The sequence below is a fragment of the Teleopsis dalmanni genome, chromosome 2, assembly GCF_002237135.1.
Source record: "Teleopsis dalmanni isolate 2A chromosome 2, ASM223713v2, whole genome shotgun sequence".
In the NCBI taxonomy this organism is placed as follows: Eukaryota; Metazoa; Arthropoda; class Insecta; order Diptera; family Diopsidae; genus Teleopsis; species Teleopsis dalmanni.
Genome location: NC_051847.1, coordinates 179,029,655 through 179,101,743, shown reverse-complemented (window position 1 = coordinate 179,101,743; position 72,089 = coordinate 179,029,655). Strand labels below are relative to the sequence as shown.

The following is a 72,089-nucleotide window of genomic DNA, read 5'->3' as shown; positions in this document are numbered from 1 at the left end:
GGCAAATGCCAATATGAGTTAATCAATCAAACAATAGAGCTGGTTACCTTAAAATGGCTCATTTATTTCTATAAGTCGCCCCGAGTCGATATCAATCACTCCGTAAATGAGAACAACTTTTTCTGTCAAAGCCAATGTTTTCACATGAATTAAACAGTAAAAGGCACTTTTATTGTCATGTCAATATGTATAATAGACCGCACTTAATAAATGCATAGAATGTATGTGGTCTACTCATCATGTATATATAAATATGTGTATTGCAATGCTATATTATAATGGTTCGAGTAGAGAAAGATAAGTGTCAATATATTTCTACAACAACACAATTTTTTATAAAAAAAAGAGCAGAGGTGGTAAGAGACATTATTTCGTTATATATACAAATTAATTTTAAATAGTTAATTTTTTTTTAAATTAAATTAAATTAATTTATTTTATTTAATAAATGGAAAACATACCGTTCCAGTCACAGTTTGACTCATTAAGTGTTTCTTTGCACAAATCTTTTCAGTGATTTTCAGACTTTAAATAGGGCTATAAGAAACGAATGAAATATGGATCCACTGCTTAAATGCTCAGTCAAAGCAACAGTCAGCTATCAGCCATCTAAAATGACTAAAAGCGCAACAGTAGGCTGTTTAAATTGTCAGATCCGTATTTTGAAATGCTCATAGTTATTATTAATCGACTAACTTAAAAAAAGAGAAGCTATCGAATGTTATATACATTTATAGATGTGCTTGAAGAACGAGATCGCCACTACTCAAAGAAAATATGAATAAAGTGATGTGTAATTAAGACATTATAAAGTCCAATTGTCTATCAACATTTCACGATACACACGAATGACACTTTCAATTCCTTTCATATCCAAAGTTTTTATCAAATTTTGAATTCAACGATTACTACCTATTTGAGGACCTCTAAAAAAATGCTCTATGGAAATATATATTTGTCCCATGAAGAAGTTATCTCCTATTTTGAGCTATTTTGAGACGAAATACAAATCAAGCTACAAGAGAGATATCGGAATGTATAAGAAGCACCGGAATAAATACATTGCTATTGAAGGAAACTGTATTAATAAATTTTGCTAGCAACCGATGTGTTTTTATAACTTCTTCAGCCGATGTATTACATTATCATATAATACTGGTAATGGTTTATGGGTTAAGTTAAGGCCTTCATGCACTGCAATCAGCTTAATGAATTGTGGATCTCTCTGTATTTAAAAATTTTGTACCTCAAGGAAACGAACCAGCTCCTTCGAACAAAGCTTTGAAGTTCTTATTCTATTGGCCTAATGCATCAAAGTTAATGATCAGATGTTCCATAGACTGTTCCTCATCACAGCAGATTCTGCAAATATTTTTGCCGGATATATTTATTCTATGTAGGTGTTAATTGCAGGCGGTGTGGACAGTTACTCCACTGGACAGTGACTTTAGATTCTGCTTGTTTAGATTGAGAACAATGTTTGAACCAGCTCATTCGGTGGAAACTTTGAAGTTCTTATTCTACTGGCCTAATGCATTACAATTAATGATCAGATGTTCCATAGGCGCTTCCACATCACAGCAAAATCTACAAATATTTTTGCCTATATTGTGTAGGTGTTAATTGCAGGCGGTGTGACCAGTTAGTCCACTGGACAGTGGCTTTAAATTCTTCTTATTTAGATTGAGAACAATGTTTTTTCTTTTGACATCAAAATTCAAGAATGGTTTTCTTTTGTCATTAGCATATATTATTATGTATATTAATAAAAATTCGTTATTATTATTATATCACATTTTGATTAAATAATTATTAAAATTTATAATGTATTTAAAATTTAAAATCTACACAACTGAAATTTACTTTCTTTCAATAAAAAGTATTAACATTTTTTGTAAATATTTACTTTCTGCATGTTGGTTTAAAAAATTTGAAATATTTAATTAAAATTATTGTGTGTACAATTTTTTACCGAATTTTGGAGAAATTTTTTTGAATTTCATTCACACTTCAAAACAAACAACATTTAACATAAAAAGCATACGTGCGGTTACCGCCAATTTAACGCCGCTCCCAATAAATACCGGCAAAACAAAGAATTAAGTAAACATTTGGATAAAACCATGGTATGCGCAACAGGCAGCTACCAGGCGGTCGCAACATTTAATGGAATTAATTTTTAGTAAAACAATATAGCAATAACAGCCATATATACCGAAATCGAAAGAAGTGGTATTAACAGATTCGAAATACTTTATTGTGTTGTAATTGCAGGCAACAAGACTACGCCACCTGCCACAATTTGTAGGCACTTAAAAAAAAGCCATAAAATATTTTTATCTATATTTGTTTATCGCGCACATACATCGCCCCATATATCCGCAGATACAATTTGATTCTAGCCTCTGCAGTAGGCGTATCCAAACAGGGCGCTGTCAGCGGAATTACTTGGGTATTTATCAAAGCACAAAAAATGTCACTCAACCGAAATTTTTATTTACCATTTCATTTGTGTAAACATTTCTTTTTTTTTTACTGACGTACGACCCTCACTCCTATGCGAACCGTAAACCAAAACAATTCAAACCAAAACATTTTCCTGTTTTCAATATTTAATTTATTTTTCCCGTTATTTGAAGGTTTAAGTCCTGTTCCGGATGCGATACCAGTCCAAAGTAATTCAACACAAATCAATGAAAATACGTATCAAAATTAGCGAAATGTGATAAAATCCGCTCATTATCCTTAATGACATTTCCTGTTTTCAGAAAATGTCATGTGGCATATAATCCCACTTACAGGATTATAACACTGAAGGGTCATTTTGTTTTCAATGTCAGTTCCATTTATTACAAATCGAAATTTATGCATAATAAGCCAAGTACACATAACAAAAAGTTTTAATTTTAAGAGGAATTCCAAATAAAAAAGATACATACTATATTAGTAAAATACTGGATAGTACGTCTTAATGGGAATGATGGATAAATAATTTAAATACGTAAGTGGGCATCTTATAAACGATGAAGAAATAACGACGAATAAATCACAGCGGTAACCTCTCTTCGTTGGAGATTACCAACTGAGCTACCCAGATAGCTCCAACACAATGGAAGGAATCAGCGCGAAAGACTATGGGGTTAACCCAAAAGAAGAAATACTTGCAAGTATGAGTCAAGAAAACTTGGTTTTTCAGGCCGAAGTACACGCAAATGAACTATGTCTAAGAAAATACAAATATAATAAATATAAAAAATATATTATCTCTGAAAGGAAATCAGTACTCCTAGCTCGAGTGACTTCTAAGCTAGTGTGCGAATGCGTTAAACTTCTCAAAGATCTTGCTGAAAGAAACAGGGTCTACTTAATATGAATCCCAGGACAAAACGGATTTGATGGAAGTAAGAAAGCCGATGAACTAGCCAGAAAAGGGGTGGCTTCATATAATATTGGACTAAAACCATTTTGCGGTCCTTCATGAAGTTTTTTTTAAATTTAAAATTAATAAATGGCAGAAAAAAGCAGCTTAGACTAATTGGAATGTAATTGCCTGCAGTCTAGCTAAAGAATTCTCACCGAAGCGATCAAAAACTAGAACTAGGAAACTACTAATCCTAAACAGAAAAGGCATTCGACTTGTCACAGGCTTTATCCCTGGACATTACATAGTCAAAAAACATCTATCGAAATAGGTGTTACAAGAGACGATAGCTGCAGACTTTGTCCAGATGAAGAGAAATCAACAGCATACATTCTGTGTTACTGTTATAGTCCATCCGGACTCAAACTTCGTTACTTAACAACTGCCTATCCACTAATAACGGAAATAAGCAACATCTCTCTAAGGGACATAATGCTATTTTTAATTGCTACGTGCCTATGGAACTGAAACGGATTTGTCATAATAATCCTCCAAAGATGCAATGATGTGGTGACATTGTTCCCAACCCTTCCAAAATGTATCTGTCTAAATGAGAACAGTACCTAAGTTGCCATCTTATACTGGATGAAGAAATAGGACTCGGTAAAGTAGGTTTATTAAACAATAAGTAGTTCCATACCATAAAAAACTAAGTCAGTCAGAAGAGAAAAATTGTCTTCAGTATTACAATAAATTAAGGAAATCAGACTCGATAAAGTAGGGCTAACACTACAATATTTCGAGAAATACTCTTAATCCAGAAAGAACATAACAGAACTGTAGGTCGCAGTAGTAAATTCCCAAACTTAATAATAATGTACCGTTTTAGTAGGAGTACACTTCTCCCATGATATTCTTTCACTTTGAACAGCTGATGAGTGCGTGATATATCAGGTGTGTTGTTAGAAATGCCTTTTGCGATAGTTTTTTTTTCGTTGTCACTCCTCTAAGAGGGTGTTACGCATTATACCTGCTTCATGTCAACTATACGCAAATAGCAGATCATTGCTCTCTACTTTCCGGATGAAAGTAGAATATAATAGATTGTGCAGGAATTACCCAACTGTGACTTATGCAAGACTATGTTCCAATTTTTATTTATTTAAATTGTTAACAGTATAATAGTTAATACATATATGAGTCCTTACCCTTTATATGATATGATTGCACTTTTAATGAAAAAATTGTAAATTTTTATTTCACCTTCAACGACGTACAATTATTTTGTCAATTATTTTTACTTTATTAAATGAATTTTCGCTGTAGAACATTATGGCGAAAAAACATTTTAACTTGATTAAATAATATATTAATTTGTATAATAATTCAAAATAAATATAACAAACCAATAAATAATTATATTAATCCATAAACACATTCCTAGTATGCAATAAATAATTTTTAATATTAAATTAATTATTCTAAAATATTTATATTAACTATTTTTAATTGACTAAGTATTTTTGTTAAATATCCGCCCACATGTATAATCCATATTTTATGTAGAGTTTACTTGGAGAGGATCTACATTTTCACCATATATTTGAACAGCAACACGATAGAACTTGACATAATAGTGACGAATCGTTTCATATAATCGACGCCATGCAGAATCTCTTAGCTATTGAAGTTTCTTGCTTATCGTATCCAAGTAATTATAGCCGCTATAAGCCTTCCTGTTACTCCAATCTTTTGAGTAACTACCGAACCCAACCTCATGAGGACTAGAGCCAGAAGAGCTGTAATAGGAACCAGGAAAGCTACTGCCAGCGAATGAGGAATACTCTTTATTTTGTTGCCATCAAAAGTTTTTCATGAAATAAATATATTTTTATTATGGAATATAATGAATTAATGGGATAATAATTCATAAATTGACCTATATTAAACTTACCAGAAGGATCAGAATCATAGACATGAGAATGTGACTGCACTAAATGTGGATGAATTTTACATAAAGTTTTAAATTTAAGATAGTGAATTAGCCAGCCAACAGCACCCAGTATCAGTACATTCAATCCGAGTACACCTAATAATAGTGTCACTGCTGTCATCTTTAAATGAGCGATTTTCATGAGAATAATGAGTGGTAATATGATTAGCCATTTTTGACGTTTCCTTTTTTTGAAACGCCCCTCTACGAATTTAGAAAATTTTAGTAATTTTAATAAAATTTAATATTCCAAGTACTAACCACCAACTTCAGCATCATTAACATGAGCACCGAATTCAGATGGTAGCGCCAATTGTATGCCATGATTCCGTCCAAATACTTCTGCAGCACGTTTGAAGAATTTTATGAAACTTGTCAATTTACTATCGCCTAATAAAACACATAAAATAATTTATAATAATATAATATACATTATATTAAAATGTGACAAAAGAATTATAAACATACATATACGTATATAATAATATAATAATAATGAAGAGTACACCACAAGTCGATTAGATTGGATTGGACAGAAATTTTGTATCAGACTCAAACTCTTCTTTTTGAGGTACTGATCTTTATCAGACTAAGACTTTTCTTCAATGTGAATTTACTTTACTGTACTCAAAGTAAAAAAATAATACTTAATTCATCAAGAAAGTCATCGAATCTTCAGTTAAAACCCAACCATTACAGAGTTCACTTGGTCAGTTACAACAAGAATTAGAAGATAATTCTATAGTCAATACTCTAGATAAATTTTTTTGTTCACCTCATTCATCCATTATTTTATTAGTTTCTGAAATCTAATTCTAATAAGTTGCCATTTGGGGATGCATAAAACAACTATGGAAAACTCTATATGGAAACTATGGAAAAGAATATACCTATAACTCACATTACTACTTTCTGCTAAGTACATATACTCGTAATAATAAGATTACAAAAAAGGAATCGCAAGTCATTTACCATCACTAAAGAGATCTAGAAAATCAATGTATCACTACTTCTTCACAACCAATTTGATTTCAATGATCAAGTGATCATTTATTTGTAAAAATAACTATGGAGCAAAATATTTAAAGTAACCATTAAGATGGAAGCAGAAAATCCTTTTGAATTTACTCGATTTCGGAAATGTGATATAGTGAACTTGAGTAGATTTAAGGGCGAATCTAAAGGCAAAGACAAACTCTGGAATTAAAATTATAAAAATCTAATATATCGGAAGTAAACTAACAGAAGACATCGTACTTTGAAAGATTAACATCCATGAGTGTGGAGAAAGATCTGAAGAAAGCAGTATGTGAACTAACTCATTATTTGTTCCACATTAAGTGCGAAATTATGTTTGTATTTTTATAGGGTGTATTAAGTTGTACCTACGTTATTAATTTGTTGTATAAAAATAGTTTAAGATTTAATCATTTTTAATCAATTTTCACTTAAGATTTTTATTGCATTTAATAAACCCAAATTTTTCAACATATTTTACTACAATTAACCTCGAATAACAGTTACTCGTGGGTTACGTCTTCTTACTGAATTCGGTCTATTACGCCTAATCCGACGAACTGCTCTAAAACGTAAATTAGACACTCTCACTAGTTTTCTATTTCCACCGGCAGTGGGTGCTTGAGTAGGACTTGTTGGTGAAACTGTTGGTGCCTCAGTCGGTGCGTCCGTTGGAGCTTCTGTTGGTGCATCCGTTGGGGCATCCGTTGGGGCATCAGTAGGTGGAGGATCGGTGACTTGAGCGCAAACATAACCAATTAAAGCCAATGTCATTAAAATTGTTAAAAATTTCATTTTCGTTAATTTTTTGAACTATAGTTGGACGTTGTTAAAAAATATTAACTACCATTTTTATGCTTTTTGCTTCTTATATATAAAGCAATTGGAATTTAATGTCTATTCATTTCTTTACTTTTTTAAAAACTTGTGCAAATATTTACGCATTTTCTTCTATATTCAAAAATTTATAATAGAAATATTTAGAAGAAAAAAAAATTAAAACAAATGTTTAAGCAGGCGAGCTGCACAATTAAGAGCTTTTGTGTGGAATTAAAAATATTTGTGGAAATTTTTAAAATATATATGCTCGGTATATTAAGGTTTTAAGAAAACATTATATGCCATTACGAATTTTCAACAATTAGACAATTAACAGAAATTTTGATTGGTTTGAACAGATTTTAGCAAGTTATTGACAGACAACTGAAATTTTATCTCTGCACTATCATTCCAAACTCAGCTATACAAATTTGCTGAGGAAGTCATCAATTGCCATGAGGATGTACGAAAAAAGACATTTAGGCAAAAAATCCGAAAAACGCTGCTACTTTGTAAGTCAACACCGTTAGTTCAGCAGAGACTCTTATGTACTTAAACATATGTACTACTTTATGACAAGATAATCTTATATATTCGTACCAGTCCTTATAGCTTTTGTTTAAAACCTTCAATCCTAAATGGCCTATTGTAATCCATTTAAAATCTATCTATCTTATTTTAATGTCCTTTGTATTCGCTTCAAACTAAAATAGAATTAAACCCCTCCCCATTATTCCTAGAGACCTTGTCCTACCCCGGGACTACGTTAGTATTACGTCGTGGTAGAGTCCCTATTAATTATTTAAAACTTCTATCGATGTGAACTGCGTTCAGACCCCACCGCTGTTTCAAGTAACATGCCTTGCACTTCTTCTTGGTGTAATATATCTGCTTGCTGTAGCTGCCTTCTGTCAAGATCTACTTTTTCAACCTCAGTATCTTTTCAGCAAACATTACTATAATATCCTTGGGGAGAAAACACCAACTTCTCATTTGGGTAGCCACTTATTGCACTCAAATAATGTATGTTCTGAAGTATCATCCTCAGCTCCGCTATATATACAAATTAGTGACTTTACTTTGCATATGCAGTAGAGTTAGCTTTTGAAATATCAATGACTGGATAAGAACCCAGTAAGATAGTAGTTGACCTCGCCAATGTTTTTTGATAGTTAGAATTTTAGTCTAACTATTTGACATAGTCTGGGTTTTTCCATTTTTACAGTAATTAACTTGAGTTATGCGATATTCTATACTCCAGAAGAAACAAATGATTTAACTGCTAATATTTGTCTATTATATAGTGATAGATTCACCTCTTTATTTCCAATAAAAAATCTTTAAGTAAAGCTTGAATATTAAAATTTTTATATTATTAGATTTTATATTCAATTATCAGTAGGTCTAGTAATGAACTCATGGGTAGCTTTTTATGCCTCAACTATCATGTGCAGTTTACTTGAGGTGGTATTAAGTCTTTGGTCACAATAAACTCGTAAACTTTCGATTTTTCGAATTCTTTCAGATATGATGACTTTTATTAAGGATCCAAATCATATATATCTGAATATTACTATATTACTCATATTTATATGAAATTAATGGAATTAAGTTGATAGCTAATAGCTTAACAGGATTGTCTGTGGGTTAGATGAGTGTTTTTTTAAAACATTAGCATTTTAAAAGATAAAAGTTATTAAATTCAATAAAAAACAAAATTTTCTGTACAATTTTGAGAAATGAATTAAAAAAATGATAATAGTGTAATAGCACTACTAAATATGTTGCTAATAGAACAGTATTTAAAATCGGTATGGAGCTGCGACTTTATCCTTAAAGTTCATTGTATGTAAGTGTAGGTAATAAGACATACTAACCAAAAACTAATGTCGTCATTAATAAGGTAATAATAACATATTTATAGAAATGCAATTTAAATAATATTAAAATCACTTAAAAAAAAATTTCATTCAGAGAATGAAATTCAGAGATATTCTCAATTATTGTGAACCCCCACTATTTTTAAACTTCACATATAAGTTCAAGTTCAAAGCCTATGGTTTACTCCACTTTAGTCACAAGTAAATATGCCATACATATTTTTACCTTAAACTTAAACCATAAAATTTTGAAAAACCAGGACTGTGGAACAATAGATTTTTTTTCTATTTAAACTTGATGACGTATTTTATTGATAGATAAGAACATTTGCAAAAATTTATAAAAATTCTGCAAACTTTAAACAGTTGTTTAAATAAGTAATGAATTATAAGGCAATCATATATTTACTTAAAATAAAACTTAACAAATATTGCAAAAATAAATTTATTATAAACAATTATATTATTAAACAATTTGTAAATATTTTTATATTTATAATAATAAAAATATTTATATATTTTAAAACAAAATTAAAATTAAACCCTAAACGCATATTTACTTTTTTGTTAATTTGGATATCTGCGACAAAATTTTCGAAACTATTATGATTATATATAAACACTGGATATTTTCTTATATACAAATTTTCTATAATGACATAAATGCTGAAGATGATTAGTCAGACGCATACGTTTACTAGGATATATGAGGGAATATAATTTGTGCGCTTTTGTCGAAACAACTTCTAGATAACTGTAGTGTTTTTCAGGCAGAAGTGACTGCCATGAAAGAAGCTTTAGCTTATCTGGAAGTAGATAATATACTTGAAACGAATATATACATACTATCGGATAGTCAAGCTGCTTTAAAGTCTTTGAGTTCAGTCCAATTTACGTCTAGTACAGTCTTTAACTGATACACATCTCCAAATGAAATGTCGAAGCAAACAAGCTAGCCGGACGAGGTGGTTCAAGATACCACGCGGAACACCTAAATAATCTGGGAATATTGTTGACATCATGCAAATTGGTATTGAGTTCTTCGTGTGCTGAACTTTTTAATAAAAGATGGGAAGACTTTACAATATGCAGGCATCTGCCACACACCAATAAAAGAAAATCGAACTCTCTCATAGAGATGCCCCGTAGAGAAACAGTAGGTAGTGCTTGAAAATACGTTTTTATAGGTTAGCTTTTCAGTAACAGTCTTTACATTTACATAAAAAATATATTACTTATTGTTTCCGCTTTACATTTCTACTGTGTTTGGAATAAAATAAACGGGGTATCAGCTCCCAACGGAGCGGAGCATTGCAACCATGGTTGATATTTTGTGCTGCAACAGACCCTAACCAAACAGAACACATTCCGCATTCCGAATGAAAGCCAGACTGTCGGCCGTTGAGTTATAAGGTTCTACTATATTATTTAATTAACGAAATTAGTTACTAAAAATAGTGAATACTAAATATTTACTGTGGAGTTACAGGACAGAAAATACTTTTTCTTTTATGTAACTGATGTAACAATATCGCTTTCAAAACAATTTTAAGTAGAACATAAAGTGTACCCATCTCAGGACCCTAAATAACAAGCTCGGCAAAAAATATTTACAACGATACTTTTTGTAGTATTAATGTTAATGTATTGGTATTAATGTACTAGGCTAAATGAGAAAAGATTTAATAATTATGTTTGGTGAGTTTAATTTTTAATATAAGTTCTACAAATGTGTTAACATATATAATTTGTTAGTTAATATTATTTACTCAAAACAATAAATTTAATAATTAAAAAATAAAAACATAATTAATTCAATTCTTCTATAGCTGATTTCTAATTTCATTCTAATATAAACACAGCTAGTGAATGTGTTAATGAACAAAACTTCAAGTTCGAACATACAAATCAAGTACGCTTTGGTTCAATTGGCTAATGAACACTGACTCTGAGCTTCAAATTTGGAAGTGTAAGAGTTGAATCCTTGGCACTAGCAGTCTAAAAAATTAATTTTTAAATAATTAAATATTCTTTGAAGACCACTGACACTATTCAACACTATTTAAAAGAACTATATGACCAGCCAAAAATACAATTAATTAAAATAATAAAAATCTTGTTGTTGTGATTCACTACTGTTTGAAATGCCTCTCTATTAATTTTACATAAATAGAAAGCAACAAAACTGATTGAAGTGGTTGTTAAAATTGAAAACATAAAAATTGTAATTTTGTCATTCATAAATTTATAATGTCACAAATAATATAATATTATCTATAAAAAATTTATCTAGAATCTATGATCTAAAGTGGATCGTTGTGCATATTAATATAAATTTGATATCTTTTTAAAATTATAAGCCATATGTAGTAACTGACAGGTTTTGTGTTGTGCTACACCCACAATTTTGTCAAGGGGACTTGTACTAGAACATACTATACATTTTATTTAACTATTTTTGTTTCCTAAATTATTTAAAATAACAATTAAAGAACAGTACCAAAGGGGAGATATAATAAAAAACAGTCCTCCTAAAAACCTACTATATTATTGGTACAATATCATTACTATAACAAGCACTAGTTCTTATTATCGTGAAATTTGAAATTTCAGTTATTTATAATTCTCATTATGTTGAAGTTTTAATGGCTATACAAGTATAGGCAGCATTGTACCTTCAACTATTCGAGACGGTGCGGTTAGCACTGATATATAACTTCTAAAACGAAGTGGTGTTCATTAAAATTGAACCAGACGATGCTGCTAGCACTGATATATAACTTCTAAAACGAAGTGGTATTCATTAAAATAGAACTAGACGATGCTGCTAGCACTGATATATAACTTCTAAAACGAAGTAGTGTTCATTAAAATTAAACCCAAGTTTCAAATTCAACAGAGTTTGGAATATAAAAATTAATAAAATTTACTGAATTAGTAAGTAATTTTAAATGCTAATTCTATTTAAAAAATTGATCAAATTATGATTATTACGAATGAAATTATTAAACTTCGACATTAAAATTTTTAAGTATAATATGAAGTTAAGAAACAAATAGTCTTTAAATAAATTTCTGATCGTCAGGGGTGTTAGGCATTATTATACTGAAATTATCACCAAATTTCTTTTCTGGTTTTAGTGAATTTATCTTAATAATTCCAGTATGAACTTCTCTATTAAAATATATGACTTAATATGAGTACTGTATTGGTGAAATTAATATGAAATGAATATACTTCGATTTTAGACTAAATGATAAATATTTATATAGATTCATTACTTTCTAAAAATATATAAATATGGTGCTTAGTAAATCTATATTATGGTGAGAATAATACCTAGAAATGGAAAGAATAAGTTTACAAACTTTATTTTAATGTAAAATTATGGTCAAAGATTGTTTTAACAATAATAGAAATTATCAGATAGCTTTATTTCTAATATATTGTTTTAAGAAATATATGAAAAGTATTTTATATGAACTACAAGATAATAGCTGGCGTATTTAAAATTAGTGTTTTTCCTTCTGTTTAGATTAAATTGACAGTATTAAAGTTAGATTAGCTAGGTGATAAGTACTTAGCAATACGCGAAACAGCATTGTATGGTCAGCCAAATTTCAATAAATGTTGTTGCCTTTTCATTCCTATACGAACCCTTCTAAAAATAATTGTACCTATTTCCTAACAAAATACAAACAGCTGAAAAACTTAAAATAAATTTATTTATTTCTTAACTGTTGAAAAGAAAATATTATATATTTTTAATATTAATAAAAAATATTAAATATTTTTAATATTAATAAAAATATTAAATATTTTTAATATTTGTTTATTTTATATTTTTATTTTAATAAAGAGGTTTTTTCGAACAGTAGTGAAATACAACAATAAAAATTTTATTTTTTATATTATTTTAATTAATTAAATTTTTGGCTGACCATACAGCTGTTTGAGTATTACCAAATATCTATCATCATTGGTCTTGGAAATAATTCTTGTATTTAATTATTTGTAAATAAGTATTTTGGAGACTGCAAGTACCAGGAATCGAACTCAGGTCCTGCCAAATTTGAAGCTCAGAATCAGCGCACCTTAACCAACTGATCCAAAGCCGTACTTGTCTTTTTTTTTATTTTAATAAAAATATTATAAATCCCCTTTTATTTGCACGTACATATATAGAGTCCTATAGGGGTGTTAGAAAAAGCTTATTAAAACCCAGTTTGGCTTTCTAATTTAGGAGTTGTCAATCCATAATCAAATAATGTAAATATCAATAGTAACTAACTAAGGTTGGAAAAAGTGATTGCAAATTACTTCAGAGAGTAAAACTACATTCAAGACTCATGACGCACAATATGTGTACATAATTAACATACATAATATGTATACATAATTAATTGTTCACACTGTCACTGTCAGTTGTTTTGCCTTTCTGGCCAAAAAAAAATATTTCTTAAGACCATTTAATTGACTGCATCCATAACTAGAAGCAACTCCATTCAGTGCAGTTAAAGAAAAAATGCATTCAATGGATATTTCTCAACTAGTTGCCGGTCAAAACAAGATATATGACCATATTGACTTAAAAAATTGAGTTCATTCACATAACTTACTATAAATAAAAAAAAACGCACAACATACGTTTTTACAAATTAATTATTTATCTTATGAAACTTATTAGTTCAGTCTTCAGTTCAATTTACACACTATGAGTGCCCTCTCTTCGAACTGCACTCTTAATTTCACTTTTCCCAGCATGCATTTTCATTCAATTTTCCTTACTTATTTCCTTACTTAGTATGTATATTTTTTTGAGATTGAACGCACCTTGCAAACTGCGTACATTGCTGAAAAGTTGTATACTTGAAGGTTCACCCAATTGTATGACGCGTATGAAACGTTTATCCTCTCGTAACTCCCGACTATACTCCTTCGGGAAAGTGCCCAAAACATTGGTGGCCAACTTCCAAATGACCTTTGACGTTTTGTATCTTAAACATGACACCAGACTTCGAGTTTTCATGCAATCTCTCTGATTATTCACAATGTATTCATCGCTTTGCGACATTGAATCATGCGCACGTGCTTCAACCTGTTCAACTTGCGCACTCGCGTTTTCAGTCACATTTTCAATTTTTGGAACTACCGAATTTTCCGCAAAAGTATACGAATCATGAACCAAAACTGTTATCAAAAAGAATAATCCAAGATTTTTATATACGCACATTTTTTGACAATAAACGAACAAAAAAAAACACAGAACGCCGCGTTGCAAGCAATAAGGAAAATGCTCTGCAAGTCTCAGCCGCCTTGGACGAGGTGCTCCAAACTGAAACCGAATGTGAAATGCCAAAAGAACTGCAATTTGTTTCCTTTTATCACAAATTTGCACTACAATCAAAGCGGATTTTCTGCTCGCATATTAGCGCCAGCGCCGCCTCTATTACTCTACTGCTCCTCGACTGTTCCTCTCCTCGACTGTTGATTGTAAATTAGCGACTAGAGTCCGAAGCTGCTTTCTATCGTCCAAACAGCATTTCAATCAGCTAGGTTAGTCGCACAATGCCACAGCATATTAACATTTTTCTATTTTTCCATTTTTCCACTTTTCATAAATTTATCAATTTTCCTTTTTTTTTATGGGTCACCAATGCCAGCTGGTTTTATATGCGAAGCGCACTTTAAACCAGATTGCGCGGCCTAACAAGCTTGAAATTGCTTCGAGCTCCTGGCGTTCTGCACGTCTCACACAAGGCTAGATGATTCGATTTATTGGCTTTACGTTGAAACAGAAAGCAAAAGTCTTTCTGGCTCTGCTGATGGTCTGGTGGCGTTCGTGCGTAATGCTTGGAGCCAATGCGGTAATTGGCGTTATTATCGCCAAGTGATGATAATCACTGAACGACATTCATGGTTTCGCTTCTGTGTGCCAGTGCCAATGAATCCGTGCGGCAAAAATCGCATGTAGATAAGAATGTGCGGAATGAATTGATCCACTATGAGTTCTGCATAATTTTTATTTTTTGTTTATTGCATTTTTCTTGTCTTAATAATGCAGTCAATGTATGGCTTAGATTTCGTGCTGCAATCTCCAAGTAAAAGTCAGGTTGAAGACGTTACGTCGAAATTGATCTTTTTTGTTTTTTAACAAAACTTGCAAGTTGCATAAATGACCAATTTGTATTATTTTAAATATTTATAATAATAATTAAAAGAAGATAAATACAAACCAATCTTTGGTGCACTAAAATAATAAGTGGATTGCATTTAAAATGGTAATCACTTTAAGTCACTCGTTTTGCAAAAATGCAATAATATTAATAACTTATACTAATAATAGTACAAGTAACATACATTAAGACCGAAAAGTTTTCGGAAATTCTCATTTAAAATTCGCGCGCTGTATATTTTTCGATATTTTAAGTTTATGTAGTTTGGCAGCAATTAAGGAAAATTACTATGCAAAAAATGAGCGCGATCTGTCAGACAGTTCGTTTACGGCAGCTGTTGAAACCAGTTCACCTCAGTAGTGCGTTGCGAAAAAAACAATGGAAAAAAATATTGAACAAAGAGTTTGCATCAAATTTTGTGTTTCGAACGAAATTTCGTGTGCAGAATCGTTGCGAATGCTACAAAAGGCTTATGGGGAATCAGTTTTATCGAAAACTCAAGTTTATGAGTGGTACAAAGCCTTTCAGGACGGTCGTACGACCGTCGAAGACATTTCGCAACGCACTACTGAGGTGAACTGGTTTCAACAGCTGCCGTAAACGAACTGTCTGACAGATCGCGCTCATTTTTGGCATAGTAATTAAGAACAGTGCTGCCAAACTACATAAACTTAAAATATCGAAAAATATACAGCGCGCGAATTTTAAATGAGAATTTCCGAAAACTTTTCAGTCTTAATGTATACTATAAATTATATATTGACTAAAATAGGTTAATGGCACCTCACCATGAAAAAGTTAAATCAAAAAAAAAACAAAATGAAAATATAACATTTCATTTTCCGTTGGCCTGAAAACTATAAAGCTGATTCTTTATCATATATCATATCACATATGCGGCTTTATCGAATCACAACAATTGAGAATTAATCTGTTTTATTAAATTATCTATCAAAAAATTAAAAATTGTTGGATAGTGTGACCTACAAATTTCCCAAACACAATTTAGCTTAAAATGATATGAAAACGTTTCAAACATTTCTGTTCAACTCCTTATAGATGACAGTATCTCTCAGTCGTTTACACATATATCTTTAATTAAAACACTTTTAGACAATATGTACACTTCAACCTTGAGTGATTGATAAGTTGAAGTGGTTGATATCAAAATATCATATAGGTATATATATCGTATCTTCAGTTTTCGCAGCAATACAATAAGAGACATTTCTGTTAGAGTTTTGATCCTGTTGAGAACTTCTTTATAGCTCGCAATATCTCTTTATTGACTATTACTCTATTTTTATTATTATTTATTATATGATATTTATTATTTATTATATTATATTTATTATTTATTATATTATTCATTACTATGGACTTAAGCTATATATACACTATATTTTAAGTAGATAGATGGACTAAACCTGTGAAGATCAATGTGTCTCGCATAGGCCTTCGTTGTTTTAACAGTTTCAGTCACACAGATTTTTGTAAGTTTTGATCCTGTTAGGAACTTCTTTATAGCTCATTATATCTCTCAATCCACTACTGCTCTATTTCTATTATTATTTATAATGTATTTATTATTAATTATATTATTCATTAATATGGATTTAAACACTTGTTTTTAAGTAGATAGATGGGCTAAACCTGTAGAGATCAATGTGTCACGCATATGCCTTCGTTGTTTTAACAGTTTCAGTCACAGACATTGTTGTAAAGTTCTAGTTTTAGTCTTTCTTTTCCATAACTCCACTTTTTTTTATTAAGATCAACTATTTCTATGGCTATTTAACACTATGCCATAGGTTGGTACAATGGTTGAAGTGACTGGTATAATGCTATAATTAATTGTACCAGTAAAATATATAGTTGTGAGAGTTATCACACTATTAAATACTGCGTGTCTACCGTAGATAGAGTTCTTTTTTATACTCATTCTGAAATGGCAGTTTCTCATTATCTACCACGAATTTTAAACATTTTTCTTGAGGTGATATTCTTAAACGTTTGTAATTCCTTAAGAGTGTATTAAACTGCCTTACTGAAAGCAAAATATAGTGACAAAAAATTGTGACAAAAAACTTGAAACGCATCTTTGATAATGCCGAACATACATATAACATATGATTTACAGTTATTTTCTTGCAAATAAGTTGTATATGTCTGTATTATCATATTCCGCATAGTCCACCCTTCAAGCGTCTAAAATTGATATAGTGCGCTAATCAATACGCAGCAATCCATTTCCTTTGCAGATAGTCTTGGTAATCAATATACAGCAGTTCATTTTCTTTGAAGATAATCTTGGTTATCTGAAAGATGTTAAGCGTTTACCATTTGTTCTAAAAAAATATTTTGAGCCATTGTCTATTTAATCTTCACGAAGTTCTGAACTACAGAAAAATCCAATTAAAATCGGGGTGATTTTTAACAGTTCAAAATTTAAAACCCAGATTCTACACACTTGGTTTTAATTCTGTTTCTAACCTTAATAATTTTATCACAAATACCCCAATAGAAAAACTTGAAACTATAGGTGATTGGTTTTTGAGTTTCCCAGACTTTTAATATAATTAGGTACTATTTCGATATTATGTTTATTAATGAGATGGACATAAAATGGGTTGGGAAGAAAATGGTAGGCTCTTTTTATTTCGTTTAAGGTGTCATGATATCAATTAGTTTCAGCTAACAATTCATTTTATTCTTTATTAGATATAAAAGATGAATATATATTATATATTAGACATAAAAGGGGAAACTGAAGAGCGAAATATATTAAAGCATCTAAGAAGATTTATGCTGTTTATGATACGGATTTTGTAACGGTTGCTGAAGAGCTCAAAAGTCACCATGTGACCGAATCTTACATTTCATGATTATATAGAATGATATTTTTTTTCATACTTTAAGAAAATATATTTTATAAATTTACAACAATAATTATATACAAAAAATATATAATTTATTGACGTAATACAACAAAATGCAGATAATGAAATTAAGTAAAATATATGGTGAGAGTGGCACGTGACATATATGGTACATAGAAAATTATAAAAATCAAGTAAGTACAGACTTTCATATCAGGCTGTACTCATATGAGCACTAAACCATAAAATAAATAAAACTTTCAATATCAGTATTAATATATCCTCTAACTAAATAAATTTATATAACCACAACGTTTTGCCACACCTTCGTTACACATCCGTAAAGGCTGCTGTAGAGTTAATTTGTTTTCTTATTTCACATTTGAATATATTAAAAAAAAATAAAAAGTGATTATTTATAGTCAATTTATATGATATGGTTCCATGCTGATGCATACTAGTATCGAGTGAATTTTCAGTCTTAGGTTTACCGAAACCCACGAACAAACTGGACTCCTTGTCAATTTCATTGGAATTTTAGACCAAATAAATAACTTGACTACGAAGTGAAAGGCTTGTGGTGTCCTATTTGCAGGCATTTAATAGAAACCGAAAAAACAACTACGGACTGGCAATGCTACAGATTATTTAGTGCAGAAATGATTGCATGTTTACACTTTTATTGTATGTGAACATTTATAAAATAAATTTTAAATATTTTATTAATTAATAATAGATAGTTGCTTGCGATCCATACGACATATGAGATCGCGTGAATTTTAATGCACTTCAACTAGTTTCTGACAAAGAAACACTTAATTTATGGCCACCATGTAGATGAGTGGTAATTTATGAAAGTGGATCAATAATATTTGAAGAGCAAATATCGATGAAAAATAATTCAAATTCAAAATAATAAATAAATAAACAATTCAAGGCATCAGTCACCTTTGATCATAAACATAAGATTAATTACAATTATGGACTTCAGATTATATATTTGTTGAGCACTAAATTGAGCAGAAAGAGTAACTAATATACTCGAAATTTGCTCTAATTCAAATAATTATCATCTTAAACATGTACTCAAAGTTTGCTCCAATCCAAATAATTATCAGCTTAAACATACTGCAAAAGGGTATTATCCTTTTCATGAAAATCTTTCACAGAAACATCATAGTCCTTTTTACTGAAATTTCCTATACCTCAGCCACTCACTACCAATTTTTGAACAATTAAAAAAAATGTTTTCCTTATATATACTCGTATTAAAGGTATGAGCCTGTAGAATTTTTTTATTTTATACCAAGGCTGTCTAAAGCTCGGCACATAGGCTACATGCGGCCCGCGGATGAAGTATGAGCGTCCGTGGATTTTTCTAGTCTACTACTCTTACGCTTATTTTCCCTTGATATATTTTAGCAAAATTTCCTTATTTTATTATGATACCATATCAAATAATTCAAATAAATAAATTATTAAAACTAAATTGAATATTATAACCGTACTTTTTTTCACCAAAAAAAACCATAGTAATGCATAGTAATTTGTATTGACCCGTGAAGGAGTTTGTTCTGGACAACCCTGTTTTACGAACAATATAAGACTTCTTTGGTTTTCCAATCAAAAGCACAATCAATACAACTGATATTCTTTTAAAACAGACTGTTGAATCTGAAGAAGGCGTCTTCTCGAATTCCAATCATAGAAACTGAACTTTTATATACGTTATAGACTTATTTGACTAGACCAGTACCTAAAAATATAGAACACATATGAACACATATTGACGAAGTCACAGATCGATGTACAATGTTTAAGGCAACCTTTTTCAAGATCTGTAGTTTTTTTTTAACAACAGAAATGCTAACGAGTTTCTTTTAGTCTGTATTGGTTTGATTTTATTCTGATCATCAGTATCACAACCCTATTAACTATAATTTTTTTAAAACAGTATTAAAGTACACTGATGTCTGCAGACTCTAAGAAATGCAGAGTCAAGCAAATAGATGTCTTATCTACTCATACTTATTATACTAATACTGATCTGTAATATAGTTCTAGTACCTTCAACTGAATTTCATTGAACTGATTGTCCTCTAGAGACTTTCAATATTTCCAATAATAATATTTTTAAGTGAAATAAAATTTTACAATATTAATATTTAAATTTTCTTTGAATCAAGTGCGTACAATGGTATGCGGCTGCATCACGGAGACCAAAAAAATAAGTCTCCAGATACACAGAGTGTTATCATAAGAATTTATTCACTACTTATATGAGAGGAATTGTACTGGAATACTTAAGCTTACAAAATGTGGTATTTGATTACTCATATCTTAAGAATCTCGATCATATATTACAAAAATTTAAATTTAAAATTTTTATTTCCAATCGAGAAGATTAAATAGGGAACCTATTTTTTGTGAATGAATTCAAACTTGAAGATGGCAACCCTGAACTGGAATACTAGGAAGGTAGTAACTAGATTATTTTAATACACTAAGTAATAAAAGTAAAAGTACCATGGTACATTAGGACGAATGACATCCTCAGGGACCTCATGATTTATCCCATCAAGAAATACATAAAGGTTAGAGCCCTGAAACTATTTGCGAAAACTGACAGACTTACCAACACCACTATTTGCGAAAACTGACAGACTTACCAACACCGCGTTATCAAATCTCAGAATGGTTACAGGCTCCTCGGGGAGGTATGCAGATCTGAGGTCAATTATTGCTTACTCTCATGAACAATAATCCAGTCAAGGCGTAAAGAGTGGTTTTAAAAATATCTCGAGTTAAGAAAGAGTAAAAATGCTCAGGTGCACTGGCGCAAATAGAAATAAAAAAAAAAAAGTAAAACTAAATATAACTCATTAAATGCATACACCGATATATATATTAAAATTATAAGTAGCGTATAAGAAGACGTTTTTGGTTGTTCACACTTCTCCTCCCCTTATCCTTACTGCGCTCTGAAAATATTTTTCATCATTTTCATTAGATATGTCATAATTTCTTGCTATTAAATAAATGTTTTCATATGAACCTTGAATTAGTTTTCAAAAATCCCCCTCAAATAAATCTCTGTATACGGTCCTGGTATCGCAAGTCGATAAGATTAAACAACTTTCATTGTATTTTTATGTTGAATTTAGCTTAAATGTTTCCTTTTATTAAAGATAATAAATCAAAGCAAATGTTTCAATTTGAATTCCATTAAAGATCTATAAGATATATTTGAATACAATTAGCTATCTAAGTGTTGATAATCACCGGATTGGGGATATGTTATTTATTTAACAAATATTGACGCGATGTCAACGTTTTTTGTGAAAGTAAGTTGAAAAGCCGTCAACTGTGGTCGAGTATAGCACTGGAATGCGATAAAGTTTATAGTCTCAATCTACTTAGGCACTATTACTGGTGTGCATGTACCTCAATGTACCTCATATATAATTACAACGTTACCACATCCTTGGCAGCGCTACTTAAACTGAACGGAAAATGCAAAACATTGCACCAAATTCAATGCAACATTAATTAAGTGAACCACAGCTTTAAGCAGGCTTTGCTTACTATTGTAGTCTAATTTGTTTAAATCCTCTACAGCATTGATTGTAATATTGATTGCAGTGGCAACAATGGCCTTTGTGGCAACAATGGCCTTTGTGGCTTTTATGAGATGTGATCTTGAACATTTCCCAATTCATCAATTTATCTCAATTATGAAAAAAATTGCCTATATTAGAGACTTTCGTCTAATAAATCAGAGCTTAGATTTATGCAGCAATTGTTGCCAGCTGCAACCGCATGGAACACATGTCGCACGTTGCGCATGTTGCATGTTTAACATATCGCATGCGTCCACTACTGGCCTTGGCTCCATTGGGATCGAATGTGGCATTGCGTGTTCGTCATGCGCTAATCTCGTTGTCAAATGTTCATCATTTTTGTTGCAAATTTATTAAAATGATATTTTTTTCTTCTCTACTTGCTTGCCACCTCTTTTTTTTCGCCGTCTCCTTTACTTCTATATATGTGATTTATTTTTGATTGAAATTATTCAATTTTGTTTTGATTTTTCGCTTTCATCTGCTCCAATATACTTTCTTCCATGATTGCTGATAATTTGATGAAATTATAGTTCATTTTGCGTTTATTGTTCAAGATTGCCTAGGCTCATATGCTCAATGCATGTAATTTAATCCTTTCGGTTGGCATTTTAATTCACAAAATGGAAAATTTCACATTTTAGAGATTTCTCATATATATTTTCTATATTAAAAATTAAAGCGTAAAATTAAAACTTCCTCTCATTTTAATAACTGCATCTAATCTTTATAATTTTTAGAAAAAATTACTCTATAATTAATGACAATGAAATGAAAAAATTTATAGATGCTCACGTCTACGAAGATTCCACTTTTCTTTGATCGTTTAACTTTCTTATAATCAACTACTTCTATGTATTTTTAACTGCAGCAAGTATAAATTCTTGCGTTTATACTAACGCACTTAACAAATTTACAACAATAACTGTGGTTTTTTTTTTCAAATCCATGCAAAATACATTCATAAACAAGATTCGATAATTATTAGTGTATTTCAACTTGTTTGCACTATCTCAATTAACGCATTTTCGTAATTAACTTAGTTATTTGAAGTCATTCGTGGCAAAACCATATAAAATATTCGAAGTAATTACGTTAAATATGCACAATTATACTCTAATTTACTTCAGTAAGAAAATGCCAGCTTTTAACATTCCAATGTAATAATAATATCTTTAAGTATTGACAAAAATAAAAAGTAAAAATAGCAAAGAATTATATTAAAAATTAAATTCAAAACTAACACAAACAAAAAATTTTTAAAAATCAAATATTAAGTTTACACTTTGTAATAATCGAACATTAATTAACAAATCTTATGCAATTAAAATTAAGTGTTTATACTATGACAATTAAATTAGGGAACAAAAGAAAAACCAAAAAGGAAAAGCTAATATTATAAAAATCTTGAAATGAGGAATCAATTTCAAAAAATTAATTTATAAAGAAAAATATATGATTTATAGTTGTTGTTGTTGTTGTGGTTTAAATTAGTGCTATTAGGCACTTTTACTCTTTTGTTACTGGGGGCTTATCCTTGCCCCACACTAAGCTTTGACTATACTAGAATTATTATCGTTTATTTATTTATACCATATTAAATGATATAATAATAAATGATATTAGTCTCACTAATTGCTACTCAGCAGTTTACAGTGATAATATATTAACCCCCACGTTACAGCCATCAACTACAGTCTGTGTAGGCCCGTATAACGTGAACTTAACTGCAGCTCATAAACAGTCTCTTAAAAATGTGCCTTTTTAAATTGGACTTGTCTAATATCTAATATCATCAACAACACCATTACAACCATTGTCCAGTCTTAAACTTCTTCAACAAATCTCTCCATGAATTCCAATTAAGAACCGATATTATTTAATTGAGAACTTCTAACTTCCGTCTGAACAGCTCTAGGGTACCGTTTTAATGATCTATCTGGTTACCACAGGTAGAGGCATAATAGAGCATAAAATTTGTTACAAAAATTTTTTTACTCTTCACTTATAGGAGCTACATGAACCGCCCATAAAACTTAAACGATCACCGCAACTACGTCTGCTTTGAGATCGATCTCATACATTTCATGGTTGTGGTGTCTTCAACATCCTTGTTCCTCATATATAAGACCAACAACTGTCGTATTACTTTATCACGAACGTGTCTGAGATCAAAATAGTTTTTGTTGAACACAGGTCTCAGATACATATATGATCACTAGTAGAAATATTACCTTAAATGTTAATAGCTTGCATGTTATAGTAAGTTTTCTGAACTTTAAGTGCAGTGATAAATTTTATTGGATTTTAGCAACCGTTCTCGTATTTTTATGTTATTATCAGATACTACCATAGATCCGAGGTAATTAATGAATTACACTACTTTAACATCGAGCTACACTCAATTAATTTTTCTCTCATGTGGAAAAAACAAAACTTCAATAGCAGTTTCTAAATATTCAACAATACAGCTATTGTTGAAATATCAAGTTTTCTTTCAAAAATTATTTAAATATTATTTAAATATTAAACTACTTCACACATAAATGATTAGAACTGCATAAGCGCCAAAACAAAAAAATTAATTTTAAATTTTTTGCGTTTGACGCTCACTGAACTTCACTTATCTTTATACAGTTTGAGTGAGACTGTTCCTTTTCGTTATACTATACTTATGTACAGTACAAATAAAAAATATTGTGTTTGGCACTTGCATTATGAATTATTTAAGTAAACTGATGTTACTACAATAAAAACTTTCTACAAATGATAAAAAAATAATATTTTATAATGTGTTCATTTCTTTTTAACATTATCTTATATATGTAAATTAATTTTTAGAAAACATATTGATAAGCGGTTTGATAAGTACCATACGGTACTTATACGGTTACTTAAGAAACGATTAGTCATACGACAACATGTTGAATCACCATCACTAAACCAAATCAGTCAAAAAAAAGTTTGTGCTTGGAAAAATATTTCTGCTTGACAGCAATTGGAATTAAATAAATTAATTAATAACAAATAAATAAACAAGAAGTAACTTTTGAAAGCTTGTGTGTTACAGCAAAAAATCCAAGTGAGTATCGAGTTTATATTTATATAAATTGCAAGTCAAATTCCATTAGTGTTGTGACAAATTCCAATTTGTAGCAGAAGAAAAAAAATAAATGTGTCAAGATAAAGGAATGTGAAGAAACTTTAAAAAGTTATGAATTAAATAGTTATATATGAAAATTTTACTTATCAATTAATATATTTAATTGTGTTTATAGACTGATTTTGAAAATGGCCCAAGGTTCCACCTTGGCTACAGCCAACAAGGTTTTCATACAGCGCGACTACAGCGAAGGCACATCTGTCAAATTCCACACACGACTGCCCAGCGAGCTGGAAGGCTTGGTAAATATTTTGTGATATATTATTTATTCAATGCAGTATCCTGCTGTTTAGTTCAAGGATGCTACTATACAAATTACTCACATTTTATTTTTATAGATTGAACGTCAAGTATTTGAATCAACCATCAACAGACTTAATGAATTTTTTGCCGAAGCGGAGCAAGGCTCATGCAGTACATATTGTGAGGGATGCATTGGGTGTATTACGGCTTATTTAATCTATATGTGTGCTGAGACGCATTATGAAAAAGTAAGTGCAGGAAACTCATTTGGTGTATATACATACGAGTTCATGTAATTATATATATATAAAGATTATAGTCTCTTACTTTAATACAAACTTAAAGATTTGATTGTCACAACTTAATATATTTATTATATAAGTTAGATTATTGATAGAATCGTAACAAAATTGTGATATAATTGGGTAGAGTAATGACATACTCATATATTTATAAGGATTATAGTGTCTTACATTAATTATTAGAAACTTTAAGATTTGCTTATATCAACATAATATATTATATATACCATATGTATATAGAATTGTAACAAGGTTGTGATATAATTGGGTAGGGTACTGACATATTTGTCCATTAAAAGATAAAAACTTTTTCTTATCGTAATATATGATAATTATTCAACAAATATTGAGAAGGTATAAAGATCATCTTACACATGAAACAGTATTAACTTGAATACATCATCATTTAAATATTTTGATATTTGAAATAGTTCAAATAACCATTAACGAACTTACTATCAAATAAGATTTTTTTAACGAATAGAACCCATTGAAGTCGAAAAAGGGAGTAGCACAACTAACTCCAAAAACTACACTGCTCTTAAGAAAAGAATCATTATTCTCTGCAAATCTGTATATTGTACTGTCGTGTTGTTGAAGCCATTGAGACACTTAAAATTCATCATCTGTCTTTTCAAAGTGTCTTTAAAGAAACACACTATTTTAATAGCATTAAGAAATCCGCATATGAAATAAGATTATGCCATTAATTCAATATTACTCTTACTATCCGCATCTCAAAAAGTCATTGAGTACCGGTATAAACATATATCAGTTGTGGGTTTATAAAAACAAAATTAGAAATGCACTAAAAAGATTAAAATAAGTAACTTTAATTGATTATCAATAAACATTCAAAAGTTAGCCATATCAATAGACAGTTTGCAAAACAGACAATAACGTGTGTGGCTCAATGAATGAAAATAGAGATAAATTGTGATATGAACTTCTATATCTAATCATATTATTAAAATTTAATTTTAAATTCAATAATAATATGTTGCAAGCATTTCAAAAAAGAAATGTTTACACAAAGATCAGCCTAGGAATGCTAAAATATACTTTTAGTATATACATATATGTTGATAACTTCTATATTAAACTTAAAATATAGAAGAATGCATTGCTTCCATTCGTTATCAAAATTTTAATACAGATAGATAGAAAACATATATTAATAAATAAGCTTCATCATTATAATTTGCATCGTAACAATCACACTTTTTTAAAAGAAAAACTGAGACTTAACTATTACAAGAACATCTGTGTCACATTGAAGAGTCATTTGACAACATCGACGCAAAGAATACATTAATACTATCGTCAGATTTCTGCAGTAAGCGATAGTGCTTCTACGTATACATTATAGACTCATTTAACAACATCAACACCCAAAAAACACATAAATTCTATAAACAGATTTATTTAAGAATCGATAGTAGTTAAAGATCTACATTAAAGAGTAATTTGTCAATATCTGCGCAAGAAAAACATAAATCCTATCATCGAAGTTTTCCGAAAACCGGTAGTATTTCAAGTCGTTATAGTCAATAAAACCACCTCTCTGAATTCTCTACCCAAACATCACACTAACCCATCTATACATCTTGGAATCCATTCATCTGTCATTTTCTGCAGGTTACCAATAAAACAACAACAATCTGAGATTTGTTACGACTTGTCTCTGTTAGATTTTTGCTTTTATATTCCAATTGTCAATCTTCTATGAATTTTCCATAGAGGATTGAGAAGATATAAAACTTAAAAAAAAATAAATAAATTTGTTGATGACATAGCATGAGAAACTGTTGAATATACAACTAAAATCTAAACGTAAAATTAGTCATATAATACGCTATTTATGTATTTTCTTAGGGTCATGTTATACAGACAGTCATGGTCTTGTTATTTGCAAATCAAAAAATTAATATATGGAGAATGAGTATGAGAGATAAAGTAAAATTTCCAATAAATATTGTTAGAGCGGACGAAATTCTTAGTGAAAGCACGCTAAGTGCTCTACTAACCTGCCCTGTGAAGGAATACCTTAACTGGTCGTAGTGCAGGAATTTCCAGGATTTTGAGCTGAGAATGTGGGGACTTTTTAGTCCGTAGGCATGTATGACTCAATTGAGTTGTGCATGACGGTACGGGCCATTTGTATCTTTAGAGAAGATTTTTCCTCCAGATTCGATACCAAAAAAAAATAAAAACGACTAAGGTGGTTTCTGCAGAGTCTCACCCATCTCACTGACTAATTTGTTTCTTCCTCATAGGCATCGTGATTATTTAATGACTGATGTTTATATTACAAGCCTTTTGACCAAAACTAAAAAAACGAAAAATTGTCATGGCAAGTCGTCGTATGACTGTTTGTGTTACTGTTTGTCGATAAGCATTGCTTTAACTAGTGCGTATCACAACTTTGCTGGTGCACACATATTGATAGCAATTTTTTATATGCATACTAATATCAGGGAACTGCAATGAGTGCTCAACATTCAAATCATTGAATGTGTTTTAAGTTTACTCTCTTTGTCGTATATTCTACTTCATCTGATCCATACATACAGCTGACAGTCGATCCAAAAATCATGTTAAAATTATGACTCGTTGGAGTTCTCTCACTCATATAAAGTATATCAGAACAGGTAGTTATACAAAGTCAAATAGCAAATGGCATTACAACAAGCAAAAAAAGCACAAATTGATATTAACGAATATTTAAAATATTAATATAATTCTTCATATACAATCTTTACAGACACTTCGTAAAATTTCCAAATTCATCGCTTCCCAAAATGAACGCATTTACAATCCTAAAGGTCTACAAATTATCGATCCCACCTATCGTGGCTTGCGTGTCATAGAAATATCGATATTGGATAGACCAGGAAGGACGTGACTCCCACTATCACACTCTACTGAAGAATTTTTCATGTAATATTTTTGCGCATAAAAAGCTTACGAAGCAGCAGGATTCGTTCGTAGTCACCAAATTAATGCATCAGCAGCCAAACTTCAAAAGGAAAATTTGTCATTAAAAACTGATATGTTTTATTATAATTTTGTTACATATATAATAATTTAATTAATAATTTTTTTCATTTCGGTTGTTTATTAATATATAATGTTTTATATTAGCATATTTTTAATACGAGAAGAGAGCAGTGTTTCATATTTAGGTTTAAGCTCTAAAAGCTATAGGGACGCAAACAAATTTACAATAATTTTATTAATTTATTGTATTTATACACACACATATATATATATATATATATATTAGTAGTATTTCTAATAATTTTTTCTTAATTGCATTTGTTTTTTGTATGATTTTTACATAGTTTGTGTTAAATAAAAAATTTATATAAAGGTTTTTTTTAAACAATTATTTTGCATATTTGTATGTAGTCATGATTCAGTCTTCATAAATAAAAACCATCAAGTATAAAGTAAAATAAAAATACTTAAAAATATATTTATACAACTTTACGAGTAATTTCGATACATACTTAATTATAAGTTGGTGTGCTTTACATATAGTCTATATAAAAAATAGAAAATTATATAATTAAACTAATTGATATGATGACACACCTTTATAAACAATATTAATAAATCAAATTAATAATAGTAAAATTTTTTAAAAATGTTCTTAAAACACATATATACTATATATCCATTAATATCAAGAGAAATTGTTAATAAGAAATACTTTGTAAAAGTAGTTAACAAAATTGAAAAGGTTAAAGTTAATAAAAATATGTATTAAAAAATTATGTAAAATCTATAATCTACATTGATTGTATTAAATAAGTATTTGATTTTGAGGAGATTTTTCTAATTATATATGTACTAGTACTTTTTTAATTTAATGTTTGAATTTTATGTATACAATATATGAAATTATTAAGTTCGATTAAATATTATAACTTTTGTTTATATTTTTTTTGTAATGTTTTGTTGAATTTTCGAGAATGAGGTTTAGCCTGAGTCCAGCAGAAGGGTTAAATGGCGCCTATGTCTGTATTTACACATATAGTCCAGCAGTAATTAGAATGATCTCATTGTGCTCTAGAGAGTTCATGCTGATGTAACTTGCTGTAGCCACTCAGAAATATAAATGGAATAGCGTTTTGCTGGTAACACAGAAATAAATAACAATGAAACCATAAATAATGTCGCCAGTAGTGAATTGACCATTTCCTTATCACTTATAGGTTTTAACTATCTCGTAAGAACTGGATTCAGTCATTCAATTATAAGGCTCACAGTGTTATTGCGGGTCAAGTTATTCGACAGCTAAGCCTCTGATAGAAAAGTGGATTAAATCTCAAATAAAAACTATTGGCAAAACACTTTAGATAGCAGCCAAGCTAAAGAGTTAGTTTATCCTTGTAAGTACTATAAAGCGGTACTTTCAGTAAGAAACAATTGAGTTTACTGCTAGATTATTTGGCACTTCACTTTTGCCTACGAAACAACCTTAATAAAATAGTCTAAGAACACAAAAATTCGACTCTACTTATAAGAAAATGAGATCTCTAGACACATTCTTCGTCACTGTTCGACTGTAATATGAGCCAAGCAAAAAATACTGAGAATATTGGTAGAAATTTATATGTTCACACTATTTCATTAGCACGATTATCTACTAATTTATTTAAATTAGAAGAATATTGCCTTAAAACAATTCATTGTAAAAACCGAGTGTGCAAATATTAATTTAAAAACACAAAATTTACTGGTTATTAATAGTGAAAAGGGAATTTTAAAGAAAATCAAACAATTTACCTAATAGTACATTCACCTTGACTCATTTACGCAGTTTTATTGATGAGCCCGCTAATGAGATGAATTCAATATACAAAGAGTGATCTTATTATAAATAAATCCACTCATTTAAGTCGAAAAATAACGAGTGCACTCCTCAGAAATAAATTGAACTGTAAGCAAACGTCCTGAGAAACTATGTAAGTATTTAATAAAATCTTTGTTTTCATTATTTAAAATATATGTATTAGATATAAATAAATATATATATATACAAATGATTTAATATATCCATTACATGTATTTATTTTTGGAGTGATATATTAGTGAGTGAAGTTTATTAATTTATCAAATAGATACTGACAGTTCATTGTATTGCGTAGGTGCATTGCACGACAACGAACCTTCATTAATAGCTTTGTTGACATATAAAAAATCGATCAGCTGTAAAAATTAAATCATTATAATGAGAACGTTCGACTTTAAAACTGATTATTATAAATGACCGAGTGCATAAATGAGACGGTGTGAATATGCTTAAAAATTGGTTAAAGGTTTTAAAATGAACTAAAGATCGAATGCAACCATGCGTGAAGGGAAATTTTTGAAAGGGAAATTTTGTAAAATTAACAACTGTCACACGAAGTAAATATAAACAAACGGTACCGAGTTTGTTATTGTTTTACATTAGCTTTAATTAATTGTCGATTAAAGTATTTATTTAAATTAAAAAATTTAATTAAATATTTTTTGTGCGTTACAATATGGAAAATAAGGAGAATTTAATAAAATTCACATTAGATATGTGTGAAGCCGCTAGTAAATGTGTGGTGGATATGCATAACACAATTTATGAATATAGAAAACGACGTCAATTGCATCAAAGAAAATTAATGCTTATAAAGAAAAAACAATTGGCATTGATTTCATCAATACTCCTAAATAAACGGAGGCAATGCTGGGCTTTGGTAAGTGCATGCATTGGTTAAATTACATATCGTTGAGAATACAAATTGTTATTTCAGAAAAGACCAAGAAAGTTTTGGGAAAAGGATTGCCAAAAAAATGGCCCTGAGTTCTTCAAAGAAAATTTTCGCATGAGCACGAGTTCTTTCAAAGAACTATGCAAACTGCTGCAGACTTTGAAAAAAGATGACACAAACTTTCGTAGAGCAATTTGTTTGGAAAAACGGGTTGCAATCGCTTTGTATGCCCTTGGCTCATCGATTGAATTTAAAAAAATTGCTAATCTGTTTGGCGTTGGAAAGTCAACAGTTTGCAAGTGTTTCAATGAATTTTGTCAAGAGGTATGGAAAACTCTTCTACCTTTATATATAAGCGCCCTGCCATTAAACAGTGAAGAAGTACAAGAGCAAATCAGCGGATTCGAGCGCTTAGGCTTTCCGCAATGTTTAGGTGCAATAGGTAAGTACCTGATTTACTATTGTTAAAATAAATTTATCGTAATACAATGTCTACAAAATTTAAGATACTTGTCACATTAAAGTAAAACCAGAATTTGACAACGCGGATGACTATTATAATTCTAAAGACTGGTACTCGATGGTTTTATTTGCTTTAGTCGATTTTAGGTCAGTATTTAATTTATGTAATGAACCATTGAATAAGCATTAGACACATTTCAATATTTATTTGTAGATGCCGTTTTCTTTACATCAATGTTGGTAATCCCGGAAGAGTAAAGGACTCTGACATTTTCGAAAACTCGTCATTAAAACAGCAATTGGATAACTGCAGTGTGCTAGAAGAAAACAGTAAGGTGATTAATGGTGTGAAAGTCCCAGTTTTGGTCCTTGGAGATGCTGCCTTTAAATTTTCTACAAGAGTAATGAAACCTTATAGTTGCGATGATAGTGCTAATATTGCCCAAAAAACATTCAACAACCAATTATCTAAATGTCGAAAAGTAGTTGATAATGCTTTTGAGCAGCTCAAGGCAAGATTTCCAAGAATAGGAAAGGGCATAGATAGCAAAATCGATAACGCCAGCAGTATTATACGAACGTGTTGCGTTTTACACAACTTTTTATATGAAAATAATGATGTTGTGAACAAAGATTGGATACGTGATTTTAAAACGCAACAGCAGGCTTCGGAACTACAGCAACCAGAAGAAATTACAACAGAAAATGACGACGATAGAAATGGAGAAAAAATAAGAAGATGTTTAGCCAGATTATTTAGTAAGTTCTAATTAAATATATACAAAAAAATTATATTAATTTATATTTACAAGTTTGTTTAATCTTTATTAATTCTACAAGTTGCTTTCCACGCTTCCGTTTGTTTCTATTAAAGTTCCAATGCACTAGTATTGTGCATATATTATATAGCAGATTGTTGCATCCATTTTTTACTACAGCACTGTCAGCTCCTGTCTTTAATTCATTAAGATTTTTCATATATTTTAAATTGTCGTAATTGAAATTTGCTCTTTTTGTTTAGACACGCAATCTGAATCATCAGAAAACGAAATCGGATCTGCAGACAGTGATGATAACAATGATGTAAATATTTACTTTGAGAGCGACAACGAGTATGAATATCTCAATGATACATCATAATTTAATTAAAAAATAAAAAATAAATTAGATTAATTTCATTAAATTTAATATAATTCACCTCAGGGTTTTATGTCCCAATGAAGTTGTATTAAAAATGTGTATATTACTGTATTTATTTTTTAACAAATTGGAATACTAACAATTTCTTGTGTTTAAAATAAATGATTGATTTTAATAATAATTAACAGTAATTTGTAAACAAAGTAATAATTAATAATAATAGTAATAAAAGTAATAATTGTTAAGTAATGATTAATAATAATATGTATTTTATTTATATTTTATTATAAATATTTTATTCTTGGTTCGATTTTAGACTAAACCACAATCTTATTTGTTCCAAACAATTCCTCATCTTTCCAACATATATTTATTTTTTTCAATGAGGAATTTATTGGTGCATTATCTTGATATATTTCTTGAGAACACCATATTGTTCAGCCCTTAAAGTAGTTAACACCGTGAGACAAATACTAACTGAACTCACTAACGTGAATTTTATAATGTGAAATAATTATACATTATTACTGGCTTCCTGACTAATAGATTTAGTATGTTAAATATTCATATATTATCCTGATATATTTCTGAAGTACACCATGCTGTTCACCCTTCAGGGTATTTAACCCAGTAAGACAACTAAGGATTAAACTCACTAACGCCAATCTCATAATGTATAGTGTTACCCACTACACCTTATTACTGGCTTCCTGAACTAGATAAATTTAGAATGTTAAATATTTATATATGACCTTTTCTGTGTTCTTTCTATGGAGTGTGGAATTCTCTAAAATTGAGGTAAAGTAAATTGAAATTTAATGTATTTAATATTTTTGGTTTAAAGTTTTCAAAATTATTTATTTATTTATTAAACATCTTATAAAAGTTTCACAATGGTAATAATTAGTTTACCAAATTTTTATCTAATTTACCCTTCTCAAAATTCTAATTTACTATTTCCCTCAATTTACCATCAACTTACTCGCACACCGCCATAATAATAGATAGTTTATAGTATCTATTTTTTCTATTTATTTCTTAAAGATGGTTTTAATGGTTTCAATGGTTATATTCATTTTATTCTTAATAAAAAAGCTTCATTACTAATATTACATCGGGCGCAGGTACAAGATAATTTGAAAAATAATTTTTAATCAAAAAAAGGGTGAGTCCAAGTACCTTTATTCGGTTTATCGCACACGCTAAGATTAAATTGAATATATATAAACTGATTCCGCAGTAAGGACCAGAGTATGCAGGCGATCGAAGGATCGTCTATCACTAATTTATTCATTTAAAACTCACATTGGGAGCAATAACAAATCGGTGATAGATGTTTATTTAATCGTCTGGGGGTTATGTTACCCAGAGCAAATTTTGTATGCATTACTCCTATCGCAAAATTAATTTTATTTAATATTGTTATATGGCATGTGTTCAATAATTATTTATTTATTTATGTTTTTACAAAACCTTTTTAAACACCCAAAAAAAAAACCCAAATAAAAAAGATATAAATATTTGCTCAAATTAAACATCGACCGTTCCGTATAAAAGCACTTCGATTTAAAAATTTTTAAACAGATTTCTATAAAATTTTGAAGTGATATAAAATATTTGCTAACATAGAATGAAGCTTTTGGCAATTTTTGCGTATCTCACAATCATTGGACTGATATATGTTAAAGCACAAACAACAACAGTTGGTTCTCCAACAACGAGTACGGCTGCAGGAACTACAACTACGGGCGCACCTACCACAACCACTACAGCAGATACAACAACCACAACAGCAGTCACAACAACCACAACAATAGCCCCTACAACGACAACAACAACCACCACCACCACTACAACATCTGGAGTTAGAAGAAGAAGAGTACGACTTACAAATATGAGATTTTCAGGAACACGTAGATTTCGACGTAGAAGACGCAACACTGTTAGACCCAGTGTTATAATACTTAACAGACGTAATCGTGTTAATCGTCGCAATATTAGGAATCCTAGAGTTGTTGTTGTGGGTAAAAAATAATGATTAATTGCATTAAAGTAATTGTTGACAACTGGAATAATTTTAGTTCAAAATAAAAAAAATAATTGCAAATTGGATGACTTTTATCACAGTTTATCCTATTTAAGTACACAAAAAATTTTAAAGTTTTGTATTTAAATTAATAATAGGAACTGTCACACTTTCTTTAGTTAAGATAAGTCCATTTATGTAATCTTGACGAAAAATATAATCTTTCTACACATCGTCTACAATAATTTCTCCATTACCCGGATACTCCCATAGCTAGATAGATATCGATAACTTAATGCTAATAACCTGTTCCAGAAAGTGGAAGTGAATTTTTTTTAAGTTTGTTAAGTAAGCATTTACAGTTTCAATATTTATTTACTAGACTAATAATAATTCTAAAATCTAAATATATTTATTTATGCCTATTCACAAGTGAGACCCTTTCATGATCGCATGTATAAAAGAAAATCAAATACACCAAAAATATAAGCAGGATGTAACCATGTGACTAAAAAATTCGATTAATACGTTTTCTTAATTTAATTTTTTTGTGATATTTTATCTCTTTTTTCCGTCATTTTTGTACCTTACCAGTAACTGTGTTCTGGTACTGAGTGAGACGTCCAGAAAGGAAATGAAATAAAGATCATACCAGATCATCATACTAGATCATTAGTTTTATTTATGAATTATATTGTCAATGAAGAATATATTTCTTTTTCTTTCTTTCTTACGCTAATGCCGATATGAAATTCTGTGGGTTCTCAGGGAATTGATTGACTTCGGTTAACTTTGGAAAATAAGAAATTAAAATTAAACAGGTACATATTTCAATACGTCAAGATCAATGATATGTAAATCAAATAACTGGAAATCTGAAGCTCCATAGTGTTATATAAATAATTGTAGTTTTAAACTAACAAATAAATTTGTAGAATATATCGAAGAGCATATTTAAAAGAAAAGTCTGAAGAAATAACAACATATATATAAGATTTAGAAAAAAATTGTAACTTTGAAATATCTTAAAACGATATAACTGTTTTAATACTTATAAATGTTATATGGTATATGCTTGCAAAAGCAACTTATGAATGGGTTTTATATGAACCCAAATAAAAGCAATGCAATAGAATAGAAAATAGAACATAAAGAGCTGAAAAAATAGTTCATATTTTTAAAGGTAGGGAGCAGAATTAAAGATAGGAAGCAGAATTAATAAATCCAGAACTTCTCCGTAACTAAATATGGTGTACGTGCTTATCCTATTACTTATAATATATAAGTATGTATACTGAGGGTAATATATAGAATGATGAAATGATAGTTTAAAATTTATTATATTTTCAAAATAAAGAAACATAATTCATTTCTTCGGCCTATAACTAACTATAGAGATAATAAAATTAAAACCCAAAATTTTTCTATAATAAAAGACCTTATAATTGGCAAATAGTTTGCGAACAGTATACTTTTCTGTGATAATGATATTAAAAGATCATTAACATTGGTTCTAGTGAGAAATACAATTATATATAAGATCTGTTCCACGAGCTACTCATAGTAACACATGAGTAAAACAGAAGTAAAATTTACACAAAAATACTTGAAAATTTGCTGGTGGAACGCGCTTGTGTATACACAGTGTTTACTCAAAGTTACTATGAGTAGCTCGTGGAACAAACCTGTAATGAGAAAAAATTCTTCAATTTTAATTGGAGTTACAAGAAATACCCTGCACAGGGATGATCAAAACTGTATTATTGAAATGGGTGTGTTGCATATTTTTAATATCAAATGAAAAATTTATTCGGAATAACTTTATTAATTATTAACTTTATTATTTATTATTAATAACTTTATTTTATTAATTGCATTGATTCAAATAATAATAACATAACACAAAATTTAACAAAGTGGAAATGGGATCATCTGGATTATGGCCTACACTTTTAATGTTTCATTGCCTGTCGCTGCTATGTAGAAATGAGGAAGAATAATGTTATAAATAAGGGTTTGGGTCTATAAATAAGGGGCTATTCAACTATTTCACTTACGAATAAAATATTTAAATTATTTTCTTTATTTATTAATATTATTTATTATTTACTTTTCACTAAATTTGTCAAATGCTCTATATTTAAACAATTGTTTAAATTTTTGCTAAATTTTTGCGCATTTTACTTTTTTATGTATAAAAAAAAAACATTTCTTTGTTTTATATGATAATAAGTTTAAGCAAAACTATGAACTTAACCTGTATACACTGAAGTGTGAGAAGGTTTCCGACTATGAACTTGAACTTGTAGGAGTAGTGGAAGGTTTCATTTCAAAAAATATTATTATTAAAATTATTTAATGTATAGCTTCAAAAATAAATAAACTGTAGTACCTGTCGGGATTACAAAATTGCTGAGCACAAATATTTCAACGGTCAAGTTTGTAGAGAAATATTTGAAGATCCCAAATTTTCTGTAGGATCACCAATTAACAAACCGTTTCAGTAAAGACAACTATATATCATTGTTCATAGCCTAAGACATTTTAACTATTAAGATCAATAACAAATATGCAGACAAGTTTCTTAATCCAAATCTGATCTAATCTAATCTAAATCTAAACTAACACTGAACTTAGTGGTTTCTCAACAGTTCCTTTGTGTATTTTTCCAACTTCTATGAAGTTTTTTTGTTTTTTTCCTTATTTAAATAACTATAATGTTACGTAAAGTTATATTAAAGAAATAATAAAGCAAAGTAAATAAATACTATTTATATAATTATTTTTACAGTTGCAAATTTTTATATATACCATACTTATACGAAACTTGTCGGAAAGTACGTAACAAAATTTTGCAAATTTTTATTTGTTTTCCATTTTGCAAATAAAAACAAGTTTGTTATAGTAAATTTACTTATATACATATATTGTTTATTTATTTGCTTTTTAAAAATAAAAATAAAATTTAAAAAACCCATGTGTAGTGAGGATTGCTTCATCTTTCTTCATTTTTAGTTCTTCATTTATATTGCTTTCTTTAATTCAATCCAATTAAATTTCTTAAATAATGGCCATGATAATCCTTAATCGCATTAAGCTATTTAATAGTATGTTAATTGATGAATCGGCTATGGTTTGCTTGTTCTGAAAAACTGAAAATCTCGATATAAGTGTTTAGCGGGTCGATCATCTAAAACAGGGCTATCCAGAGCAGATACGAACGCGGGCTAATACCAATCACTGTGCATATTGGAGGGCCATAAAAACAAATACATACCTTCATAGTTGTTTTCGACAAAAATAAAAATAAAGTTATAACGTTAAATTTAATTTTATTAATTTCTCAATTTAAATTCATCTACTTGATATGACATAAAAATAAAATGTGGTTTTACGAGAATATCACAAAAAAATTCGCGTAATTGTAGTAGATTAAAAACAAGTCGCGGGCCGCACAAACATTAGCCATTATTTGGACAGCTCTGATCTAAAAACTCCATGAAATTATCGTCACGAAACTAAGAATCAATCATTATACTATTTACATAAACTTGATAACAATAAGAAAGTTGATGACTGGGATCCTATTGAACTAAAAGAAAGAAATGTAATCAACTGAATATCAAATAGGACAAAATAATCATCATTTAGGATGATAACGTTTTTACCAAAAAATATAGAATACTTTTTACTAAAGTATTAACACTAAATACTAATAAAGACTAAACTACTACTCTATTCGGGAACATTAAGTGTTAATTGATTAAACCATAAATGTTACGCCTTTGATTGCTATTGAAAAGATCGAACTTTTCTAATACTAATATTAAACATTAATTAATATTAATTTAGCATGATTCATAATATAATCTTTGATTATCTAAGTAATATATTAAGAGATTCTAGTTTTAATATATTTATACCAAACAGATAATGAAATAAAAATTTATGCAAAAAATAAATAATATTATCATATACTCTAACATGTACTAGAACAAATTATATCTCTATTAAAATACATACATAATATATGCCAGTAAATACTGCGCCTTCCTTAAATTATCTTAAGCACAAGAAACACTTGTGTTAACTTAATTCAAGGTTTTTAAGTTTTTGGCTATAACTGAAAAAAGAATACCAACATTTTAATTGATGTATTATCACAGAAGCGAAACGTAAATGTTGTGACTATTTGTACATAGACGTAGTGAAAGTGAGGGACGTGGGGACAACGAAGGAACAATTTCCTTACATAAAAACAAAATAATAGCATATTTAAATGCAACTGTTAACATAGATATTCCTATGTTTTCACCATTAGTCTAGCATTGATAGACTGCATTACACCATAGGTTTTCTTGTGAAAGTCTGTACTGCTCCTTAGGCTCCTTTCGCCTACTCCCATGTGTCTGTGGTTAGAATAACTTAGAAAATGTGCAGCTAGTATAAAGATAAGAGAAGTATTAATATTATGCCTACATATATAATAATTATTTTGTATTTGTGGTATATATTTATTTAAATATATCTATTGCAAATAATCTTCTTTTTTTATTCTTCTTACTCGTATTATTAACGATGTGTTCATTAAATTTTGTCAAAATATTTTTAACGTAAAGAATATGCCATTCAAACCTTATTAATTCTCTATCAGAATGAATACTAGAGTAAAATTTTACGCAAAGATTGTAGTAGAAATATCAAATAAATAAATATTTATATTCAATCCTTCAATAGACTTATCGACGTACTTCTACGTATTTGTTTACCTGAATGGAAGAAATTTATTCACTAAGTTTTTAAGCTAATTATAAGAAATATTCCATCTATCAATCTAGACATATGTATCCTATGTAACATATGTAACTATATTCTAAACTCAAGCGATTAATGGTTTTAGATTTACTCCGTCATAAATGCCAGATGAAAATTGTCCAATTAAATTTTTATTATTAATACTTACAGAAATAAGAAAGGGAGCCTACTGAAAGAGCAACTATCTCATCAATAACAGATATAGATATATAAAACATGGGACGAAAGCCAGAGAGAGAAATATGTAGATAAAAATATTTGTATAAAATGCTTAGAACTTCTACGGACTATTGATGCTTAAGATAAAAAACTATTTAATAAATAACTAATAAATATTTGATTTCTAAAAGCACAATCTGTTCTATTAACTCTCTTCATTTTAATATTATTGAGTCTATATTAATTAGAAAAATAAAAATTTTTTCTATATAAGAACTTAAGTAAAAATTTGAACTTAGAAAAAAAAATTTAAATCATATTGGTTTATATTCGTATAAGATCCATTTTGGGAAAATTGAGAATTACGGTTTTGAAAGTAATGTTTTGTTAATACTATTTAATCTCACTGCCTCATTATTCTGGAGATTAGCGCTATTGCATTTTTTTGAACCATGACTATAATAGTTCATGTGTGACATGAAGATATCTGCTACGTGCAGTATTATAGTATGATCTAAATTTACTTTTGTTTATATCCTTGGTTGCTTTTAAAAATATAAATAGTTATTTAGCATTTAATTTACTACATTGATTTAATATATAATTAATTATACTTTCTTAAAAACATGTGTTTTATTTTCTTTATAAACTGCTATATTTAAGTTATATGTATTTTAGAGAACAACGATCAGATCGTTCACTGGTTGGCGTAATTTTTATTATTAAAAATAATTTTTTTAAATTAAAAAAAAATTTCATAAAATTACAAAAAATTTAAAATTAAATTTTAATTTTTTTTTTAAATTACTCAAGAAAGTAGTTGTATCATTTAACACATTTAACTCCAACTCATTTAACTGGTTACTTGCGTCGAGACAATATAGCTAAATGGTTAATCATCTAATAATGTCTAATAGTAATTACTGTAATATGTTTTATTCAGGTATTTAATACATTATTATTTAGTAAATAATAGATCTTTTGATAAAGCTTAATTACTATAGAGATATAATTTAATTGCCTATATTCATTTATGCAGAACAAAATTTATTTAATTTAGCTATTTGTTCTAAAAATGTATATAATTTTTTATTGTGTTGTATTCTAAAAATATATCTAAATATGTTATATTTATTTAAAATATTTTATATTAAAATAAAATTTGCGTAAATTAAATAGAGCAAATATTTGTGAAATGTTTTTTCAAATTTCTGAAACAAATTCCTATAAAAGGGCTGAACCCGACATAAAATTTATTAATTTCATTATTAATCAGAAACAATATAAATTTTAAGAACTACGAAATGAAGTATATTTTTGTGGTGTTAATTATTTTGATTATAGGAATTAGCTATATAAACGCCCAAAGTGGAACTTCTACTGCTCCTGCTACTGCTTCTACTGGAACAACTGGAACAGCAGCAACAGGCGGCACTAGACGACGAGTTTATGTTACAAACTTACAATACACAGCAGTTCGTCGCTTAAGGCGAAATGGCGGAAGTTCGTCGTCAACGAACACTGGCACAACAAGTTCACGTAGACGTAGACGTAGGCGTAGAAATCAGCCTGCTAAAGTAGTGATTGGCTAAAACTTTTATTTTGAAACTGCTAAGAATAAGATTCAATTTAATACAAGTTAAATAATGTGAGTTAAATAATAATAAAATATTATAAAATGTATACATTTTTATGATACTTTTTGACAGAAAATTTTTACTGATTACTGTTATATAATACAAGAACTATACGCTCGACTATTAAAATGTCCTTTGTGAGGCGCACAAATTAAAAATTCTCTGTCTAATAACTTCAAAACGATATGCAGACTTAACATTCCAAACTGAATTGAAAATTAAACGTTGAAGAACTTCATCTATATATCTATATAGTAACTTCAATTATTTTATATATGACTGTTCTAAATTGTTTTGACCAGATAAGTCAGGAGGTTAAAGTTATATATGCCTTGAATTATTGCAATCCTTTCGTAAGTTAAAATAATTATTATAATAAATGATGATTATTTATTTATTAATTTGTGAGTTAACATTAAAATTAATTTTAACATTAAAATTAATTTTAAAGTTAGCTAAGAATAAGGAACTGGACTGCTAGGTCCTTGCCTTCAAGTTTTATCCATGCTTACTTGTAACCGATCGGTTATGCTTTTTGCTTAATCTGTTGAAATATTGCTGACATCAAAACCAGCTGTAAAAGTGATTAAATTGCAGAAGCCCCCATCTCCGTATAGTGCCCAAGGGCTATATATACATGAATAGAGCTACAAACGTTGTTTCAATTAATCTATTGATTAAGTTTTTTTCTTCTCATTTTTTAATCAGAATCCATTGAATATTTAAATTATAGTATTTGTTTATCTAGAGAATTGAAGAAAAAAAATAAAAGGAAAGGAAATAAAAAAAGTTCAAGAAAATTTAATGATTATTAAATTAATTAATCCAGGTAATATAAATATTTTTAAGTAACAATGGAATACATATAATGCAATGTATAATTCTTCTTTCCCCTCATTTTTATTTAAATATTTACATTAAAATAAATAGTAAAATGCTAATTAACAGCACTAAAAACGAAAAAATAAGGTAGAAACAAATTAACTGTAAAAAAATTATTTATTATATTTTAAAATATTTGAAATTCATTCTTAAAAGATTAAGAAGAATCAAAGAAATTAATCAAGGAAGAATTAACAAATCAAAGATATTGGGGAAAGAAAATATAATGAGAAAAAAGTGTAACTTAAAAGCATTGAATATAATGATAAAATGTTATCACACAAAAAAAATACTCCAGAAAGCTTTACACAATCATTTTAAGTATTCAAATATTCATTCATTTCTCAGATGTGAAAGATGTAAATAAGTGTCAACGGGACTTTTTTATCTATTTTTTATTACTTCTGTTACTATGTTATAGTTCAAGAATGGACTGCGGGTTAGTTGCAGATATATTTTCAGTATTCGTTGATATACATTTTGTAATTCGACTGCTAAATGAAACTATAGTTTTTCTTAGTCTTATTTTTTACAGTCTAAGCATTTAAGTAGGCTTGAACTTAATTGCACACTACATCTAATATTGATATAAGGTTGTGATTTTCAATAAAGTGCTTCCATTTTTCACCATTACACCAAAGCAAGTAAGAGAATGTGGGGCTAAATGAACTCGCGGACATCATTTTCATATGAGCTCCCATTCATAGAAACATTGAGGGGAACAAAAAAGTGAATAGTTTAACCCACCTTGACGCTTTCTTATATTTCCCCAGAGATCGTTAAGTGAGGCAACTATATCCACTAGCTATATCCACTAGCTCACAACATGTATAACAACCAAGTCGACCTGATCTTTATGCAAAAAGACTGGGTATGAGAAAGTTATTAACAGAGATCGAGTAGCCAAGCTGCCAAGCTTATTGCAGTGTTTTAAGATAACTAATGTATAGGAACCCAAATACCTACCGTGACGGCTCAGTTCTAGCTAACAGAAAAAATTACTTGTTAGAAAGTTTTTTTTTTACAGTTTTTAAGACTGTTCAGCAGTAAAAACAAAGAATAGGAAGTGAAATATTAGTGCTGTGTAATATAGTGTGTTTATTTTATTTTTTTAACATTTTTTTTACTTTTCTAACGTATCCAAATGTGCTTCCAAACAGCGTGAAAACTGCACTTCGATTTGTATGTACTCAATGAAATGTGAAGTACAAACTTAATTAAAGAGATATTTTAAAATGGACTCTGTAGATGATGTATAGGCTTTAACAATGTAGCTCCTTCGGACCAAAAGACTAAATTTTTTTTGTAGACAGCTATCAGGTTTGAGCCTGAAAAAAGTATTTTAAAATTGTAGAATAGTAAACTATATATCCTCGTTTAGTTCTATTCAGAAATTTGTTGTTTTTTTTTATAAATTGCTATTAAAGCAATCACATTGGTATATATATAAAAATATAAAAAAATTTCATTTATTTTATGAAAAATGAATTTTTATTTTATAAAACAATACGATGCCAATTATATAAGAACCAAAAACAGATTTCGAAAATGTACATAAGGATGAATGTGTCTTTTATTTAATTTTTAAATAATATAATCATTTCAGACAATAAATAAACTTAATTTAAGTAACATCATAAAAATTAAAATTATTCTAAAAGAAATATTTTAGATTTTGTGCATTTATTAAAATAATTTACGATTTTTTATACACCACACTCAGAAAAATTTTCTTATTTTATTTATAATATATTATTTATGTTTTTATTTTATTTATAACATTTTAAAAATTTTAAATCATATTTTGATACACACTTTTTGTAGTTTTTAACTAAATTTTTATTTTATATATACTCATATATATGTATGTAATAAATATATTTTGATTTCATTTTTTTTCTGTTTGTTAATTATACAAATTAATTAGAGTGTAGTATAATTTTTGATTATTTTAAATTTGTTTTTGTTTTTCTGCAATAATTTTTTGTGCATACATTTACATATATAAGTAAAGTTATAATTTTAGTTTCTTTTCAAATAAGCTTTTGTTTTCTTTTTTTAATAAATTTTGATTTATGATTTTACATAGTATTTCTTACTATGGATTTTAGTACATATAATAGTTTTTACGCCATTCAGAATTTTTGTAAATATTTTTTTTTATAATATACATTTAATAATGATTTTTAAGAATTACAATTAATTTTATTTTATTTATAGTTTATTTCTCTTAAGTTTTCTATTGTAGTATCTAATGACTTAAAGTAATTAAAATTGACATGCAAGATTAGCATTTATTATTTAAAATATATTTTTGGCAATATAACCAATTTAAGTATATATTTTGCATTTAGCTATTAAAATGTCTTCAACAATTGTTACATTTAAAGTAGAATTTTTAATATTTAATTCCTGATGTTATGATTTTATTCATCAGTTTTAGATTAGAAGTAACCCTCACTCCATTTACAATACAATTTACATCGAAAATGTGTATTTAAGTTTTCTTACCAGCTTTTAAATACTAATATAATATATAAAGTTTGTATAGTGTGTAGATACTTTTGTCTTTATATAAATATATGTAAAGTAATTTCATATTTTGATTATTTATTTTATTTATCAGTTTAGTGATTATTAATTACATAAAAATAAATACTTAATCAGTGTAGGTATTCGTTAAGAGATTCTTTAATATGAATATACAATTTAGTTTGAAATGTCTATTGTATTTTCAATATATTGCTGTAGTCTAGGATAATGAAAAAAGTACATACAATTAAATTTATTAACTTTAACCAGCATTAACGTATACAAATATGTGTTGTCATGCTTTTATATTACCAGTAAAATTATTAAATAATTTTTATGTCTTATTAAACTTTAAATAACTCATCAATATTTGTAAATTTTTATTACAAAACTAGACTCAGTAAAGCAGGGAGCACATAGCTAACTCGCTAGATCTGATAACAATTCAATCTTATAAAACTTAGTCTAAGCTCACCAGTTCTGGTAATAGTGCAATTTTATAGAACTTAGTCTAAGCAATTTCTCCAATAGAGTTCACGTGTCAATTTGATTAGTAGGACTACTAATAAACAAGTTCCTCACTTTTAAATAAAAAATGCAATATCTACTACCCTTTTACTTTCTTAAAAAAATCATATTTGGTTCATTAAGTAATTTTTTTTTTGTTAATAAACTTTAATACAAAAAAAAGAATTAAATATATTGAATAGTTTTCAAACTGCTCATCAAAATCGTTCATTTTTAAGCTCAACTTTAACTTCAATTTCAATTTTATGCATATTGCTTTTCTTTTACAATAAATATAAATAAATTATATATTTTTATTTTATATATAGATAATGCATTTTGAATTTTACATATTTTTAATAGGTCTTTTTATAAAATTACATATATACAACTATTATTATTGATTCTTTTTAAAATAATTTTTTTAATAATAAAGCAATTAATTACATATTTGAAATTAATTTGACTAGTTTACTTTGGTATTGTTTAATTAGGAAAATAGTAACTTTAATTTATTTAAGTGCTATTGACATATATTAACTACAAACTATATATATATAAATACTTAAACTAAGTAGAAGTAAGTTCTTTTCTCATCATAGGTTTATGTATTAGTACACAATAGTGAACCCTGACGACCTTAAGTAGATCACATATTTTGACATTTACTTAATTATCATTAGTATGAATTCTACAATTTAATTAACTATTGCAACGTCATTTACGTCAATTATACTTAACGTTCTAAAACAAATGATATTGTTAAAGATTTTAAGTGTTGTACAACAAGAGAATTTGACTATATTTTTTCTTCACTTAGCCTCTTCATGGTTTTAAGCGAATATTTTATTATACAAAAATTTTGCTATATATTGTATATAATCAAAAATGTATTTTTGAAAATTAGCTATAATTTAATTCCAATTAGATATCTGTCGTCCCTCCACTGGCTTTATTGTTACTGTTTGTGTTGTTGGTTGTATTGCAATTGCCAGTAGAAGTCGCCATATTCTAATTGGACGACTTTCGTCACAAAAGCGCACATAATTTGGAACGTTTCTTTGTCTTATCAACAATCCCAGCTGAAGATGTTGAAGATGATGTCGACATATGACCACTGCCAGCAACCGCCTGTGATGGACTTGTTGGACTTTTGTCTTCCAAATCTTCACTTACATGTGATTCAAGTAATTTAAGTGATGTTTTCGGTTTTACTCCATCCATACTATTGTAGAGACTTTTGGTTAGTTTGGAACGCACAACTTTGCCTAATGCTCCAGTTTTTTTAATACTTAATCTTGAGCCACCGCGATGATGTTCTGGTGTTGTATCATCACTATGCTGTTGCTGGTGGCAATTTAATGTGGTAACAGTAAATTCAATATCCTTGATTTCCTCATCAGCACAAGCTAAAAAGGATATATAAAAATTGGATTTAATTTCTACGAGTAGAAACGATTTTTCTAAAAATTCTACAAATATTATTTATTAAATCGGAAGATGGCCACGGAAAGGAAGATGGCCACCATAGATTATAGTCGCGAAGTAACTGAAGAATAATAACTTCTCTATAGATATTTTCTTGATATCTTTTTTATATTTTATAAAAAGACAAAAAAAGAAAAAGAAATTAAACGAATTATTGAGTATGAGAGATATAAAAAGAAACCGAGTCTCATTCTATCATAAGACTATAATATTAATATTGAATAAAATTGTTATCAATTATTATTATTATAAAAATTGATCAATTATCGGTAAAAACAACGGTAAAAAAAAAATTACCCTTATGTATCTTGAAACTATTATGTATATTGAAACTATTTATGATATTCTCTGATTCAAGTAACCCATTTTATGTTTATTCTATGAGATCGAGTAATAAAGATTTGCCAGGTAATAAAAATCGGACATAAGTAAAGCAAGATGTTAGTTTATTTTTATGGTATTTTTATGGTATCTACAAATATCTGCATATTCATTTTGAAGAGATATTAATTTTCAGCAGTACGATCTAATTACAATGGTGTAGCCAGAATTACGCCAAAAAAGAAATATATTAGAAAATACTTTTTAGCAGTGTTCTTACAGTGTATTATTATCTATAAATTATATTATCAAGGGCGGAACCGTGGCCTAATTTAATTCTTAAACACTGATCAAATGATTTTTTTAATCAAGATACAGATACTTAAAACGTTATTGGCAGAGAAAAATATTACTACGTCATACATCTACCATGATTACTATATGACAATTTTAAGATTTTTCAGATTTTTACCATGTTACTACACCACATTTCTACCGTGTTATTTCATCACATATCTACCATGTTACCAGCAATAGTTGATCATGGACTAGAAGATGTAGGTGTTAAGTAAATTTTATAAGAACTTAAGAATAAAACAGTCGTATGTCGTATGTAAAAGGTAAAGTGTGTGTTTCTTTTTTGTTTGAAGTTAAAGTTTTTCCAATAATTTTTAAAAGAAAAAAATCCAAACAAAAGCAAATAATTTTCGACAATAGATCGTTCATTTCTTTGAGCGCAACTGTTACAAAACAAAGTAAGAAATAATAAAAAATCTAATTAAATTATAAAATTTATTAATGTATTTTGTTACTTATATTAATTATGTACATTTAAATATTTAAATTTACTCCAAAAAAAAAAATCTTTTAAATTATTATATATCCTTGCACGCACCTGCAAATTCTTCTACTGGCTTATCAATAGTATCATGATCAATCCAAGTTAATCCCATTTCAACTTTTTCAGCTAAATCTTGCCAATTACGTCGATTTTCCAAAGTGCCTTCATAGAGTGGAGTAATCCAAGGAAAAGTATCACATAAGACGCGATACAGAGGTAAACATATGACATCAATGAACCCAACTTGCATTTTAGGTAGTTCGTCTTTACGTTCTCTGCGGAAAAAGAAAACAATTTCTTTAAATTATAAATATTCTTATTATAGTTGAATAAATAAAAAAAAATTAAATATAAGAATAAAACAACTAACCTATCCATCATAGCTACAGGCTGTGTGTTAAGTTGTAACTTTTCCAAATCTCCTTGATCAAAAAATTCATCTGCGACTAATTTAGCTACACGATGTTGTACTTCCCATGGCTTGGCAATGGCGCTGACATCACAAGCTGTCATCATCATGCCACAAAGTACTAAAAAAAAAAATATTTTTAAAATACATTGATTGATATATCTTTATTAACAACTTACAATCTTTCTTTTCCTCACTTTGCCAGTCAAATTCGCCATTCTCAACAAGTTCCAAAAATGAGTTACGTTTCTTGAAGTACATGGCCAAATCAGTAGATAATATAGCACTCTCAACAATTTTCATGACTCTACGATAGTCATCTGGTGATAATGCCTTAAAATATCAATATAAAATAAAATTAAATAAAATAATAATAAAAAAGTGTTTTCATTCAAATAAAGTACCTGAAAGATATTGTTTCCTTCAGAGTTCAAAATCATTACGCACTGATCAAAATGATGGTGCTCCATTGTACTTGTGGTATAAAGTATGGCAAGTGGTGATTCAGTTTTAGTTTGAAAAGCATTGTTTGTGCCACGATGATCCAGGTCATGGCAGAGACAAGCCACAAGTAAGCCTAATATTTCTAAATCAGTCATAAAACGTTCCATTTTTCCTGTCTTCAACATGGCAAACATCGTTTGAGCAACATTCAATGCATGACGCCAATTATGATACTTAACAGGACGGTAATTTTTTCGCACACTCAAAACCCAACGACAAAGCACCTATTTTATAAAATATTTATTTATTTTTCTAGATAGATTTCAATTCTGCTATTATGACTTCTACTCACATCATAAGGAATTTGAAATTGAGCCACAAGATTGCATTGCAAAAACATACGCAGGACAGCACGACTAGTGTCATCATCGCATAAATCAAAATCTAAAAAGGTGATAAGTTATTTTCATGGAAAAAATTATTTATGCTCTAAAAATTGCTCACCAATGAATTTAAAACTATATAAATTATAAGTTTCCGCTGATTGAATGGCATCCTGTGTCAATTTGTCGGTTTGGTCTTGACCGGCTGTTGCATGATATGACAAACATTCTAGTGCCACTTTCTGTTTGGCCATCAACTTACAAGCGTTTTCATACATCTGCGTGTTGTGTATGCCAAGACCACAAAATATGGCAAATGCTTCAAATATTGATGCATCCGATTCAGTAAATGGTAAATTATTACCCTGAATATCAAAAATATTTTATTATAACGAATGATACACAAATACTTGAAAATAGTTGAAATAAATAAATTTTTTTGATGAATAGATTTACCTTATTTATTAATTGTGCCACGCCTATAACTGTCTTTTGAGCGTTAACTATGGGCATACAGAGTATTGCCTTCGTGCAATCAATTTCATTTTCAGTGCGGATCTGATTATGTTCCCGTACCCATTCACGTACATCGTTGATATTTACGGTTTGTCCAGTCGTTGCCACAAACTGAGCAATTTGTGCCAAAGTGGAGTTGTTTAGATCATTCATAGAGGGTCGCGAAATATTTGCAGATTGATGATCGACACCCAATTCAAAGAGTACAGTAAAACGTATGCGAGATTTCTGATAGTAAAATATGAAACAATATTTAATATTTATTCACATTAGAAGAGTATAAAAACTTAAAATAAAATAAAGTCAAATATAATATATAAAATATAATATAAAATAAAATAAAAAAAAAATTAAATTAAATTTTAAATATTTTAAATATACTTATATATATTGTAATATATAATAATATACAGAAACTATATTTAATAAATATTCACATTAGAAGAGTGTAAAAACTTAAAATACAATAAAGTCAAATATAATATATAAAATATAATATAAAATAAAATAAAAAAAAAATTAAATTAAATTTTAAATATTTTAAATATACTTATATATATATTGTAATATATAATAATATACAAAAACTATATTTAATAAATATTCACATTAGAAGAGTGTAAAAACTTAAAATAAAATAAAGTCAAATATAATATATAAAATATAATATAAAATAAAATAAAAAAAATTAAATTAAATTTTAAATATTTTAAATATGCTTATACATATTGTACTATATAATAATATACAAAAACTATATTTAATAAATATTCACATTAGAAGAGTGTAAAAACTTAAAATAAAATAAAGTCAAATATAATATATAAAATATAATATAAAATAAAATAAAAAAAATTAAATTAAATTTTAAATATTTTAAATATGCTTATACATATTGTACTATATAATAATATACAAAAACTATATTTAATAAATATTCACATTAGAAGAGTGTAAAAACTTAAAATAAAATAAAGTCAAATATAATATATAAAATATAATATAAAATAATAAAAAAAAAATTAAATTAAATTTTAAATAGTTTAAATATGCTTATATATATTGTAATATATAATAATATACAAAATTAAATTAAACAAATAATATAAAATAAAATATGCAATAAAATTAACAATAAAATAAAAATAATAAAAACGATAATATGAATATAATATATTTATAAAATTAAATAATATAATATAAAATAAGCTTAAAAATAATTCAATTTAAATAAATAAATAATTAATTTTATTCTGCATTTTCGAGGTTTTTATTATAAAAATTCATTTATAAAACTATAAACAATTCTATACAAAAATATAAATAATACTAACCTTATCATCGAAGCTTTCACTGCTTAGTATGGCACGATTAATCTTTCTGTCATTTTGATTTGGTTTTTCTATAATTTTTTCCAAATGACTCTATAAAGTTTTGAAAAAAATGGTAAATTTAATAACATATTAATTATAAAAACTATTTTTAAAGGTAAAGAATAGCTATCAATTGTAAAGAATTATAAAAATATAAATTTAAAAAATAAATTTATTAACTTAACTAATTTATTAATTTGTGCTTTGTTTTAAAATAATGTTCTTAAAATAATTTTTAAGTACTTGAAATAAAATATTTCTTGATTTTAAATTATTTACAATTAAAAAAAAAATTTTTATAAATAAATATATCTTCCTAAGAATCAGGTATATGACACATTTTTATGCACCCTCAACTAATTTACTTAAAATATTTTCTGATAATAAAACTTATTATGATTTCACGATTAAAAACTCTATAAAATTCTAACATAAAATTAGGACAAATAGAATAATAGGCATATAAGTTAAATATAAAAAAATATCAAATTTTTAAAAATTAATATCTAATTACGAACTGAATTTTAACATTAATAATATTTATAGAGTGGTTTTCTTCAAAAATTTTCAAGCATAATGGCACATTTATTCGCAATCCGTTTCGTTGTTATTTTTTTCTTATTTTTATCCACTTTTTTGGTTAACTTGGTATTTGATTTTTGCTTATGTTACTGTATTTGCGAATATAAACAAGTTAAGTATTGTTGTATGTATGAATAAAGTGAAGAGGTTTGTTTTGTAATTGATATTAATTAGACAATTTGATGAGGTTATTTAAACACAAATGATTGTTTTTAGTAGATTATTTAAATCCCAATATAGCCCAAAATAAAGTTGACTTCATTAAATGATGTCGTGTTATATAGAATAAGATTAACCAATTTAATTATAATGCCCTAAACTAAAAGGCATGAAAGCATATGACAGAAGAAACTAGGGCTGTAATGTGAAATGATAATTTCTATTGTAACTGATTTAAATTTAATTGTATTTCGATTTTATTAAATAATAAATTATAATCTGCCTTAAATTTTCATTTATTATATGCTATCTAATAATATCGATATATTGAACTTGAAAAAACTGTGCATAACTTTAACTTTAATTGAATTATTTATAAAATATATATATATAATATTGAATAAAAAAAACAATAATTGATTACTAATTACATATAAAAAAAAGGTTTTTTTTAAGTGTATTTCATATGCCAACTTAAGAAGCAATTTTAATTGTAAGAGGCTTTACTATTATTTCAGGATTTTGCAATTTCTTTATAAAATCTGCTTCATTATTTAAAGTATCTTAAGTATTCTACAGAGAGAGAGAATTTTAATGAAAATTCGTATAACAAGATGAAGCTGCGAATAATTATTTCTGTATTATTTCAAAACTTAAGTTTCGAACTTTTCTTCATCTTTAAAATACTTGTTAACATTTTCAGATACATCAACTAGTTTCATTTTATGGCAGCCAACAAAGAATGCATCCAAATGCAATAAGGATAGCACGTTGAAGAATGCTTCTACAAATGAAAAAAAAAAAACTTCATTTGTAAAAAGTTCTGTAGATACTTAAGGTATTTTTAACTAGATTTTTAAATGTATCTCATGTATACGCAACATGGAAAAAGTATCAAATATGAGATGCAAATATTTATGTTAAAAGATAGGAATAAAAATTTTTTAAAGAAATCGAAAAAATATTTTTCAGTGTGTAATGAATATTTCTGGAGTTAATATTGACTATGGAAATAGTAATTAAAAATGATTTACAAATATAAAAAATAGTTTTCAACTATATTGTAAGTTAAATCAATAGTTATAAATAAAGCCTATCAGTATGGTATATGGTAAATGCATATAATATTTTTATACAATGTTATTTTTAAACGTTTAAGAATTTTGTTTAATAAATAATAATATAATATATATAAAAACTGATTTAAAAATTTTAGTTAAAGCAGCTTTGAACTTTCAACTTTTCGTTAAAGCAAAGCACAAAAATAGTTCGATTTTTATTTTACAATAACAACTTATAATTGTATTAACTGGAAGTCCAACTTAAGGAGACTTCGAGTTATAGAATTTTTTAATTTTTTTTATTTTTGAAAGAAACTAGAATTACATTTTAAGATATTTATTTATTTATTTGAAATCAAATACAACACAATTATAGCAAAATAAAATATTCGGAAATTAGAGATTTTAATTTTTTTTCTTAATTTTAGTGAAAAGAGTTTTCAATTTATTCAAAGCCTGATAGTGATTGTCAGTCATCAGTATCATTCGTTTGCAAATAAAAATTCAGAATTTTGAATGACTCTTCTACTTCATTCTTGGAAGGTTAATAAACAATTTTATTCACCGAACGATCATCATTACATTTCGTTGCGCTTAGAATTGGTTCCAGTAATTTAGAGCTATAGTGGTCAATTATATCGTCAACTGTAGTAAAGCTTGGTGTAGAAACTTCATTATCAAGCTCAATATAGACGTTAAGAGACGCATTGGAAGTTATTTTATTCACTTTAAACCACGCTGCCAGTGACTCGCATTTGCACAAAGAAGCAACAAAAAATTAAACATTTGGTTTGGAAAAAGAGACTTCCCCTAATACCAAGATAAATTTATACTTAAAACAAAAAATCAACTTTCCCACATTCCTATTGGTAAGTGACAATATTTTTATTCGAGTTGCAAAGAAATTTGAGTTATAGAAGTTCGAGTTATGGAAGCAGATTTGCATGTAATTTACTAACAAAAACCCTGTTGCACCCTTTTAGTTCTAGTTATAAAAAATTCGAATTATAGAAGTTCTAGTTATGGAAGTTTACCTGTAGTTTAATTGCTTAATGCATTTTTTTTATTTAATAATTTTAACGTACATAAAAAATTATATTAATTTTTAATAATTATAGTTTACATTATCGTAAATATGTTTCGCATATAAAATATTTAACCAGTAAATTACAAAATAAATAAAAAAACGAAAAGCTTCAGGTAAATATTAATTTAAGCCATATTGTTTAAAAATATAATAAAAAAATATTTTTTTATTAAATACATAGTTTCTAACTAATAAAATTTAATAATATAATCTTAACTATTTTACTAGTATTTTTTTATAGACCTATTTACTTTGACATTATAAGCAATTAAAAATATATAAAATTTTATTTAAGCACAATGTACTCAATTTAATTATAACAACTTAATTACTTTTAAAAACCACATGCAAACCATTTTCTGTAAATATATTTATATATTACCTTTTGAATTTTTATATAGAAATGTGTTTATGTGAACATGTGCAAATAAAATTTACATAAAATTTTTATATGTTACTCATACGCACTGTTGTGCGCTTTGCGGTGCGTGCAGCAAACCAAGTTATGTAGAGAATTCATAAATTATGCAAAATTAATGCCGTTGTGAATTTTGTTTTTTTTTTTGAAACGAAATAAATTTTAATAACTTAAAGAATAAACAAAACAAAAAAAAACAACACAAAATAAACAGCACTTGCAATTTCTTTAGGGAATATTTAAATAAAATGAACATTTAATGTGCTAAGAATTTACTTCATTGACTATAAATGCTAAATGTACTTGAAGATATCATTTTTTTATATAATCGCAAAAAATACTAAAAGAGCTATATTGCAATTTAACAAATTTCTTTTACCACAAAAAAAAAAACAGTTTAAAAAATGTATTATTTTTTTTTTGCAATAACCAATCTTCTAAATTAATACCGCATCCTTGCACAACAAATCAGTGTCACATGCCTCAACGAGAATAAACTTTGGTTTCACACAAGACTACGTGTTTGAGTAAAAGTTTGCCGCATAAATTTTATAAGTCAACACCACTGACCATTAGGCAACCGCACTACGTACTCTTTTCCATTTTCATACATAAATTATAAAGTTTCAAACTATAAATTAAATTTTAATAGTAAAAATGCTTACTGCTTCACAGCAATCGAGATCCACCAAAAACACAGAGCAACGTTCACATTTAAGTAATTCACGTGCTTCCGTCATTATTTTGGTTACCAAACATTCAAGATTATTCTGCTCCTCAAATATGCTACGCGCCAAATTCAAGAGTATCTGATTCCGACGATATTCCTGGACGGACATTTCAAAAAGTTGTGCATTCTGTATGCCAATACCACAAAAAGTCAAATAACGTCGAAATATTTCGACATCATGTTCATCAAACTCCATAGAGCCATTGGTTTTGTTAATAATTTGTGCCACGCCTATAATATCACCCTCGTAGTTGCAAATGGGCATCGATAAAATGGTATTCGTCTTATAGCCAGTCTTTAAGTCAATTTCACAATTGAAGCGTGCATCCTTGTAAGCCTCTTTAATGTTTATCATTTCCTTCGTTTGTGCCACAGTACCGGCAATGCCAACGCCAAATGGTATAATTATTTCTTCCAATTTCGCCTTCTTCACTGCATCCTTGAGTGCTGTAAAGAATTTTTACTAAATTAATTAAAACTTCAATTATGAAGAAATTTTAAATTCTAATTTTATTTGCAATTATGCATCTCGTAAATTGCATAATTTGAACAATTTAATTTGGTTTTTGGTGTGCATATTTAATGTTTTTTTATTATTGGTTGGGGAGTTTTTTTTTTTAATAATTTTATGTGTTGAATTTGAAGAATTTTCAATTTGATAAATGTGAAAATTTTATATTTCATTTATCAATAGCAAGATTGTTTTGGTTTTGACATTTTTAATTTGTCTTATATCATAAATTATTCCCATTAAGCAAAAAATAGTTGAATTTATACATAGAAATAAAAAATTTATTTTAAAGTTATATGCTAAAAATTTAATAATACATAAGTTTTTTATTTAAACACTTAACATTCATACTGTCTCATTTAGACACTTGCTCATTTATATTAATGAGTGAACGTTCACATTATAATGAGCTCATTTATGCAGCTAAAAGTATTTTTAAAAATTTTTATAAATATTATATATCAATTACGTATTAAATTAATAAAAACAAAAGTTTTATTAAATACTTATTTTCTCAGCACGTTTGTTTACAGGTCAGCTGTTGTTTGTTAATATTTCATATAAAAAACATGTGACACATATTTCAAATTTCAATAATTTCCCTTGTGGAAAATTAATTTTTAAAGATTGCTTTCACCACTTTTCACCTTAAATGAGCTAACTCATTGATAATGAGCTAATTTATATGAAAGCACTTAGTACTGTAAACCATTCTCATTAGTGGCTGCAATGAGACAGCGTGAGTGTGCTATAAAACCTATAAGCTTAAGTTCAATAAAAGGATAAAAATGGAAGATAAGTGGTTCAACGGAGTAAGTAGCTTAAACTACCTAAGTGAATTAATCAACATTGGCAATAGTAAACGATGAAATATTCAAAACCGAATTATAGTTTTAAATAAAATTTATTTTTTTCATCTCAAAATTCTTAGAACTATAAATGAGAATTAGAAACTAGGCTAATAAATAGAGCAGAGTGAATATCAAAAGTGCATGGCTTAAAATGGCAAATAAGAGAGACCCTCTCCGAAGTATTGTGAAGGCAGTTCCGAAAGGGAACAAATCTATCCGAAGAGTAGGTGTTTTAGTTCATATATTATATAGAATAGACGTCCAAAGAAGCCCATTATAACAACAAAGCCAGAACTGAAGGTGGCATTGCTGAAGAGTGGCAAAATTTTGGACCAAAAACCGCACAAAAATTGACTTCTTGGTTTTTTAATATTAAAAAATGAAATATAAGAGAAAATAAAGTGAAATAAAATGAATTTAAAAGTAAATTAAGCATTTTATCTAAAAAAATTTTTGTTGATTAAAGCTCTCTTTATTAAAAGGATAAAAATAGTATTAAAGTTCAATTTGCTTGCTGTGCCAATAATTTTGTTCGTCACTGTATGTTTTCTCATGCGAACAAATCGCATATTGCGGTTACATTGTTGGCGAATTTACAGTTCTGTTTTGTTTGTTTTGTGAACAAAATGGATAGTGAAGATGAAATATATTTAGCTAAAAATTCATTATCAACTTATTTATTAATTTCAAATAACAAAAAATGAATTTATATGCATGATTTTTATTCTTTAAGGTATAAAAATGGAAAGTGTGTTTATTCCTTAAACAAAGAAATTAGCAAATCGCAATCCATTTCCTAAAAGTAGTGATGTTTTCAAATTTATTTCCATTTATAAACTTAAAATTACATGAAATAACACACACCTCTCAATTTCACTATTTACACTATTGATTTTGAATATTTTTTTAATCAAATATTCGCATGAGAAAGACAAGACGTCGCGAGAATAGCTCTCAGTAACTGTAACCACTCACTTAGGATTACATACATTTGGTTTGTTCGTACGAACACGCAAGGCAAAATTCGCATGCAATGTAATCGCAGCCTTATGTGGTTCCATTACAAGTACTCTTATATATTAGATCAAATATCTGCTTTTATCTAAACATTTCTCCAGTGCATTTAAAATGTTTTCTTTGTAGAAAATATGCTAATATATTCTTAATAAACAAAAATAATTTAGCATTTAATAATTCAGAATTATGCAATAATTTAAAAATATAATTAATTATTAATTATTCGTTACTTCATTACTCATCATCAGTTTCTTTCAGCAAGTGATAAAGTACAAGCCAACAATAATTTTTTACGTCATTGCTTTTAATAAAATGCTATTACTTATACATATTAATTACTTAGCCCAGGAAATCAGTCACACAACGGCGAAAACTTTTGCAATTATGCTCCAAATCACAAAAACAACTATGAAGACAGTGTTAAAGCATAATGATAAACTAGTGTTTTTATTTTTATTGTGTGCTACTTTCCAATGCAACTTATTTGTAAATGAGTTTAAAATTATTTGAAAAAAATTTTTATATTTTTTTTATTACACATTGGAGATATCAGTTTATTATAATTTACAAAAAAAATTGTTAGTTGCTAACAATAATGTACTATATTAATATTACATTAATAAGAGTTGCAACAAATTCGCTTTTTTTTCATTTTCATTATCTTGCTTAATTTGATTACAGGATTACAGCGAATAGAAACAAAACAAAGTCGTCAATGCAACACCATGACAAATGCAAGCTGTGGTTTTATTTCAAATAGAATTATAATTACATATTTAAATTTTCTTTAAATAGGAATATAATATTTATTTATCACTGCCCACAGTTTCTTTTGTTAAAAAATGCATCTTTTGAAGATTATTCAATTATTCAAACTATATTTTAGATAAATTTATGTTAAGTGAAATTAGACTGCATGACGTCATATTGCAGTATCAACAAAGTGCAAGAAATTTTATTTGGATATTAATTTGTATCAAATACACATATGTACATATATGAAATTTTAATTCATATACCTTTACATATGATGCAATATTTTATAAATAAGTGTATTTTAAAATAAAAGTTAAAGTTTAAAATACTAAACCACCGAACACCAAATAATTATGCCTACCATCGCTGTACTATATCGTGACACAGCAGCGGTAGAACTTTACATAGAAATGTTTATGAAACTTCGTTATTGACAGCTCTGCTCATAAAGGAACACACAAGTTACTACTTCGCAATTGCTGCAAGAGTTTTGTATATGTGTGTGTTTAATGTTTTCTGTTGTTATGAAAGGTAGGATGGATAAAGTTTTTTTAGGTTGCATGCATTTGCTTATGTATTTATAATGAATTAACACTTTTTAATTATTATAATGATTTCATTTTCTTATTGTTAATTGATTTTTAAAAATGTTAAAAAAATAGTTTTTTTAATAGTTTTTATTTAATTTTAAATAAATAAATATTTTTGAAATAAATATTTTTATTTATAAAGAGGTTTTTCGAACAGTAGTGAACTACAACAACAAAAATTTTATTTTTATATTATTTTAATTAATTGAATTTTTGGCTGACCATACAGCTGTTTCGAGTATTGCCAAATACCCATCATTAGTGGTCTTCGAAATAATTCTTGTATTTAACTATTCGTAAATAATTATTTTTTTGAGACTGCAAGTACCAGGAAACGAACTCGGGTCCTGCCAAATTTTTATTTATAAGAAAATATGATCACCAATTTAGTCGCATATCAATCGTATTGAATAAAAGCAATATTACACATACAACCAAGTTGTGCAACTTTAAACGGAAATATGTATAGACAGCAACAAACAATAACTTTGATAATAAAAATCTCAAAAAAATTATAAAACTTATAAATTTTATACTGAAAATAATTTCATATCATTTTAATTTTTTTTTGGTATAGGCTATATTAAAATTTTAAAATTAATATTAATATAAAGAAATTATAATATTAATATATAAAATAAATATAATATTTGAAATAAAAAACTTGTAGTTTAAATATTTTTGGAAGTTTCAAGAATATATTAGGGGTATTTACTCTGCCTTGTGCAAAGCCATTGTAAAATGTGCGAAATGCAAGAATACTATACTAAAATGGCAAGAGTGCAAGAACACCTCTATTGCAGAATTTTAAGCATCAAAATGAAACAACTATTTTTCCACTATAGCACATCCACATTACAAGCAACAGATGTCAAAGCAACTGTTTTTCTCTTCCCTTTTTGTTACGTTGCAAGTATATATACATGGGTTTAGATATAGCAAGATTGCAAGCAATTCTGTACGGAAATGTTTGAAAAATTGAAAAACCTGTCAATTGATAATTGTCAACTTTAGTTTATACCTATCTAGTACCGCGACTGCCACAGTCGTCCAACTTGGTAGCATATATAATAGTTCAGTAATGTGTGTTATTTGATAACAGTAATAACTACACATAATTCAGAATAAAAAATTTTCATTATTAATCATATTCATTAAATAACTGAACAATATTCATATTAGTGCAAAAAATATTTACTTTTATTCTTATCAAAAACTGAATTTTTTCCAATTTGTAAAAGTAAAATCTCATCAGCACTTTTTTGTATGAATTTTATTTAAAAAACTTCAATAATATCAAAATATTGTCATAATCGAACAAGCTAACAATCATTTTAAAACGCTATATATTAAAATAATGAACGTTTTCTTTTGTAAGCAAAGCACAAAAGAAGAACCGTTTAATTTAAAAATAACATATGAAACAACAACACTGCTCGCTTATTTAGTCCAACCTTTTTGAAACCGCTTAACTAATAAGCAGCTCAAATCGCATGGTTGCCAAGACTAAAAACTTGTCTACTGTGAACGACAACGAATGATTTCGTTAATTCTTCGTTTTTCGTGTTATCACTGTTCGTAACAAATACATTATTTTATTTATTTATTATATTCCTGTTAAAAGGCATGAAATTCATATATTAATCATTATGTAAAAAGAAAAATGTTCTTACCAATAATTGCAAAGAATTATTATTAATTTTTGGAATTTTAACTTTAACTTTTATTACGTGTTTTGCATATGTAAGCCTAACAAAATTTCCGTTATGTCCAGAGTTGCCACGAGAGAAGTGCTTATTTTATTTGTTCTTTTGCGGCACGCTTACAAAAGAAAAGGCCTATTGTTAGTTTTAGCTGTTATTATTGATACAATACCTAAAATTTATTTTAGATTAAGACGACGAAGGACAATTAGCTAGTCCCTACATTATTTCTAGATGTAATATTTATAGTACAAGTTGTTTTTTTCAACATTGCTCTCTTTATATTGAATACACCAAAAAACAATAATATATGTAAAGTTTATTGACAAATCAAATCAACTATTGAACATAATCTACGTTTCAATACATTTTGACATTTTGTCGCTTGTCTTCGTATCCGTTCCGGGACCTTCTTAAACGAAAGCTGCAAGTTGTACGTAACATATATAATTATATTAGGCAAATTATTATATACAATTTACAAAACGGAATTAAAATTTAGAATGGATCTAGAATCCAACTATGAATTATTGCGTTTCACCTTGGAAGAAACTCTATTAGAGCTAATTCAGGTAAGCATAACATGCATATCATTAGTATTAAATATGTGAATTTAAAATTTTTTGTGTAGAGTAGCAGAATTACACTAACATATGAATCTCAATAAATTATAACCGTTAATATCAAGTTTTGTCATATTTTGCTTAATTAAAGTCCTGGCCCATTGCATTAAGAATTCTAAAGCCTACCGAACATGGATATAAAATAATAGACTGACTATGTAATATGTACAACTAATAAATGAAAGGTTTCATAAATAAAAATTATTTGCGAAAACTGACAGACTTACCAACACCGCGTTATCAAATCTCAAAATGGTTACAGGCCCCTCGGAGAGGTATGCAGATCTGAGGTCAATTATTGCTTAGTTTGATGAACTGATAAACAATAATCTAGTCAAGGTGTAGAGAGGGGTTTTGAAGAAACCTCGAGTTAAAAAAGAATATAAGTGCTTAAGTGCACTAGCTCAAAACAGCTTCAACATAATAAAATAATCATTTATTAACAATATAATATTTTATTATTTGGTGCTACTTATATAAATTCAGAAATATGTCTATTTCTTCCAATTATTTATAATATGCAGAGTATCTGCATATATACGCTAACGATTTGTTGGTTTTTATCGGAAACTATATGCATATAGTTTAATATGCTTACAAAAAAATTAAGTTTTTAATACATATATTTTTGTTACTGTACTATCAGCAACATATGCCATGAAATAATATTCACAATATATTGGTATAATATAAATTTTATACCAATTTTAACATAGGAACAACGAATATATTAAACATATATCCTATCTATCGATATTTTTTGACATATTGGTTATGTTTCTTAAGCTGTTACAGTAAATTTAAATAGTCGGGCGCCATATTTCAAAGTGAAAAGTTCCCAAAATGTCCTACCAATTGTATCGTAACACCACTTTAGGTTACGCATTACAAGACACGTTAGATGAGCAAATTCAGGTAAACAGATTGTATATATAATATGTGGAGTTTATTGTAAAGTAATATTTCCATTTGTAGCAAGGCAAAATATCACCAGCACTTGCCTCAAAAGTTTTGGGTCAATTCGACAAAAGTGTTGTAAAGATGCTAGGCCAATCTGGAAATGCAAAATGTGTCTTTAAAGCGAATAAACTTAATAATTATCGCTTTTGCGATAATGTTTGGTCGCTATTTCTGAAGGATGTCGAGTTTCGTGAGGCGGAGCGCTCCATTACAGCGGACAAAGTTAAAATAGTAGCGTGCGATGGTAGACGTAACAAATCCATTTCGCAAGATGATTTTTACCTATGGTAGTTGGGTTAACATAATGCGCGAGAGGCAGTAGTCTTTCCAAAGTTCTGAAATATTTTAAATCCATGCGCAATAATGGAAAAATTATTAAAAATAAATCAATAATTCATTTAAAATTAAAAAAATTTTTAAAACGTTAAAACTAATAAGCATCAACGAACGTTATACCTATTTGTATATAAAATATTATAACTAAGGCTTAAGTATTATTATTATTTAAATTTGCTTTTTTAATATTTGTTTGAAAAACTTAACTATGAAGAAATTACTTATAGACCCTTTTTCAATACCGTTTTAAACAAACTGGCGGATGTTGCCAATCGTATAATTCACAATGACGAACTGTTTTTCAATTTATACTTGAAAATTCTTGGGATTAATTTTTATTTTATATAAAACTAGTATAAAAAAGTACTATCCACACTTACGAAGTTTGATGTTCCAAAGAAGCTTTTCATGGCCCCTTGTACGAGTTTGAAAAATATTACATTGGCATTAATTCTCAAAAATAAAGTCAGAACTTTTTAATCTTGAATCTTGCATCAAACAGAAAAACACTATGAAGTCAAATTTTCAATCGACTAGTGACAGGAATCGCACCAGAAAAAGTTATACTAGAAATATATCTAATGAGATATGACTCTATGTTGGCATCAATAGCCTTTTAGAAATTTCTAATCAGATATGTAAACATGTTTAACGAATTAATCTACATATATATAAACAAAAACTAAATAATACTTTACAAAACTCAAATGTACACATAATACACCATATCTAGACGTTGGAGATTACAAGTTTCAGATTATTAGTCAGTCGAACTACTTGCAAGCAATGAAGGCTGGTCGTGGGCGATTAAAGAATGTTTTTAAACTCTTGAGGTAACACAACTGAAGCAGCTATACATACTTCAATCAATAGTAAAACGTAAATAGCTAGTATTGCTGATATGTACTGGAATACATATAGTAAAATTATTAATTCTCTGATGAATTTTTATTTCTAATTTCATGAATTTACCGAAGAGAGATAAAGCAGTGGATCCCTTAATCAAATGCATCTCACACTACGTAAGGGTAAGAAAGTTAAACATTCAGTACTAATTATTATTTTCAATAGAACAAGCAATATAGTTATTTCCAACTTCTACACCAACTAGACGTGTTCTAGGATGTGTTTCGAAAAAAACCCTAGAAAATATCGTTACAATCAATTTCTATACAGACAATTCAAAATAAAACAACCAGGTGCGTTGTACAAATACTAGGAATAATCTCATACTTTCGACTTCATAATTTTTGAAGTGTCTAAAAAACACTGTTGAACTGTTACAAACAAAATAGCTATCGAGGTGAAAAATTCAATGACTTCAATATACATATTACCTGGGTACCGGTTCACTGCAATATAGGGCGAAATGTATCGCAGATGAGTTTATCATCTACGATTTGACTATCACACAAATTCTTCCGCAAAAAAAAAAACAATTTGCTATTCCCTTACCTATCTACAAATCTATAATCAGAAAAATTTTTCTATAGAAAATAAATGAATGGTGGAATCGGTGAATAACATTTGTACACACAAAGCTCATTTGGTGAAAACGGGACATATAAAAAAAAATCAGACAAACTTCTATTAAAGCGAAGAAACGAAATCGCAATACTTAAACGTGTCATCACTCCACACTGTCTAATAGGTCGACATACCTCAAGAATGGGTGTCACATTTAGTAATTGCAGCAGCGGCTGCGGTGATGAGGAGGAAGGGAAGACCATCAAATACCGCCTTTTTGTATGTTCATCGTATAATAAAAAAATAATGAAAATATTGGGCTATCAGCTGAGGGACATCCCACGTGCTGCCAAAGTTTTTTATACCAAGATAATGGTTTAAGAAAAATTGATTGATTTAGTGATTCTACTAGGAGCATGTACTACTCGTATAAGACCAATTAGATCTACGTGTGTTGAGTATCAATTCAAGGAGTCTATAAGCATATTTGCTGATTAAAAAAAATCAATTTGCTTTTCATTTATTATACAAAATTATACACCTTAAAATGAAAAGCAATATATATATGAACGCAATATTAAGAACTTATGTCCTTCCTTTAATAATAAATTAAAAATTTAATACTTTTCAAAAAGTTTTAATGAAAACACTTTTGTTGGAGCAAATTCAATAGCAAATTCAAAACGATGTCAAAAACTAAAAAATTTTAAGTGTAACTGCAGTCAAACAAATGTCTTTTAAGAAAATTCATTTTTCACATACATAATATATCATAAAATATCTATGACCTTCGTGCACATACACAGAATATGCTTTTCAAGAACTAAATCTAAGAGTTTGGATAGAGAAGAACTGTGACTGTACAATGTACGAGTATATCTCATACACGCCCGCAAAGCATTACGAACTGAAATAGACAAATGCATTTCACATAAATTCTACTGTAAATGCGTTCTCATCTCTTGAATTTATGTTTTTTCGAAGCTCATAAAAATACATAAATTGTATATATTATTTTACATTTATTTTCTCAGTATATTATCTATATTTTTGTATATCAGTTTATGAATTTATGTTTGTTTAATGGTTACTGCATGAGGACGCATGCATCCAGTACATGGACGTAATGTGATCTAATAATAATTTTTCTATTGTTAGAAAATTCATGTTCATATATAACATTTTTTTTTTTGTTTATTTTTCATGGATTTAATATACTTTTTTGATTTTTTTTCTCAACTTTCTAACAAAAGAGCAAGTTGCAACAAAATTCAAATAACACAAAATGCGTTAAAATTTTATGCATTTTTCGAAAATTCTGCTATCACAGATTAAATATTTCGTAAATATGTAATGGTTTCACATAATTAAATATACAATGATAGCAACTAAATGTAAAGTAGGAATAGATTTCTTAAAGAGATTTGAAGAGACTTTCAATTCTTTATTACAGAGTTACTTTTACACTATTTTGGTTCTATATAAATAAATACTGCTGATGATAGTTCGTTTTATGGAAGACAGTACTTTTAAGCCCTAAGAAGGAACCTAATTTTGATATCACAAAGAAGCACACTAGTAGAATAGAGAAATTTATTATTATTTATTATGAAAGCTTTGACGTGAAATCGCCCGGCAGCCGGTACTACGGCCAGAAGAGTCTTATTGTACCAATTTCACTATTGATTACACAAAGTCCTTTAGAGCTATGTGAAGAAAGTCCGGAACTAAATCTAGAGAACAGCTCTTAATCTGTTCTGGTGACAGAAATTCCATATGGAATAAGTTATTTGTGTGCGTCACAAAGAATATGCATAGTGGTTTCGTCATCTTCGAGTTATAATTTGCATTCCCAAAACTTACAGTAAAGGCTTACCTTATTCTGCAAGTGCTGTAAGTAACTGTTGGAGCTCATAACACACAACAACCTGTTTCGACTTGAAAGTCCAAGAAGATAGAGCTTTAAGAGCAGCCTGGCTGTCAGAGTAAATAACAACAAGCCATCAGCAATTACGAATTTATAAATATTCTAGCATTGTTTTGGTTTGGTCTTTAAGCGCACAATAGATCTTTTAGGGCGGAGTTCATTCATAGCCTATTATTTAATAATAATAATAATAATAACTTTATAAGACAGTGATACAAAAATTTACACTAATAATAGTTGAAACCAAGGAACTACTTAGTATCTTAATAATGACTCCGTATGGTAATTACATTACAATTTTAACAATTTTGTGTAAATCATAGCAGTAACAAAAAAAATGATATAGTGTCATTATTGTTACTACAATCAGAGTCCAATTTCAACCTCCATCGATTCCGATTGCAAGATGGTATCATCTAAAAAAGGATTATTAGGTACCAATCGTGCAAATTTATGTCTATAAATTTCTATAAATTTTTCGTCACATCAATGCTGAACTCAGCTGTATTCCTAAATAATTCATATATCTGTAAAAGTCACAATTTGAAAATTTATTATAAAATTTTATAATTATAAATATAATATAGTGAAGGCAACATTTTCCAAAGATAGTGTTTGAGTTCAAGTTAAAGAAGTTTTTTGTTATTGTATGTAATTTGCTCTCTAAACCCTGTTGCACTCTATTTAGTTCAAATTATAGAAAATTTGAGTTATAGAAGTTCGAGTTATGGAAGTATGATTGTATAATTAAAAGTAGAACCAAAATAAATCAAGGCACCATTTTCCAAAGATAGTGTTCGAGTTAAAGAATTTTTTTATTGTTGTATGTAATTTGCTCTCTAAACCCTGTTACACTCTATTCAGTTCAAATTATAGAAAACTTGAGTTATAGAAGTTCGAGTTATGGAAGTATGATTGTATAATTAAAAGAAGAACCAAAATAAAAAGGATTACTGGGATAGTATATCAGGATCACCACAATCCAAATCACATATTAGTACCTATAACATTAAGAGATACCAGGATTGTAAGAACCTATCAAAAGAAAAACTTAGAATCATCACAGGAATCCTAACAGGACACTGTTAACTAAAGTGGTGGAATACCTTACAAGACTGGGTATACTTACGGATGCAAACTGTAGATTCTGTGAAGAGAATGAGAAGTCAGCCACACAGGTGCTATTAGAATGCCCTACGCTAATGCACATACGGAATGGGCTCCTGGGAATGTATATTTTTACGGAAGAGGCAATAGAACTCTGTAAAGTAGGTTGTATACTACTTTTACCTACTCTAAATCCAGAAGGGAGCACAATAGACCCAACGGTCTCAGTGCCATTTCTTCTAACAATAATAATAATTTATTTATTTAATTTAAGAATTTATAAATTAACATGAAAATTATTAATAGTTTTTATCACATAAGTTTCTTTCTTCTTTTAATAATGTGTTAGTTTTTTTTTTTGTTTAAAATATATTCAATAGAGCATTAAACTTTGTAAGAAATTAATGTCTCGACAATGTAATATTTTTTATTAGTTTTTTTATCATATTTTATGCCTCTCGCATTATGTATATATAAAAATAAAAATCCAAGACCAACTGAACAATACTGCAATTCAGAAAAATATTTATGATTTGCACAATTTAAACTTTTTACATTTTTATTACTTATTTCTGTGACATATTTGACTTTTTATAAGTATTTATTTATTTTTATTTATCTTTAAAATTTTTTTTTTTATTTTGGAATTGTTATATTTTTCACGATTTTAAGCACATGAATAAATACGCTTCTAAGTCAAGTCTACTTAAGCCGGTTTAGGATTTGTGCACACTTTCAATAAAAGAAACCCACAGACATATTTATAAGGACATACTTAAATCGCAGTTATAAATCCCGCCTGTGACTTATATGCCAACATGTAAACGACGTCGCTACATACACACAAATGCATAAACAAACAAAAATAAAGATTTTCCATTAGTTTGAGATCAAAATTAAAACAAAAATACATGAAAAATAAATTTTAAAAGGAAAAATGGTTACAAAGGATTCCCACAATAATTCATTTGAATATCTTTGGGGAGAACGCAAAGTCATCCAAAAAAAAAATAATAAAACTTAAATACAAACGTATCTGAAAAAGGTAAAAGGTAGCACTTTGGAAAAAGTGTAGCAGAATAAAATGTTCACTTCATTTCGAGCTAAGATAGGCGTGTTTGTTTTATGAGGCGAAAGTACGTTTTGCGAATGTGCCTTTTCAGGTACCTGCAGCAGGTGAAGTATGCTTAAGTGTTCTTGAAATACGCACTTACGCCTACACATACTTAAGCTTTTCACTAAAAAGCGCTTCAAATGGAAATGTTGCGTTGGCTTTGATGAATCACTTCTCAGAAATTAGAAATTATAAAAAGCAGCAAAAACAAACTCGAAAATTTGTTCATATGCAAATAAAAGTTAATTAAGCACACAAAAGCACGCCAATAGCGAACTATAAAACTACAAAAGTCATAAAGTCAACATGGAGGAAGAAAATTCAATTACCACACAATAACTTTTATTATCAGATCCGAGATAGATTTCTGCAGTAAGCAAAAAGGTAGTCAAAACCAAAACCAAAAATCAGCTGAAAGGTCAGAGCGAGCTCGACAAACTCAACATTCGTTTTAAATTGGCATTTTATCGTATCTGCATGCAAATATCTTAATTTAGTTGCTACTATATGTATGTTACCTGTTTTCTGTGTTACATCGAATAGCTTTGCTACCAGATATCTATTATTGGGCGGTCCTTTGGCGAGAAATAAGGAGCCACGATCCGCATGGGTGAGCAAACCCACATTCACCAGTATTTTATGACACAGAACATCAATGTCCAATTCATTGGCCACATCACGTATCAATTCCATGAATAGTTCACCTTCATCCAAATCCATCAAATGGCGTCGACTTTCGAGCATTGAATAGCCAGAGGAACTGGAGAGTGAACGACTCTTCTGTAATGAAATTAAATGAAAAGATTAAGTAAAAAGTTATTTAGCAATTGTTAAAAGGATATAAATTCCTGCAAAAACTTTGGTTTTTATTTCTTTTTGTGTTTTTTTTTTGCTTTTGTTTATAAAAAAACAAAAAACCAAAAAACTTCACATAAATAAAATCATTAAATTTATTTGAGTGCCATTGTTTTTTGTTTTCATTTATAAAACTTGCAATTTCTAATGAAATTTGCGGTTTATGGGTGCAGTAAACAAAATTAAAACTTTTACGTATTTCTTAAATATTGGATGCGAATAACAAAACAATAACATCAATTTCAATTAACTTAATCGAAAACCCTTTCTGAGTATTTCAGGCATTTTAAATATTGATGGAATGTAGAATGATTTTACGACTATACTACACGTATATATGGTAGTGTATGTCCCTATTTATTTATTCATTTTAATTGCAAAGTTTTTATTAAAAGTTTTTAGAAGTTAAAAATTAAAACAATCGATAAACAAAAATTTTAATTTTGTAGATTGGCAATCCTTTTTTTTTAGTTTTTTTTTTAATTTATAAAGTATTTATTGAATCTTTCTAAAAACGAAACTAACAATAAATGGATCAAATCTTAAAACTAAATTTATTTTACTCCCTAAGCCATTGCTTTGGAAATAACCATTGAGACATTGAATTATTTATAATAAGATAAGATTGAAAATGAAAATTAAAATTAAAAACTAAAATTAATTTAAAATTAAAATCAATTCAAAAAAAAATCACATTCAATTCAATTAAATAAAATTTATAATATTTTAAATCAAATAAAAATTTAGAAAGTTAACAGATGTTAATATTATTGATATTCAGATGTCTGAGTTGGTGAATCAGCACCTTTACTCTATTTTATCTGTGGACAGTTTTAAGTCACACTAAGAATAACTGAATACGGGGCTTTATAATATGATGGATCTGATGTCTGTGTTTGTCAAATTTCGCTGTATTTTTAGGATGCTGAGAGTTGGATTATTGTGACTGTCAATTATATTGAACAGTTTCAGAGCACGATCTTTAATGTATTTTCGACTGAATCGACTCTCAGATCTCTGTGGATATCCGCTCCTCTTACGTACCATGGGGCGTTAACCAGTTTTCTTAAGGCAATATTTTGCCCTCTTTGAAGAATTTTTAAAGTTGAGTTTGGCGCTTGGCAAAACGCAATACTGCCATAAAGTAGTCCAGGTTTAATAATCTGCTTAAAAATGCTAATGGTTAATGGTGTCCTTCTTTTTTAGACGTCTGTGGCCTTTGTTCAGTAGCAGCATGTAAGCTGATTGGTTAGGATGATCTTCTAACTTTAACTGGTGCTGACGGCTACATCGAGCAGCTTCTTCTTTTACTGTTAGTACGCTCAAATCTCTATGAAGGTTAGCATTTTTCATAAACCACGGTGCACCTGTTATTATTCTTAGCAGAATTTTTTATTCAAGTGGTGGCTTAGATGACGTGCCCATAAGCCAATGCAATGAACTTATTTTTATATTTATTTGAGTCTTTTAAGCCTCTATGTGTTTGTTCCAAGTTAAACGTCTATCTAGATGTATTCCTATATATTTAACACAGTCGCTCGAAGGTACTTTTTGCTCATTTATTGTAATAATGGGACAGTTTCCTGGCCTTAGAGCAAATGTTACATGGGTACATTTTTATTCCATGTAGATGAGGTAGATGATTGGCAATCTACCGAGATTTATTTTACACGAATCCGAGATTGCAATGAGCTTATCAGTGATTTACATATGAGGTACATTCGAAAGCAAACAAAAAGAGTAGTTATTAGTAATAACTTTACTTCTATTCCTTGAAGTGTCATGAAATTTTGACAGTATATCTACTAAGGATTTATCTGAACCGTTAGTGGTGTAACTAGGTGCGATTAAGGAATGGATCACTCCTTGACAATAAAGTCTATAGAAGATATTCGGAACATTTGAAAGTAAACAAAAAGCAGAGTTATTGCAAAAAACCCCACTTTGTTTAGTTCAAATGTCTAGAAATTTTGACAGTATATCAATGAAGGATTTATCTGAAGCGCTAATGGCGTAACTAGGGGGAATTAAGGAATAGATCACTCCTTGACATAAAGTCTACAGAATGAATTCGGTACATTTGAAAGTAAACAAGAATTGGAGTTATTGGAGTGAGTTATAACTTCACTTTGATTAGTTCAAATGTCATGTAATTTTGACAGTTACTCAATGAAGGACTTGCCTAAAGGACTAGTGGTGCGCCGAGAGAGAATTCTGTAATCTACAGACAACACACCGTAAACAATTTATCAAAAAATTATCTTTAAATATATCACTACCTCCTCCTTGGTACAATACCCCCTATACTATTGCTAAAGATGTCTATAATTCCCAAAATATGTAATCTGACATATGGATATATTTTAAAAAATATAGCTATATAAAAAGAATTCTGTTTACTGTTAATATTTTAAACTTAAGAATAAACAACGCTCTTTATAATATTCTTTTTATAGTTAAAGAACATATCTTCCTATTTATTTAAACTTAATGTTGGATTTTATTTAAAACCTAATTTGTTTGTTTTTATTCTAATCTAAAACCGTATCTCATCTTGAATGTTTTGCGACATTAATGCTCACTTTAGCACAAATTTATGTAGTAATCTTTGTTTGAAAGCCACTTTACTAAGTGAATATACAAGATGACGGAAATTGAAAAAATTTATTATTGATTAATAAAATAAAATAAAAATAAAAATAAAAATAAAAAACAAAAATTAATTTGTAATTTTAGTTGAACTTTTTTACTTTTATTTGCTTAAAATTATACTGTAGCATAGACCATAAAAATAATATTTTTTACATTAAATTAAAACACTAAAATATTTAACAGTTTCATTTTGTAGACAATTTATTTTTAAAATTAAAAAGGGTATCTACTTTTATACTGACAGCACGAAATTAAATGGAAAATGTTGTTATCTTCATTGCGGCGCTAGAAAATGATGAATCCCTAGGGATGTAGCTGAGTACTACGGAATTCACCTTCTGTTTAATTCGAGTCATTGTGACATGTCTCAAAAATGTTAGATAGGAGAAAATGTCAAAAAGTCAAAATAGTATTATGGAAACGTAAGATTTTATTAAAC

At 28.3% G+C, this 72,089-nt stretch overlaps 7 protein-coding genes across 7 annotated transcripts; 5 read left to right on the top strand and 2 right to left on the bottom strand.

Moving 5' to 3' along the window:
* Positions 1-5,042: 5,042 nt before the first annotated feature.
* LOC119676275 lies at positions 5,043-14,303 on the bottom strand. Its single transcript, XM_038087513.1, has 4 exons — positions 13,904-14,303; positions 5,619-5,744; positions 5,316-5,558; positions 5,043-5,206 (listed from the first exon to the last, which is right to left on the bottom strand). The coding sequence occupies exons 1-4, from the start codon at positions 14,301-14,303 to the stop codon at positions 5,043-5,045; spliced, it is 933 nt and encodes a 310-aa protein (XP_037943441.1).
* Positions 14,304-24,558: 10,255 nt separating this feature from the next.
* On the top strand, positions 24,559-28,724 carry LOC119685442 (golgin subfamily A member 7B-like). The gene is made up of 4 exons (XM_038099717.1): positions 24,559-24,827; positions 25,024-25,150; positions 25,247-25,399; positions 28,218-28,724. Exons 2-4 carry the CDS (start codon positions 25,037-25,039, stop codon positions 28,356-28,358), a joined length of 408 nt encoding a protein of 135 aa, XP_037955645.1. The 5' UTR covers positions 24,559-24,827; positions 25,024-25,036; the 3' UTR covers positions 28,359-28,724.
* A 2,177-nt stretch (positions 28,725-30,901) lies between these two features.
* LOC119684735 (protein ANTAGONIST OF LIKE HETEROCHROMATIN PROTEIN 1-like) lies at positions 30,902-32,929 on the top strand. Its single transcript, XM_038098842.1, has 5 exons — positions 30,902-31,194; positions 31,252-31,651; positions 31,716-31,818; positions 31,886-32,430; positions 32,693-32,929. The coding sequence occupies exons 1-5, from the start codon at positions 30,991-30,993 to the stop codon at positions 32,809-32,811; spliced, it is 1,371 nt and encodes a 456-aa protein (XP_037954770.1). The 5' UTR covers positions 30,902-30,990; the 3' UTR covers positions 32,812-32,929.
* Positions 32,930-34,409: 1,480 nt separating this feature from the next.
* Positions 34,410-34,876, top strand: LOC119677615 (salivary glue protein Sgs-3-like). Its single transcript, XM_038089038.1, has one exon. The coding sequence runs from the start codon at positions 34,442-34,444 to the stop codon at positions 34,844-34,846; it is 405 nt and encodes a 134-aa protein (XP_037944966.1). The 5' UTR covers positions 34,410-34,441; the 3' UTR covers positions 34,847-34,876.
* A 6,214-nt stretch (positions 34,877-41,090) lies between these two features.
* Positions 41,091-41,759, top strand: LOC119673884. Its single transcript, XM_038084984.1, has 2 exons — positions 41,091-41,459; positions 41,521-41,759. The coding sequence occupies exon 1, from the start codon at positions 41,116-41,118 to the stop codon at positions 41,401-41,403; it is 288 nt and encodes a 95-aa protein (XP_037940912.1). The 5' UTR covers positions 41,091-41,115; the 3' UTR covers positions 41,404-41,459; positions 41,521-41,759.
* Positions 41,760-45,845: 4,086 nt separating this feature from the next.
* On the bottom strand, positions 45,846-68,923 carry LOC119681230 (cGMP-specific 3',5'-cyclic phosphodiesterase; the record flags this gene model as incomplete). The annotated part of the gene is given in 11 exon segments (XM_038094359.1): positions 45,846-46,778; positions 48,074-48,294; positions 48,390-48,549; positions 48,608-48,761; positions 48,833-49,156; positions 49,225-49,316; positions 49,377-49,620; positions 49,712-49,999; positions 51,106-51,195; positions 55,117-55,628; positions 68,662-68,923. Coding segments are annotated over 11 exon segments (2,727 nt in total), but the record flags the coding sequence as incomplete, so codon positions are not given.
* LOC119681231 (transcription initiation factor IIA subunit 2-like) lies at positions 61,963-62,577 on the top strand. The gene is made up of 2 exons (XM_038094360.1): positions 61,963-62,147; positions 62,208-62,577. The coding sequence occupies exons 1-2, from the start codon at positions 62,076-62,078 to the stop codon at positions 62,481-62,483; spliced, it is 348 nt and encodes a 115-aa protein (XP_037950288.1). The 5' UTR covers positions 61,963-62,075; the 3' UTR covers positions 62,484-62,577.
* Positions 68,924-72,089: the final 3,166 nt, after the last annotated feature.

Excerpts from the sequence above, each read along its gene's own strand:
- LOC119684735 (XM_038098842.1), top strand. The coding sequence starts at position 30,991 with ATGGAAAATAAGGAGAATTTAATAAAATTCACATTAGATATGTGTGAA. Across the intron at positions 31,195-31,251 it reads GGAGGCAATGCTGGGCTTTG|AAAAGACCAAGAAAGTTTTG; the intron begins GTAAGTGCATGC and ends TTGTTATTTCAG. Across the intron at positions 31,652-31,715 it reads GCAATGTTTAGGTGCAATAG|ATACTTGTCACATTAAAGTA; the intron begins GTAAGTACCTGA and ends ACAAAATTTAAG.
- LOC119673884 (XM_038084984.1), top strand. The coding sequence starts at position 41,116 with ATGAAGTATATTTTTGTGGTGTTAATTATTTTGATTATAGGAATTAGC.
- LOC119677615 (XM_038089038.1), top strand. The coding sequence starts at position 34,442 with ATGAAGCTTTTGGCAATTTTTGCGTATCTCACAATCATTGGACTGATA.
- LOC119685442 (XM_038099717.1), top strand. The coding sequence starts at position 25,037 with ATGGCCCAAGGTTCCACCTTGGCTACAGCCAACAAGGTTTTCATACAG. Across the intron at positions 25,151-25,246 it reads CCAGCGAGCTGGAAGGCTTG|ATTGAACGTCAAGTATTTGA; the intron begins GTAAATATTTTG and ends TTATTTTTATAG. Across the intron at positions 25,400-28,217 it reads CTGAGACGCATTATGAAAAA|ACACTTCGTAAAATTTCCAA; the intron begins GTAAGTGCAGGA and ends CAATCTTTACAG.
- LOC119681231 (XM_038094360.1), top strand. The coding sequence starts at position 62,076 with ATGTCCTACCAATTGTATCGTAACACCACTTTAGGTTACGCATTACAA. Across the intron at positions 62,148-62,207 it reads CGTTAGATGAGCAAATTCAG|CAAGGCAAAATATCACCAGC; the intron begins GTAAACAGATTG and ends TTCCATTTGTAG.
- LOC119676275 (XM_038087513.1), bottom strand. The coding sequence starts at position 14,303 with ATGTGCGTATATAAAAATCTTGGATTATTCTTTTTGATAACAGTTTTG. Across the intron at positions 5,559-5,618 it reads TGTTAATGATGCTGAAGTTG|AGGGGCGTTTCAAAAAAAGG; the intron begins GTGGTTAGTACT and ends CTAAATTCGTAG. Across the intron at positions 5,207-5,315 it reads CTATGATTCTGATCCTTCTG|AGTATTCCTCATTCGCTGGC; the intron begins GTAAGTTTAATA and ends AACAAAATAAAG.